Here is a 57,140-nt window from a genome sequence, read left to right as displayed (position 1 = left end):
AACTACTAAAACTAAGAAAATATAGAATTCGGAAACTATTAAAAATAAAAAATCGTCCTCTAGGTCATCCAATCTCTGACTTGTCACGACCTCACTTAGCATTAAATTCTAATGCTATTTCGTGAGCTGCATCAGAAAACTTTTAAGAACAAATTCAATTCACTTCTTATGGGTTTCAAGAAAAAAAATTATCAATTCTTATGGGAATACGAATGCGAGACCTTAACGATTTTAGAGTTAAAAGGTCAACACTATCAACCACTTAGACAACCAAGTCTTGAATGCTCTCCCCATATTATAAACTAAAGAGAATCAACCACTTACCAAGTTACCAAGTCTTGAATGCTCTCCCTATCTACTAAGTGGAGCAAATTCTTACTCATTTCTCTCTCTTTATCTACTGTTTCACCGATTTGGGGATTAGATTATTTTAGACAGGGATTTCAAAATTGCCTCTTCTGATGGATTGAATCAAGATTTTATGCATTTATTAGGGCTTTCTATGGTGCAAGTGTGAAACTTCTACGTTAATTCGAAAGGCTTATGATGGATCGAATCAAAATTTTGTGCATTTATTAGGGCTTTTTATGGTTGTGATTGTGGTGATGGTAGTGTGGTGATGGTAGTGTGGTGATGGTGGGCTCTGGGATTAACTGGTGGCGGTTTTCCGACGGCAGTTTTCTGGTGATGGCAGCGGTTTTCCGGTGACATCAGCAGTGGTTGATTTAGTTTTTTTTCTTGTTATTTTGTCGAACTTTAGGGTCTTTTCATTCGCGATCTTTAGGATCTTTTCATCTATCGACCTTTAGGGTCATTTTATCGAGTCGGTGTCTAGTCCAATTTCTTTCTCTTCATGAGGCACTTTGCATTTAAAGGTATGTAACTCTCATGAAGTTTTCAGATGAGAGAAATAATTATGATCATCCATGTAACATTGTGATTCAATCACTTATGAATGAAAATGTGTTTCACTTGGTTCAAACAAAAAGTCTTGAATGCTCTCCCGAGATTATAAACTAAAGGGAATCAACCACTTACCAAGTCTTGAATGCTCTCCCCATATTATAAACCAGAAGGAATCAGTTCGGTCTACTTCGGGACTTCATTAACAAAGTCGGACCAGTTTCCGGAGTTTTTGCGACAAATGTATAAGAGACCATATAATCTCGAAATCAATGTGTTTTTGCCGGGCTACAAATATACTTGCAGATGACCTCATCCCTAATATGACAGTTAGAAGCACCATCAACAGCATCCTAGAATCAAGTAGCAAGGGTAGTACGACAAATTCAGGAAGCTCTCTCAAAATTCAAGGTACTACGGAGTCTGCTCATAGTTCACTTCCTAAAGCACCATCACCTACTACTCTTTCTGCAACTTCTGAGACAGAGAAAGAGATAACGATAGTACCTATTAAAGGCCAGACTGCAATAACTGTTAATGGATTTGAGCCTAAACAAGAGGCGGCCGAACCAAACGAACAGAGTCGTGCCTCGCCAGTTGAAGAGAAAGTGCAACAGAAGCTACCTGCTAGTGAGCCAGGAATGAAAAGAAAACCTGACTTCTTGCCTGTAGACGACCTTATATGGGGGACATCTATGGCTGCCAATACTTATATGATGCCTTCTTCCTCTTCAGCATATCACCCATACTGGGGTGGCGCACAACTTGGGATGGATGGATATCTGTCTCATTTTAATGGTGGAACGCCTTACATGTAGGGGACGATATTTGGGAGAAAATATCTAGATATGCTTTATAATAAATTTAGACATATAATATTATATTTAACTATATTATAATTTGGAGATGTACGGGCTAGAAGCCCGTACAGAGCTCCTTCAAACTCTTACAACTTACTTTATAAGTTCTTTAATTCAATCTCTAATTTGCTTCTCTTGTGCTTCCTATGCTTCATATCCACATCTTACCTCTATTTATACTAAAGATAGAGCATACTAGTAAAGACTAGAGAATTCCACATTGGGACTTACAAAGAGTTAATATAATTTTTAGACTAATCTTTTAGTCAAACTTCTCTAGACTATTCTTCTCTAGATATTTCTACTATAGAAAAAACTCCATCTAAATAATTCTCCCAATACAAAGAGTTACATAGGAAATTACAAATTACTAATTTCCAACACCCCTTCTTAATTTGTAATTTTTATCGAGTCCTTGAATTGTTGAAAATTCTTGTAGCACCATTTCCTGCATTAATCTTCTTTGGATGATGGTTTTCTCCTTCTGATTTCAATTCAGACCAAAAATATTAACTCAATTTTGTTTGCATTTGCTCGCTATAGCTGGAAGCATATTTTTAAATGAGCAATGAGACTTTTGTAATATCTTACTTAGGACATCCTTGAAGGAAATAAGAATCACTATTTTTTCTCCATAATCTTCATAAAAAGAATAAATCTCCCACTTTTCGTTTCCCAACTAGTGTGCTCAAACGACAACTTTGGTCGCATTTTCATGCAGATGCTTTACTTTTTTTTTTGTTGATACGAGCTTGATCAATTTTAGATTCAGAGGCTCTTCACAACCTATTGAACTTGATCACTTGGATTCAGAGGTTCAGAATTTAATTGCTTTAACTCAACCCTGCTTTTTGGGTCTTCTTTTTGTTGATATTTTTTGCTAATTTTTCTGTCTCCCTTTCTTAAGAGATTCTCTCATTCACACCACCAGGTGGACAAACCCTTTCTTTGGGTAGTCACTTTTTTCCTTGCTCTCTCTTTGTTTCTTTTTTCTTCTTTGTGGGAATACTATACATTAAGTGTTTTTGTTTGCCAATAGTGAGGAATTCATCGCCTTTTTTCCGTTGCATTTTCCTCCTTCTTTCTTCCTTTCTAATATGGAGATACACCAACACCCATTTTTCAATTTCCAATTAACCTTGGATGAATATTTGTGTAGGACTCAACATTGAACCTTCGGCTCTGATACCACTTGTAGGGGAGGAAATTTGGGAGAAAATATCTAGATATGCTTTATAATAAATTTAGACATATAATATTATATTTAACTATATTATAATTTGGAGATGTACGGGCTAGAAGCCCGTACAGAGCTCCTTCAAACTCTTACAACTTACTTTATAAGTTCTTTAATTCAATCTCTAATTTGCTTCTCTTGTGCTTCCTGTGCTTCATATCCACATCTTACCTCTATTTATACTAAAGATAGAGCATACTAGTAAAGACTAGAGAATTCCACATTGGGACTTACAAAGAGTTAATATAATTTTTAGACTAATCTTTTAGTCAAACTTCTCTAGACTATTCTTCTCTAGATATTTCTACTATAGAAAAAACTCCATCTAAATAATTCTCCCAATACAAAGAGTTACATAGGAAATTACAAATTACTAATTTCCAACATTACATGGGTTATGTCCCTGGTCCGTATGATAATCATCTTGGTGGGTTTCTACCTCAAGCCCCCTTTGGATGTCAAGGATGTCCCTTGCCAGCTTTTCCACCTCTGAGTGCATCATCTGCGAGTGGTACGGGTCCGAGCCAAGTACTATCTCCTCTTATGAGTAACGAGGAGTCCGAGGAAAGAAAATCAGACCTTAAGAGGAAGCGTGAATCTGGAAGGCGTGACAAGAGCAAGGAATACTATGAAGATCACAAGTTTAGTAGGGGAGCAGAGAGCAGGAGTGAAGAAGTTTCTTACACGAATTCAAGACACATGGATAGACACATCAATTCTCAAGGATCTGACTCTTGTGCCATTGACGAACGTCGCCACCATCATCAAGCCAGGTCAGAGAGGTTCCCTTCTGGAGCACAGAGAAGAGCATATGACGAGGAACTGAGTGATTATGATGACAATGAGAAGAACTTCAAGAGAAAGCACTCTTCGTACGATAATTCTACACGAGTTGGTGTCTACGCCAATGAGAAGGGAAACCAGAGTGCCGCACGAGAGGATCGAAAGGATTTCTCCAGCAACAGAGGATACAAGCATGATTATGGAAGTTGTAAAACATGGGGAAGAGAACAACAAACTGTTTTAGTATAAGACTGAAGTTATGTTACTCAGATCGATTACTCACGATTTAATCTCTCTCTGTAATTTGTATTGAAAAGGCATTGCTGAATGAATTTATTTTTTTCCATACCTCTCTAAAAAAATCATTTCCTTATCAAGAACACAGATATCAAATCAAGTAAAGATGAATTCAATAAGCAAAAAACAAGACCAAAATTTCTAGTTTCAATTAATTATAATTACTTCAGTTTACATTCTTATTGTTTTTAAATTTTTGTAATCGTTTCTAGTTTCCATTAGTTGTTACTAAGGATATCAAATAATAGAATTCATTATTTTCTTTGTTCAATTATCTAGTTTAAACATTGAAGTTGAATCGGACAACAAAAAATTCACATGCAATACAAAAAAACATTCACAAACTTGTAGTCAAACGTAAAAGACAAACAAACATGTAATCAACCACTCTTAACACATTCAGTTCCAAAAGAAAATAGCACTTGATTCATAACACAAGTTAGTCAATGACTTGTGTTATACTGGGGTGGCGCACAACTTGGGATGGATGGATATATGTCTTAATAATGTTAGTCAGAACTATATTTCATTACACATGCAACAAGGATTTTTGTTCTTTTATACTATTGAATTACATTAGTAAATTGTGAAAAACCGCAAAACACAAGTTGCGGTTTCCAACTTCTTAGCCTCATCAAGGCCATTCTTTTTATCGTCAATGACTGGGTCATAAAATACCAACGGATCCAGGGAGACTGCATGCACACATGATAGTACAAATATCTTATTCCACTTTTGAAGGAATGGTCCTTGAGGCTCAAGAACTCTTCTCCCACATTTAGACTATGTCGTTGTCGATTCACTTTGTTGTCCGAAGCTCACTGATTTTCTTTTTTTCAGACAATGCTACTCAGACTCCCAAAGTACAGAAGAAGTCAAGAAAGTAGGCACTTTGAGAGTCTGGGTTTTATTCAACTTTACCAAAGTAAAAGGAGTTTACAATTTTTTTACTTTTAGTGCCTACTTTCTTGACTTCTTTTGTACTTTGACCTAGAACCTCTTGAATCGAGTTCATCACTTTTGACCTAGAATTAACTCTGAACTTCAATCCTGAAACCTGACCAAATTAAGAAATAACACATGAATAGCGTGACGGATAAAGCATTAAACTAATAGAGTTGAAAGAAATTCCAATCTCTAAACATGAAACAAAATGATTTTTGCCTACGGTAAACTGATTCAATTTGAATTTTTCTTTTGTTTGGTTCATTTAAAACTAACAATTTTAAGTAAATTTGTTTTAAACCAAAAGGTAAAAATCTGTTAAGTTTGAATACCAGTTATGGTTTTGGAGGCCATTTCATAATGTTATACTAATATGGTTGGCCAAACTTTTTGGTTGGTCATAAAATTGGGTTTAAATTCAAATTAATCCTTTCATATTAGGGCTTAACTAGATTAATTTTAGGGCTCTGTCTAGATTGTGTTTTCCCGCCAAAGAGAAGACCAATTTGTTTTCCACCATGGACCTTTTTGTAATCAAATTTGCTCTCCCCATGTCATAAAGTCATTTCCTCTTTTAACTTCTAATCCAAAATTTTAGAAACTCAAAAATCCACATAGAATAACAATTTCCTAAAACCCTTATTTGTACAATATTTAGTAACACCAAATCCTACACTAATAACAATTTCCCCTAGTCCTTGAACTTTCAATTCAAAATATTAGAAACTCAAATCCTATATTACAGTAAGAAAACTAATCACCAAACCCCTGTAAAAAGGAAATTTGTTGATCTCTTCAAGTACCAATATTTCAAAGCGTCAAGAACTCCAAAATTAATCAAACAAAGATGAATCCAATAAGCAAGAACGAGACCAAGATTTCTAGTAGCAGTAGTAATGAAGAGTCACAACTTTGCGTTAATGGATGTGGGTTTTATGGTTCTGAATCAACCATGAATTTCTGTTCCAAGTGCTATAAAGATCATTGTTCTTCACTAGAATTGCAATTGCTTAATTCTTTTGAAAAACTCAAAATCAAAATACCGCCACGTGTTAGTTATGATTTGGAACCATTAGAACGTAAAATTCAGAAGAACCGGTGTTGTAGTTGCAAAAGACGGGTCGGACTTTTGGGATTTACGTGTCGGTGCGGATACAATTTCTGTTCGGTGCACCGATACCCTGAGGAACATAGTTGTAGTTTTGATTTCAAAATAATAGGTCGCGAGGCCATTGCAAAGGCTAATCCAATGGTCAAAAGAGATAAACTTGAAAGAATTTAATTAGTTATGACTAGTTTAGTTTAATCTTACTATTTCCTTTAACTTTTTTTATTTTCTAAATTTTCTTTTTGTAAGTCTTTCTAGCTTCATTAGTTATATATACTTACATTATACACACAAAAAAAACGATATATGCAATTCAGTATTTCTTTTAAAGGAGAACGCACATCCACCACCCCCTTCTAGATTTCTCCTCTTTCTTTCTTTTTGTTTCTCTCTTCCCCTTCATCTTGTTTTTCAAACAATAAATAGATGGGTATTTCTAGCAGAGACTTGGTGTGTCTAGCCTCTCCATACAATTCTTTCATATTAGAGGCAGAGCTTTTCCTTTCGCACCTAATGTGGAAAAATCTCCCCCTTCCTCTTTGCAAATATAATTATGGGACCGGTATATGGGGTAAAAAGTTCAATGATGAGATACGAGATTCACTTAAGGTACTGCGTGATGGGGAATAACCTAGTGTATCTCATACACCTAATTGTCTATTAGTGTTGGTAGCGGAATCTCAAACATCATATGTTTAACACTAATCCAGGATCTATACATGAACATACCAATGAACTAGATTGGAAAGAAGATTACCTCTTAATCGCTTTCCCACGAACTAAATTCCGATCAGTATTCGGAAGATAAGAGCTCCAAGTGTAGCTCCTCTACTTGAGACACCGAATAATGACTTGAACTCCCTCCTTTCAGTCAGCTAGGACCTTCTTGAAGGTTGAGATGAAGAACTCCTTCTTCTTGACTAGATACTTGAGAAAACTCCTTTTCTCTCTCTCTCTCTGAGATGTATATTCTGAAACTCTTTCAGTTAACCCTCTCAGTTGTTGAGAATTCAATCTTTTTCTTTAGGTTGTATAATTAGGTATATATAGAATTCCCTAGAAGAGGTATTAGACTCAAACTAGAATTCCATAAACCTAATTAACAGGCAACACCCAAAATACCCTCCATTGGGTCACTTTAGTGTGGCCGGCCAACATAGCCCTTTATGGGCTTCCTTGGCCGGCCCACTTAGGGCCTAGCCGGCCATCACATGGCCGGCCCTATTGCCTTGGCCGGCCATCACATGGCCGGCTTCCCTAAAGCCACTCCGGGCCTCCCTTTTGGGCCCGGACATGTTTATCCCTTTCGGACTTCTCCGAATCTTTCTGGACTTACCAATAACGGATCCAATCCACTTATTTGCCATTATCCATCTAGTCAATTCTCTCCGTTCAAATCATTATTCTGTTGTGTAAACCTTGTAGGATCCGGTCTATGTTAGCCGCGAATCAACTCTTGATTCGACGATCGTAGTTGGCTTCTAGCTAAGCATTACGACCCCTAATTGGACCGGACTAATGATCTTCCGAATAAGGTCATTAAGATCCTAATAGCCAAATTGCACGCATTGCATCCTTGGTCGAAGGACACTCCTTCGGAAGGATACCATTCCTTCAGACTTCAGGCACCATATCCTTCAGTCTCCCACTTGTACTTAGAACAAGTGCAATGCTCGATTCCCATGTTTTTTCGTATCTCATCTGATATGTCATATTTATCAGACTCTCTTGATCCCGAGAACAACTTCCAATCCAAACGATTAACTCTTAATCCGTTTGAGCACGGCCATGCATTTTTCAGTTGTTTCTCATCAAGTGGCCCGGAGATACTTTATCCTGATTTTACTCAGGAAAACATAATCCATTCTTGTACTCCCACTCAATTTCATGTCTATCCTGTCTCCCCCAGTATGCCGCTTTTATAACCACTTTTTACGGATGGCGTTTGACGGTACCAAAGTTCGACATTCCTTCCATAAACTGAGTGAGTACTCATGTTTTGAGGAATCTCTCCAATTTGCTTGAATGAGAGTTATGACACCTTATAACTTCAACTCTTGAAGTACTCTCATTCGGCGGGTTTCCAGTGTATCATCAACTCTTGATATACACCCATGAAGTTGACCTTTGAATACTCCTATTCCCATAGCCCAAGAAACAGCGCTATCTTGTCAATCACTCATGCTAGTCTTCATAAGTCATTATTGTCCAACTAATGACCTGGACTAGGGATATTAGGATGATGTGCTTCCATGTTCACTTAGTAGGGTTTCTTTCATTAGATCACGTATCTAATAAACCTACCTGGAACACTCCATCCTTTTGGACTGTCGTCTAAATTCTAAACCACAATTTAGATGACGAAATAAACCCAGTTTATTTCGGATAACAAGAGTTTGTAAAATTTGAGCACCCGCGTGAACTCCTTCACGTTCTCAATTTTACAAGTCTTTTTAGGATTCTCTTCCTGGATCCTAATTCCTTAGACCCGAGCATCTCATGATCGTTCTAAGGTGACAGTTTAGTTTTCCTTTTTCACTTCGCTTTGTAATTATCTTGCTTTCGAACTCTTCGTAAGCTGTTACGATATTATCAGTTTTCTCCCACTGAAATTAGTACTTCCCAAGTTCTAATTTTACTTTCTTATCTAGTAGAGTTAAGCAACGACTCCCAGCATGGAAAACTCTTTCCCATCTGTTAGCCCTTCCTAAAAGATTCCTATCTTTATTTTCGGAAGATTACTTTTATGACCATCTTCAATCTTCTGACTTGGATGGGCGACGACATCTTCACGTACTCCAAGTACCTTCTTAGATGTACGGGTGAACAACAATCATCTCATGATCGTTCTTATGTTTTCCTAACATAAGTGTCTCTCCTGTGTATTCCACGGGAGTTGGGTAGAATTTCTCTCCCAGAGAACTTCTTATTCAGACCTCTCCAAAACTCCTTTTGAACGAGTCTTTATCATCTAGAGTCCATCTCCATAGACTTTTGATGCCCATGGTTAATTCACCCTCGTCTTCTTGTCCTTTCTCGCATGTCTCCCACATACAGGACCCCTGAAACAACTCTTGTTTCACTCCCACTTACCTTCTTGTCTCACAAGATTCAACCATTCTTACTCTTATCTCTTTGGATTTCCGATCCAATTTCAGAGTGGTTTCTGCTATAGTTCTTATGAATCTTCCCAAGACTCATTGGGGTTTTTGAGCAACCTTCTTAACTCCTTAAGAAGTTTCTAGGCGATCGTCCCTTGAACCATTCAAGTCGACATCCCTTGTTACGTAAGACGAGTAACTCTTACTCTCTTTCGTTTTAAGACGAGTAACTCTTTACTCTCTTTTGTTTTAAGGCAAGTAACTCCTTACTTCCTCTTGTTGCTCTTTATCGAATCCCATTCGATTTTTCCTCCCACTTGTCTTCTTTAGAAGGACCCTCCTTTTAATGAAGACACCATCGTGAGCAACAATCTCATTGTGTTCCGATGTTTGGCGGGAAAACCCCGTTCTTCTTCTCGAAGAACTCATGTCTAACACGCTTTAGACATTGGAATAATTGATAATTTTAGAACTCCTTCTAAAACGATATCCATATCCGAATGGACTCAATTATTCACTATAGCTTTTAGGTTTTTAGTGGTTTGGCAGATACGTATTAGACTTTGTGTTTTGGAAGACTGATGACTATCGAACTCATGATCTCATCATGTCCTTTTAGTCATCCCGATCCACTTCTTGATTTTGGATTTGTTTCTAAAACTCCTCCACAATCAAGTCTTATGTTCATTCTAATCACACTAATCGCAGACTTTCATGTCCAACATTGTTTTCTACGATTAACTGAACTCTTGTACTCTTACAAGATTTAGAATGACTAAGTTGGATCGTTCCTTAAAATTTACTTAAAAGTTAGATAGGCTCTTTTAAGAACATCATAAAATATCTCATATTTTATTCACTCCCATAATCTCATTACAGAGTCAATGTTCTAAAAAGAAAAAGAAATACTAAAACTGCTTTAAAGTATTGCCTATCGAGTCTATGATCCTTCTTAAGCTTTTCCAGCAACTCTTGCCTACTTCAGCTTTCGACAGGTTCATCTCCTCTTCAATAAATACTCAGCTCCCTCTCGCTCCTGTCATTCATAATGATAAGAGTCTTTTAGGTATCCCATACCTTGAGGAATGTGAATTCATTGAATAACTTTTAACAATTTTTACCTTGACCGGAACTCCCAGCTCCGTCGTTTTGTTCTTCCAAGAATCGCGGGCAATCTCTTAACCGAATATGAGATGTACTACCGCACACAAGACATCTCTTGTTAGGAAGGATGGTTCTGGGTCTTGGTGCTTTCTTGCCCATTCTTCTGCCAGACAGCTTCCTTCTCCTAACGTCTTCCGTTCCCGTATTTACTGTCTCCTGAATTCCTAGAATCTCTTCTAGAGTTTCAGGGGTGCTGAAACCACTTTCAGCAACTTCCAGAATCGCCAGTAGACTTTCGAAGGATACCCGTCCAAACTTATCTTCAAAGTTTGTTACTACATCCTTAAACCTTTCATCCAATGAATTCAGGATCATGTCAACCGCCAGTTCGACTGGCATGGGAGACCCCATCCATTCCATGTCTTTGAGGTGATCGATCATCTCCAAAACATGATAACGAACGGGTTTCCCTTTCTCCAGTCGCATCCCCAGTAACACCATTGTGATTCTAAATCTTTCTATTCGACATTGTGTTCTAAACACTTCTCTTAGCCGTCGAATAATGGTGTATGCCTCCATTTCAATGAACATATCTATATATTTTCTTTCCATGGCCATTAGCATTAAACCGGTTACTGGCGCTGACTTCCTTCGAATGTCGTCTACTTGCTTACGTTCTTCATCAGAAGAAGTTTCTGAAAGCACGGGGATCGGAATGTCTAATATTTCTGCGCTCTTTCCTAGAACCTTTCTTAGGTTCCTCTCCCATTGAACGAAGTTGGTGTCGTTCAATTTCTCAAGTATAGTGTAGAGGTTGAAGATGGTTGTTGTCATAATTAAACTACATGTAAGAAATGCGAAAGTGATTAAACTTGTTATCCTGGCAATTTTCCTAATTTGCCTATATTATTCTACTTTTGTTGTCCCCTTAGAATAATATAATTCCAAGATCCCATTCCTGTGAAGCTAAGCGTACTTTGGCACTGCCCTTAACTTCACCCTCCTGGGTGAGTAACTCCTTACTGATCATATCTCATATGACTCTTGGTTAACGATTAAATCGTCCTTTAGCCTCGAAATCCAAAACTCTTTTGCTGACTCGTTTGAGAATAACCATTTAGACATGTAGACCTCTTCATAGATCTACCCGTATTGTCCCGAGGTAAAAGATGGCACCCTGCTTTGGCATGACCCACCATCGATGAACAAGGGCTCAACAGGTGTCTTAATCTGGGTAGGCTTTACTCAAAATTCTTTTTGGGACTTATTACGTAATTTATCAAGTTGCGTTACTGTGAACTCTTGCATAACCATTCATGATTTATTACGTAAAAGTTTATGTGGGTTTGCGTAATGATTTGTTAAATCTTAGTATTACCCCTTAAAAGATCCCATCTTTTAAGTTTATTTCTTGTTCGCCTATGGTTCGATTGGATTCTTATCCAAGAACCTCTATTGACTACTCCCACTTGAACCATGATCTCATCATTCAGTTCGTCAATAGATTCTAAGACCCTATACTCTAAGTATTATTCGGGCACAACTCCTTGCGCTTAGAACAAGAAACGATAATCCTATCTAAAGGTATACTATTCTACGCAATCACATATATATCCATACATACAAAAATATGACAATCATAATAATTAAAGTATGTATCCTAGATTCGTTTCTAGGTTTTGCTATCACATAGCTATTCGTGGGAATTTGTGACATCTCTATGTCTAATGTTTCTAAAGTTTCGTATTCTCAATACTCAAACTAAAACATTACGTTTCTTCCTTAATTGTTTCCAAAATCAAAATAAGGAAAAACTCCGTTCGGGTACTCCTCTAACCCGGGTCTAAGTCGGAAAAAATAAATTATGCTCGGAACCGGGAGAAAAGTCTGAAAAACTCCCTTTCAGATCATGGCCAAAAGGGCCTTTGAGTCTCACTCAAAAGATCTGAGTCAACCCTGGTCAAAGCCCCTTGACTGGTTTCTGGTCAACTCTTGACTCAGCCCGGTCAAGGTCCGGTCCTAGAGACAGCACCTTCTTGCCGTGCTATGTCTCTCGGGCAGACGCGTCCTAGCCCAGCTAGACGCTTCTGTCCAAGGACAGACCATAGACATCTCGGATGAGATGTCTAGGATGCGTCCTGGTCGCGTCCCAGACGCGTCCAGGCCATCCGGTCGCTGCATATGCCTCTCGGATGCTTAATCCGAGAGCTGTTGGAACTCCCAGACGCGTCCCCGACGTGTCTGGTCTCGGGACAGCACTCGTGCCATCTCGGATTTTTTGGTCCGAGATGCACCCGTGCCCCACAGTCGCGTCCCAGACGCTTCTGTGCACAGACGGCTAGGCCATCCCATCTGGGATGCCTTCTGGACGCGTCCAGACGCGTCCTAGACGCTTCTGGATGCTCCGGTCGCATCCGAGTTGCGTCTGGAAGCTTCCAGTCGCATCCGAGATGCTTCTGGTTGCTCCAGACGCATCCTCGATGCATCCGGACGCCCGTCCAGTGTCTCGGTCCTAGACCGAGACTCTAAATAGGTTCCTCGAGCGCGTCCCAGACGCATCAAGGATCTCCGAGACGCTCCTGTCTCGGAATCCTATTCCGTCTAGGACTGGGATGTCCCATACGCGTCCCACGCGCAGGGACGTCCGAGACCCGAGAGTCTCGGACTCCTAGTCCGTGTTGGACTGGGATTCCCAGACGCGTCCTAGACGCTCTGGGATGTCCGAGACCCGAGAGTCTCGGACTCCTAGTCCAGCTCGGACTAGGATTCCCGGTCCTTCACGGACTGGGATTTCCAGTCCGTGTCCCTGTCTGTCTCGGACTGTCTGTCCGAGACGTGCTGGTCCGGCCCGGACGCGTCCTGGACGCGTCCTGGCCGGTCCGGCCAGTAGGGTTTCCATGTTTTTTGGAAAATCCTGCCGTTCCAACTTCTTTTTCTTTTCTTTCTTTCTGTTCCAGCTGCTGTTAGGTACTGTTTTTGATCAAATCATCAACCAATCTTCATGGTTTTGATGGTTTTTATCAAAATTCTAAAACCCTAACACTTGTTTATGAAAACTCTTTTCATAAAACCTTGTTTCTAGTGTTTCTAGGTCATGAATCTCATCCAAAACCCTAATTTGATCTCATCAAACTTATGTTTAAATCTCTATTCAAACATTAAAACACTAATATCTAGTTGTTCAAGTGTGAATCTAATTCATCTAGTCAAAGATAGTTCATGCAAACGGCTCGTGATGCCACTGATGGGGAATAACCTAGTGTATCTCATACACCTAATTGTCTATTAGTGTTGGTAGCGGAATCTCAAACATCATATGTTTAACACTAATCCAGGATCTATACATGAACATACCAATGAACTAGATTGGAAAGAAGATTACCTCTTAATCGCTTTCCCACGAACTAAATTCCGATCAGTATTCGGAAGATAAGAGCTCCAAGTGTAGCTCCTCTACTTGAGACACCGAATAATGACTTGAACTCCCTCCTTTCAGTCAGCTAGGACCTTCTTGAAGGTTGAGATGAAGAACTCCTTCTTCTTGACTAGATACTTGAGAAAACTCCTTTTCTCTCTCTCTCTCTGAGATGTATATTCTGAAACTCTTTCAGTTAACCCTCTCAGTTGTTGAGAATTCAATCTTTTTCTTTAGGTTGTATAATTAGGTATATATAGAATTCCCTAGAAGAGGTATTAGACTCAAACTAGAATTCCATAAACCTAATTAACAGGCAACACCCAAAATACCCTCCATTGGGTCACTTTAGTGTGGCCGGCCAACATAGCCCTTTATGGGCTTCCTTGGCCGGCCCACTTAGGGCCTAGCCGGCCATCACATGGCCGGCCCTATTGCCTTGGCCGGCCATCACATGGCCGGCTTCCCTAAAGCCACTCCGGGCCTCCCTTTTGGGCCCGGACATGTTTATCCCTTTCGGACTTCTCCGAATCTTTCTGGACTTACCAATAACGGATCCAATCCACTTATTTGCCATTATCCATCTAGTCAATTCTCTCCGTTCAAATCATTATTCTGTTGTGTAACCCTTGTAGGATCCGGTCTATGTTAGCCGCGAATCAACTCTTGATTCGACGATCGTAGTTGGCTTCTAGCTAAGCATTACGACCCCTAATTGGACCGGACTAATGATCTTCCGAATAAGGTCATTAAGATCCTAATAGCCAAATTGCACGCATTGCATCCTTGGTCGAAGGACACTCCTTCGGAAGGATACCATTCCTTCAGACTTCAGGCACCATATCCTTCACTGCGGTTTTAAACTTATTCCTCAGATTTAGTTACGAAAATGTTAAACCTGATTCTAGATATTTGGTTTAATTCTCTTGGGCTTCCCAACCTTTCAGTTAAGGTATCACGGCAAAATTTTGAATTGAGCTCCATCTAAGGGTCCTACTCGTCAACTTAGGTTTATACAATGTATGTGGGAATCAACCATCTGTCGATTTAAGAAATACCAAATAATAACAACGATGCACAACACCTTCTTTCATCCGTATTAGAGTTTTAGATAGTATACGTATTCTGTGTACTGTCTGAACCTGACTTGTCGTAGTGTATTTTGTCTAAGCTTGATTCACCCACATCCAACTCAACCTGATTTGACATTACGGAGAAAAAAATAGTAATCTCAAGTGAGTCGGTATATCCATAAATTCATACTTAAAATATGCCTGACTGAAATTGGTTTAAAAGCTTTGTGTAGATGTTCAACTTGTCGTATTTAATGAGCAATGCGTGAGAAGCCGAGAAGAAAAGTCAAAATCTAACACGGGCAGAGTATAAAAATCATTTCATATTTGAAATCTAGAAATGTCAAAATAATATTGAAAATGAGTAGAAAAACACAAAACATTTAAAAAATTATTATTCATGTCAAAAAGTGTGCAAATACTAAAATACCCCTTTTTGTCATTTTGTGTAACTAAATTCAATTATTTATTTTTTTAACTTTAAATTGATATAACTTTTGTTTGAGATGTCGGATTTCTATAAAAATTATATATTTAGAAATGATTTTTCATTAGCTTTCTAACAAGATCCATTTCAATACTTTCTTTCAAAAAAAAAAACCAGAAAAAAACGGCGTTTTTTTCTTTTACGTTTTTCTGCAAACGTGTTTGCAAAAATCTGTTACGCAAACGTGTTTGCAACAATCTGTTATGCAAACGTGTTTGCAACAATCTGTTCTGCAAACGTGTTTGCATCAATTTGTTTTGCAAACGTGTTTGCAACAATCTGATCTGCAAACGTGTGTTTGCATAATGTAAACTGCAAATATGTGTTTGCATAATGTAAACTGCAAACTGTATTTGCAAAATATAGATTGCAAAACATGATTTGCAAGCTTTACATAATATAATCTTGAGTTGGATATCTTGCAAATTCGTTTTGCAATCGAGAATATAAACTATTAGGATGTTCAAACCACTCGGTTCAGCTCAAATGATTGATGCATCAAATTATACAAAAAATTTAGTGCAAAAGAACAAGCTATCGAAGTTGTTTTGATGATTCGACAAAGTAACGAGAAATATGCTGATAAACTAAATTCTTATAGACAAAATTCTTCGAATCAGAACAACACAATAAAATCTAGATATACTTCTGCTAAATATTTTCGAAACCTTAAAAAGAAGTAATCGAGATAGGAAACAAATGAAAAATGCAGTCACTGAGATATTGAAGTTGCTCATTTGTGACCCTTTTTCTTCTACAAGTCGTCGAACATTCGAATTTCAAAACCTTACGGTTTTCCACTGTCAAATCCATCTTCAAAATCATTGTCGATTAATAGTGAATGGTGGAAACCAGAATATCCACCATCAAAGAGTTGTTCGTCCATTGACCCACAACTTGACGGTTTAAGCTTCCATAAAATGGTTTAAAGCACACACCTCACTGGGCTTACCCCGCAATCTACGAAGATAAAAGTCTGACTCTGCTTTAACAACACCAGGGGGTAGTCTTTCTGCGCCTCGAGGATTTGTTGGAACCCATATCTACAAGAAATTAAGGGGGATCAATTAAGCAGCAATATACAAACAATATTTTCAAAGAATTAACAGTCTAAAGCACGAATTTTGCAGGGTAATACTTTAAACCAGAATTAGATACTTATACTTTATCACCTAACTAGATGGATCTTACATGTGGCTAGTACATCAAAACAAGATTGAACTAGCAGACAATTATGAAGATGCTAACAAATAATGGAGGGAAGATTGAACGACAACAGCGACGTAGCATCTAGTACGACAATAGAGGAAGGATATAAGAGAGGTGAGTCAGACAATGAAAACACTAATGTTAATCTTACTATATATCCTATGGTAGCCAGTGGATTTTACCTTTGCTATATGGGGGTGAAATTGATGAACTCAACAAATCAACTTAAACTATTAGAAGGTTATATCTCGGTTAACCAAAACAGATCTATTATACAAATCTATTACAGATGAAGAATTACAAAGAACAAAAACAATTGGACAGAAGAAATATAAAGTTATTAGACAGATCAGAGAGAAGATTGGGTACCTAGAATGAGAAGAAATTAAAACTGAGAACTCATGAGATTTCTAAATACAAACCCTAACCTTTTGTTTGAGAAAATCACTTACCTATTGATCTTCTTCTCCATTCTCTTTATACAAACCCTAACCTTTTGTTTGAGAAAATCATTTACCTCTTAGTGGAGGAAGGTGAAGGTATTTGGAAATTGGGGAGCTTCCTGTTACGTTTTGAGATGAGAGAGAGAGAGTGGCACTGTTCATCGTTAAAGGGAAAAAAGAAAATGAATCGATCAGTGGAATCTGTTACGAGGGAGGGATAGTATTTCACTAACGTTGGATCTCAGGGAAGTTGGAAGATCCGAGGGCTAGATTTTTAGATTGTAAAATAGACATCTACGTGGACGTCCAGTCACCTTATTTTTGTCCTAGTCATATTTTATATAATTAATATGTCCTAGTCACAAGTATCTGTTTTGTATAATAGATTTTTATGTTGAGTTGAGCTACTTTTATTCTGACCCTTCACAGCAGACCAAGCATGGTGCAACAAGCTTGAATTACTATCTTCCATGTATTTAAGACCGAAGGAAGGGATAAGGCTAGACGGAAAGTTGAACTGTCCAAAATCAAATAAAAACCGGAAAACCATTTATCCAGTTAGTATTGACATTATTTTGATTCGAATACAGATTAGAATTGTTTTACGATGTTAGTTTACCTTAGTGAAACCGCGAATGACACTCCCATGAATTTGAAATAGGATAATGAGTTTGTAAGTGTTGCTTACATTATCAAGTACAACCCAACATAATAGAAGGGAAACTCAAAATCCCATGAATTTGAAATAGGCCAGACAATGTTTACTTTGGGGCTTAATTAACAAAGCCAGACCATGTTTCCTTTTTTAACTTATAATTCAAAATTTTAGAAACTACTCTCCCCATATCAGTTCGGTCTACTTTTAGAAACTCAAAATCCCACGTTAATATAAACTTTCCAAAAACCCTTACTTTCCAAAAACTAATCACCAAACTCTATAAAACAGAGAATTTCTTGATCTTTTCAAGTATCAAACTTTCAACTCTCATTTGTTCTTCGTTCAGTGCTGAGTTCTTCTCAAGATTTTGGTTTTGGTTAGTGATTCTTAAACATCCGTGTTCATCCCAGTTGCCCAATCTTTGTCAAATTTCTTTTACTTGTGTGGCTGAAGAAGAAGAAGAAGAAGATCAAGACAGGAAATTAGATACTTGTAATCATCATTGTGTTTGATTTCTTGTACTAATTTTGGTTAAGAATTAGGGTTTTGATTGTAAACTGATATATTCAATCAGCTTTTTAATTTTTCTGAAGCAATTCTTGTTCATACTTTGTTCAGAGAATCAGAAGAAAAATAAATAATGGCTGTGTATTACAAGTTTAAAAGTGCAAAAAATTATGATTCAATACCAATTGTTGGTTATTACATATCTGTTGCAAATTTGAAAGACCTAATTGTTGAATCCAAACATCTAGATAAGGGAAGAGATTATGACCTAATTATCACCCATGCCCAGACTAACCAAGAGTACACCAATGATGATAATATACCGAGAAATACCAGTGTTTTAGTTCGTCGGATTCCTGGCGTGCCTTGTAAGCCCATTGTCTGTGAACCAAAAGCGAAACCAAAAATCGAAGATGCTCAACCACAAGATAGCAATATCACTCCTGTTACGAAATATCCAGGAGAGGCGGAATGGGAAGAGTTTGTTAAGGAGTTTTTTGAAGATCAGCAAGTTCCGTCCACCCAATCTACTGTTCCGGGTCCTGATGATTCTCTTCTTAACAAAGATGATGAAGATAGCAAGATTAAAGCTTTGGTAGAAACTTCTGCCTTGAATTCGGGTGCTGCTGTTAGAAGTTTTGGAAAGTTTATGGGCGAAAAATTGATTGGTGGTCGAAGTTACGGATATGGTGGCCTTACTTGCAAGACACCTCCAGAAGGCTATGTCTGTCACAGATGCAAAACCCCTGGGCATTACATCCAACACTGCCCTACTAATGGTGATGCTAGTTACGATATAAAAAGAGTGAAGCCTCCGACTGGTATTCCAAAGTCGATGTTAATGGCGAACCCGGATGGCTCGTATTCATTACCAAGTGGTGAAGTTGCTGTTTTGAAACCAAATGAGGCTGCATTCAATAAGGAAATGGAAGGTTTAACTTGCTCTAGAATTACTGTCGATATTCCTTCAGAACTTTGCTGCCCATTATGCAGTGAAGTAATGAAAAATGCTGTTTTTACCAAAAAATGTTGTTTCCGGAGTTTTTGCGACAAATGTATAAGAGACCATATAATCTCGAAATCAATGTGTTTTTGCCGGGCTACAAATATACTTGCAGATGACCTCATCCCTAATATGACAGTTAGAAGCACCATCAACAGCATTCTAGAATCAAGTAGCAAGGGTAGTACGACAAATTCAGGAAGCTCTCTTAAAATTCAAGGTACTACGGAGTCTGCTCATAGTTCACTTCCTAAAGCACCATCGCCTACTACTCTTTCTGCCACTTCTGAGACAGAGAAAGAGAAAACGACAGTACCTATTGAAGTCCAGACTGCAATAACTGTTAACGGATTTGAGCCTAAACAAGAGGCGGCGGAACCAAACGAACGGAATCGTGCCTCGCCAGTTGAAGAGAAAGTGCAACAGAAGCTACCTGCTAGTGAGCCAGGAATAAAAAGAAAACCCGACTTCTTGCCCGTAGACGACCTTATATGGGGGACATCTATGGCTGCCAATACTTGATTACTTGTATGATGCCTTCTTCCTCTTCAGCATATCACCCATACTGGGGTGGCGCACAACTTGGGATGGATGGATATATGTCTCATTTTAATGGTGGAACGCCTTACATGGGTTATGTCCCTGGTCCGTATAATAATCATCTTGGTGGGTTTCTACCTCAAGCCCCCTTTGGATGTCAAGAATATGCCTTGGCAGCTTTTCCACCTCTGAGTGCATCATCTGCGAGTGGTATGGGTCCGAACCAAGTATTACCTCCTCTTATGAGTAACGAGGAGTCCGAGGAAAGAAAATCAGACCTTAAGAGGAAGCGTGAATCTGGAAGGCGTGACAAGAGCAAGGAATACTATGAAGATCACAAGTTTAGTAGGGGAGCAGAGAGCAGGAGTGAAGAGGTTTCTTACACGAATTCAAGACACATGGATAGACGCATCAATTCTCAAGGATCTGACTCTTGTGCCATTGACGAACGTCGCCACCATCATCAAGCCAGGTCAGAGAGGTTCGCTGGTGGAGCACAGAGAAGAGCTTATTACCACGAACTGAGTGATTATGATGACAGTGACAAGAACTTCAAGAGAAAGCACTCTTCGTACGATAATTCTACACGAGTTGGTGTCTACGTCAATGAGAAGGGAAACCAGAGTGCCTCACGAGAGGATCGAAAGGATTTCTCCAGCAGCAGAGGATACAAGCAGGATTATGGAAGTTGTAAAACATGGGGAAGAGAACAACAAACTGTTTTAGTATAAGACTGAAGTTATGTTACTCAGATCGATTACTCACGATTTAATCTCTCTCTGTAATTTGTATTGAAAAGGCATTGCTGAATGAATTTATTTTTTTCCATATCTCTCTAAAAAAATCATTTCCTTATCAAGAACACAGATATCAAATCAAGTAAAGATGAATTCAATAAGCAAAAAACAAGACCAAAATTTCTAGTTTCAATTAATTATAATTACTTCAGTTTGCAAACACTATTGAGTCGAGATGCCCTAACTAGGGCAGATACCATTGTATTTATAGAATATTCAATGTTGTGAAATTACAATAATGACCCTGTAACATAATTAAGTAAATTAACAAGATATTAGTGGTTGATTACATATTGCTTTACACCCCCCCTCAAGCCGAACGGCGGTGCACCAGTGAGAGCTTGAAACTCAACTCATTGAACCGAGAGCTGGAGAGACCTTTGGTAAATAAATCTGCAATCTGAGAGTCACCCGGCAAGTAGTGAACTCGAACGTTTCCAAATTTCACTTGTTCACGAACAAAATGAAAGTCGATAGATGCATGCCTTGTGCGAGAGTGTAAAACAGGATTGACAGCCAAATAGGTGGTGCTTATATTATCACAGTGAATGATAGGAGTGCTTGTAGAAGAAAAGCCCAACTCCTTTAATAAATTCTGTAACCAAATTATATCGGCACACGTATGGGCCACTGCCCTATATTCTGCTTCGGTGGAGGAACGGGCCACTGTGGGCTGATTTTTAGAGGTCCACATAATCGGGTTTGGACCTAGGAAAACACATGAGCCGGTGGTTGATCGACGATCGTCCGGCGAACCAGCCCAATCGGCGTCGGAGTAACCAAGTAATGGAAGGTCAGTGGCCGATCGTAGTCGAAGACCAACAGTAAGTGATCCCTTGAGGTATCGAAGAATTCTTTTGGCAGCTATCCAATGGAGTGTAGTTGGTTGATGCATGAATTTCGAGACTTGATTGACGGAATAAACAATATCCGGTCTGGTAAGGGTAAGATATTGGAGGGCTCCGACGAGGCTTCTAAATTCTTGAGGGTTGGAGAGAGGACTTCCATCAAGTTTAGATAACTTTTTACCAGTGAGAACCGGAGTATTTACAGACTTCGAATCAAGAAGACCAAATCTTTTAAGAAGATCCAATGTATATTTCCGTTGTGTTAGTGTGATTGAATTATCATCACGAAACACTTCCATGCCCAAAAAATAGGTTAGGTCTCCCAAATCAGACATTTCAAATGTAGATTTGAGAGACAAGATGAAACTCTGTAAATCAATTTTCGAGGAGCCAGTGACAATTATGTCGTCAACATAGAGTAATAAGATAGTAATACCTGTCGAAGCTTGTTTGTAGAACATTGAGGGATCCGAAATCGACTGAATGAAGCCTAATTGAAACAAAAAGTTACTGAATCGTTGATGCCAAGCTCTTGGAGCTTGCTTTAGCCCATAGATTGCCTTGTTTAGTTTACACACATGATTAGGAAAATTCTTGTCTTCAAATCCCTTCGGTTGAGTCATAAAAACTGTTTCATGAAGTTCGCCATTGAGGAAGGCACTTTTGACGTCCAATTGTCTTATCCCCCAATTTCCATTGATAGCAAGAGTTAGAATTGCCCTAATTGTTGCTGGTCGAACGACTGGGCTAAGCGTTTCTTCGTAATCAATTCCATGCTGTTGTGTATAACCTCTAGCGACCAATCGAGCCTTAAATCTTTCTATTGATCCGTCTGATCTTTGCTTGATTCGATAAATCCACTTGTTGTCAACAAGATTCATGGTGGGATCTGATGGAACCAGAGTCCAAGTATTGTTTTTATGAAGAGAAGTGATCTCTTCAGCCATTGCTTTTTGCCAATAATCATGCTTCGAAGCCTGAAGAAAAGTATGTGGTTCTTCAAGAATCGAATTGATGGCAGACTTATTTGAAGAGGTAGAAACAGTAGATTTAGAAAATAAAATTTTTGGTTTTCGGGTGCCATCCCTACTTCGAGTTATCATGGGGTGTTTAGAGGATGAAGGTAATGGAGGATGAGAAGGAGGGGGAACAAGATGATCAGTGGACTGAGGTAGTGCAGAAGTTGGTGGTAGAGGAGGAGAGACAGATGGAATCTCAGAAGGATGGAATGTTGGGGAGAGAGGACAGGAGGTTGGTTCGACGAAGGTGGTGGTGTTTGGTAGGTGTCGTACTGATGGTGAAAGAGGTGGGACCGAGGTAACAGCTGGAATTGTGGGTGGAGTTGATTGAGATGAGCGGTTGAGATTAGAAGGGTTATTAGGGTTGGAATTTAAAAAGGGTGAAGAAGAGGACAACCGAAGTGGTCCCTCAGAACTTAACGGTCGACTTGATTGTAATGGGACACGTGGAAGGGTATTGGGTAGTGGGTATGGATCGGGTTATGGATGGATTGAATGGATAGATTGATTTCGTGGGTCAGGAGACGAAGAGAGAGGGAGTGCTGGTTTTAAAAACCAAGTAAGACTTAAAGGAGGCAGAACAGAGGAAAAGGGAGAAGACGACCGTTTAGATTGAAGCGAAAAAGGGAAAATCAATTCATCAAATATAACATTTCTCGAAATGTATACACGCTGAGAGGCTTCATCAAGGCATCGATAGCCCTTATGGGCAGGGCTATAACCTAGAAAAATGCAGGATTTTGTTTTGTAATCAAGTTTTGATGATCTGTAGGGGGTAAGAAGGGGAAAACAGCGACACCCAAAGGTGCGAAGAAATGTGTAATCAGGTGGTTTCCCTGTTAATTTTTGAAAGGGGGAAATACCATCACGAATTTTAGTTGGTAGCCGATTTATTATATAGATTGAAGTTTGGAAAGCATCAGGCCAGAGGGAAGAAGGAGCAGAGGCCTGATGAAGAAGACATAGGGAGGTTTCGACTAGATGTTTGATTTTCCTCTCAGCCACCCCATTTTGTTGGGGTGTATGAGGGCAAGATTTTCGATGAATAATGCCCTGTTGCTGAAGGAAGGAAGCAAAGGAGTTGCTGATATATTCACCTCCACCATCAGTTTGTAGTATTTTGATTGGTTTTGAAAATTGATTTTCAACCATGGTCTTGAAATTTCGAAAATGTTGTTCAACCTCAGACTTATTTTTCATAAAATAGAGCCAAGTAAATCGTGTGAAATCATCAATTAACAAAAGCACAAAACGAAATCCAGAAGCAGAGGTAGAGGGAGAAGGACCCCACAGATCAGAGTGAATCAATTCATTTGGATTAGTAGTAGAGTGAATAACAGAGGTAAAAGGAAATTGATGGTGCTTTCCAGCAATACAGCTAATACACTTAGTGTTTGTCATTACAGACTTTGTTAAAGGTAAAGCATTAGAGCTAATTAGGTAATTTAAACTCTGCAAATTGAGATGACCGAGACGTGAGTGCCAAACATCTGATGAGGTGCGACTGCCATTGGAGAGGGACTGAGTAAAGAAGGATTGTGATGGTGAAGGAGCAGGAGTTAGACGAAACAGACCATCCTCAATCGTTCCGACGAGGAGTATCTTCCCTGTGGGAAGGTCCTGAATGAAGAATCCATTACGATGGAATAGAACAATACAGTTAAAATCACGAAGTAATTGAGAAATGGAGATTAAATTCTTTTTAAATGAAGGAACTATTAAGACATTTTTAAGTGTGAGATGAGGGTTTAGGGAAAAATTACCAACACCACTGACTGAGGCTGTATTTCCATTTCCCACCATTACTTGGTCTGGAGCAGGAACATCAGAACGAGAAAGAACCGAAACATTATCAGAGGCAATGTGGGAGGTGGCTCCTGAATCGACGTACCAATTGGGATCAGATGAGAGAGAGTCAAGACCTAGAGCAGCAAAGGACTGAGCAATGTCATGTGATCGAGTAAGGCTGTAGCATTGGCGTGCTGTGTGGCCATGTTTTCCACAATATTGACAAATGATAGCTGGACGACCTGGTGGAGGACCTAAAACAGAGTTAGTGAAGGGACGTTGATAACCTCCTCTGGTTGAATAGGATCCTCTGTGAGAACCTCGATAACCCCCTCTGTAAGAAGAACGACCTCGATATGCTCTGTTAGGTGAGAAGGAAGGTCGAGGAGATTGAGATTGTTGAGTAAGAAGAGCTGTTGGTTGAGAGGAAATGGGGTTAAGAAGTTGAAGACGAAACTCTTGAGTAAGAAGATGAGAGTGAAGTTCAGAGGAGGTTGGGGGTGAAATTCTAGTTGTCATTGAGGTGACAAAACTTTCATACTCAGGGCCTAGACCAGAAAGGATGATGAGGACCATCTCATCATCAGCCACTGGATGTCCAATGGCTGCAAGAGAGTCTGATAAGGTTTTCAGGCGAAGAAGATAGTCTGAAACAGAGAGGGATCCCTTTTTGGTAGTTTGAAGTTGCAATTTCAAATTCATAAGTCTAGCTGAGTTAATGGATGAGAATGTATTTTCAAGAGATTGCCAGACAGCTCTAGAAGAAGTAAGCCCCAAGACTTGAGTTAAAATGGGTTCAGTGAGTGTGGCATTCAGCCATGATAGGAGCATTTGATCGATTCGATACCAGTAAACAAAGTCTGGATTAGGAATTGTAGAAGAAGTACTTTCAGTTGGAGAGGTTAAAAACTCAGGTGGTGGAGGGTAATCACCATTGACAAACTTATATAGATCTTGAGAGTGAAGAACAGGGAGAAGCTGGCTTTTCCATAGAAGATAATTGGAGCTATCAAGACGAATGGAGATTAAGTTAGAAATGTTAGTGAGGGTGGGGAAGGTTGCAAAAACAGAGGAAGAGGTTGGATTTGAGGAATTGATAGTAGGAGATGATTGATTAGCCGCTGAGCTTGCCATTTGAAAAAAAAAAAAAAGAGAAGAAACAGAGAGTAGATGAAGAAATGAAGAAGAGGGATGGCGGCACTGAAAAGTAGGAGAGAGCTCTAATCCCTAAGCTCTGATACCATGCAAACACTATTGAGTCGAGATGCCCTAACTAGGGCAGATACCATTGTATTTATAGAATATTCAATGTTGTGAAATTACAATAATGACCCTGTAACATAATTAAGTAAATTAACAAGATATTAGTGGTTGATTACATATTGCTTTACACAGTTTACATTCTTATTGTTTTTAAATTTTTGTAATCGTTTCTAGTTTCATTAGTTGTTACTAAGGATATCAAATAATAGAAAATAAAATTCACATGCAATACAAAAAAACATTCACAAACTTGTAGTCAAACGTAAAAGACAAACAAACATGTAATCAACCACTCTTAACACATTCAGTTCCAAAAGAAAATAGCACTTGATTCATAACACAAGTTAGTCAATGACTTGTGTTATACTGGGGTGGCGCACAACTTGGGATGGATGGATATATGTCTTAATAATGTTAGTCAGAACTATATTTCATTACACATGCAACAAGGATTTTTGTTCTTTTATACTATTGAATTACATTAGTAAATTGTGAAAAACCGCAAAACACAAGTTGCGGTTTCCAACTTCTTAGCCTCATCAAGGCCATTCTTTTTATCGTCAATGACTGGGTCATAAAATACCAACGGATCCAGGGAGACTGCATGCACACATGATAGTACAAATATCTTATTCCACTTTTGAAGGAATGGTCCTTGAGGCTCAAGAACTCTTCTCCCACATTTAGACTATGTCGTTGTCGATTCACTTTGTTGTCCGAAGCTCACTGATTTTCTTTTTTCAGACAATGCTACTCAGACTCCCAAAGTACAGAAGAAGTCAAGAAAGTAGGCACTTTGAGAGTCTGGGTTTTATTCAACTTTACCAAAGTAAAAGGAGTTTACAATTTTTTTACTTCTAGTGCCTACTTTCTTGACTTCTTTTGTACTTTGCCCTAGAACCTCTTGAATCGAGTTCATCACTTTTGACCCAGAATTAGCTCTGAACTTCAATCCTGAAACCTGACCAAATTAAGAAATAACACATGAATAGCGTGACGGATAAAGCATTAAACTAATAGAGTTGAAAGAAATTCCAATCTCTAAACATGAAACAAAATGATTTTTGCGGTAAACTGATTCAATTTGAATTTTTCTTTTGTTTGGTTCATTTAAAACTAACAATTTTTAGTAAATTTGTTTTAAACCAAAAGGTAAAAATCTGTTAAGTTTGAAAACCACTTATGGTTTTGGAGGCCATTTCATAATGCTATACTAATATGGTTGGCCAAACTTTTTGGTTGGTCATAAAATTGGGTATAAATTCAAATTATTCCTTTCATATTAGGGCTTAACTAGATTAATTTTAGGGCTCTGTCTAGATTGTATTTTCCCGCCAAAGAGAAGACCAATTTGTTTTCCACCATGGATCTTTTTGTAATCAAATTTGCTCTCCCCATGTCATAAAGTCATTTCCTCTTTTAACTTCTAATCCAAAATTTTAGAAACTCAAAAATCCGAATAGAATAACAATTTCCTAAAACCCTTATTTGTACAATATTTAGTAACACCAAATCCTACTACAGTAAGGAAACTAATCACCAAACCCCTATAAAAAGAGAATAGGTTGGTCTTCCCAAGTATTAAACTTTGAAGTGTCAAGGACTCCAAAATCCTATCAAGGAAAGATGAATTCAATAAGCAAGAACCAGAGCAAGAATTCTTGTAGTAGTAATGAAGAGCCTCAACTTTGCGTTAATGGGTGTGGGTTTTATGGTTCTGAATCAACCATGAATTTCTGTTCTAAGTGCTATAAAGATCATTGTTCTTCACAAGAACCACAGTTACAGAATTCCTTTGAAAAACTCAAAATCAAAGAAGAACCCGTATGTGTTACTACTGATTTGGGATCATTAGATGGCAAAATTGATAAAAACAGGTGTGGTTGTTGTAGGAAAAAAGTCGGACTTTTGGGATTTACATGTCGATGCGGATACAATTTCTGTTTGGTGCACCGTTACCCGGAGAAACATAGTTGTAGTTTTGATTTTAAAAGAATGGGCCGCGAGGCAATTGCAGAGGCTAATCCCTTGATCAAAAGAGACAAAATTGAGAGAGTTTAATTAGATATGGTTAATTTAGTTTACAATCGTATAATTGTTTAAGTTTTTTTAAATTCTTTTTAGTTTTACAAGTTGTTATCGGAAAGATGGAGTAATAGAATTCATTATTTCTTTCGCTTTTATTTTACTTTTGAAAGATATAATGCACACTACACTCACTAAGTGTTAGTAAAATATAATAAACTCGTCAATTTTACTGTCAGTTGTAGTCTCTATTTTTCTCTTCCACTTCATCTTCCTCTTTTTCTTGCTATTCTTCTTTCCAAAAATCCCATTGGCTATTAGGTAGGTTTTATAAAGTCAAAACATTGATGTTGTTAGAACAAAAGATAATATCAACTAAAAAGTTTTACCATGGGCAAACAACTTATAAGTTTGAACATAAAAGCTCAAAAAGGAAGATGCCTACAAACTTTGAATCCTTGGTACTTTCCTAATGTTTCACCACTTTATAAAATTGTTCTTTCTTGTCAACACTTGGTAGCACAAGTGGTTCTAAGGTGTTGATATAAACTCCAGAAATCCCTGGAGGTCCCAGGTTCTCCACCCAAAGAGGGTGGAATCTTTGATTATTTGAATTGGGATTGTGTAGGTATTAATAAAGTTGTTGGGCTTCAGGTCATTGTCTTTGTTGAGCTATAAGCCCGGTGTCTTTAATGGTTAAGTGGGCAGTTGTCGAGCTTATCACATCTATGATGTATCAAATGCCAATTATCACGACGTACGTAGATCGTAGTCGTCTTCCAAAAGAAAAGAAAATTGTTCCTTTTTAAGTCAGGTATGAAGTCTGACTAATTTTTAGTCTACTTTAGTAAGATGATTCAAACAAATCTAATTCCTACCCTGTGCATTTAACTGAAATCATTCTACTTCAATAAAATTTAATTTAAATCTATTTTGGCCCTCAAAAAATGATCAACTCACCAAAACGACCTCTAAAAAAAGGGAACAACTTCTAAAATATACCTCTTCCGTAACTTTCTCTAGTCAACCATTGATAAGATTAATAATTGGTCGTTTACCCTTAATTTCAGAAGCATTCACCTCTCTACTTGTCACTCTTTTTCTTTGTCGAAGTACGGTTGCCAGTACTTAGCCGATCACCTGCTGACGACGACCCTTCAACAAAAAAAATATTTTTTTTTCTTCCTTGACCTCCTTCCATAACCAACACCACCGTCTCTCCACCACCACCTTCAAGTGTGCTAAGGTTTTTTTTTAAAGAAAGAGAGGAAAAGAGAATGGGAAGTTTTATAGGGGCCTCCGGTAAGTGTTGTAGGCGCCTCCTTCCTTCACAAACTCTCTCTCAAATTTGCCTTGAGGGAGGCCCTATAACACGTATAGGGGGCCTTTTAAAACTACCCAAAGAGAATGGTGGTGGTGGTCAGACAATGTTGGTAGTAATAGTGGAAAGAAAGGAGAGGAAGAGCAGACTGGTAAAGCGGTGTTGACCGACGACTATACTCCGCCGAAAAAAAGATAGATAAGAGAAATACTTGTGAAAATAAAGTCATAAAAGTGAAGTAAGAAAATCAACTATTAAAGTTAACTATTATATATTGATAGGAATTTATAAACGAAAGCCATTTTGGAAGTTGATCATCATTAGGGATCTGTTTTGGTGAGTTGGTCATCTTTATGGGTCATCTTTAGGGGTCAAAAACATTAACACATAATCTTAAGCTGGGGTAACAACCCAGCCGGTCAAGCCACAAAAGATTACAATTTTTAACAATTAATAATTTTTGACAATTACAGACCCAGACCTAGGGGTGGGAAAAAGATCCGGAAGACCGCTATCCGACCCGTTCAACCGAGATAAAAAGTGTCCATGGACACCCGATGGTCATAACGGTCAGTGTCCGACCGGCCCGAAAGAATTGGCGGACGGTCACGGTCAAAATTCTATGTCGAAGGACCGACCGCTGACCGACCGGTACGAGTGACCGAATAGGTTGACCGACTAAACTGTCCTCATTTTTAGAAGTTGACCGTTGAATTTTATAGACATATGAATATATGATGATCGTTGGCTATAGTCATATAGTCCTCTGGAAGACCAAACATTAGTGCATGGCTTAATTATATCTTGTCAAATGATGATCCACTGTGTTTTTTCTTTTTTTATATTTACTTTTGATTTCTTGGCTAAACATCTTCATTTGTAAGTAATTTTGTTTGTGGTAATAAAAATAAAGTTCTGAATTAAGTAAATTTATTGGAAAGTCCGGACCGAGACCGTCCGGTGTCCGACTGGACCGGTAAAATAAACGGTCTTGGACGGTCAATGGACAAAGAATTCTTGAGAGTGACCGTCCGAGTCCGCCCGAGTAAATAGGTGGTCACCAACAGTTTATGTCCGAGTCGACCGGTTCGATGAAGTTAGAGTCCGATACCGACCGGTCCGGACCGATTCCCACCCCTACCCAGACCTCTATGAGATTCGAAGGGCATGATAAATTCTTCCTCCACAGTTGGGTTTTTTTTCATACCCTGTTGTCGTAATCTTTCATATGCAATATAAATGGAAAGAAAATATGGAGCGTTAAGTTTGATTAAAGGAATTCTCATCACAAAAAAAAAAAATTGATTAAAGGAACAATAATTTTGAAGGCCAAATTGAAACAGAGCCAAATTTTTCAGTTGGTCACAAATAGGTTGTAGACAATATGATGTAGAAACGCAGCGGAATTAAAAGATATGAATAACTAAATAAGAACAATGAAAATAAAGATCAAATAACTCTAAATACTCAACTTTATTAAAACTTCAATGGGGTTTTTCTCTCAATCTGAGAATAATAGACAAACTAGATATCCTTTTATAGGATTCTGGACTTTCCTAGATAGACTTGAATTAGACTTCCTAAATAATTAAAATGCTGCAACTGCCTAAATAACTAGACTCAAATCAAGACCTTTCCAATTATTGGAAATATTAAAATAGCATAATTTCCTAAACCTAATTTATCTAATAATCATACTAAAATAAGGACTTCCTAAATCTACTCTCTCTGGCCGGTTGGTCCATGACCGGGTTCGGTCATGGAAATAGTCTCCACGCCGGGTGCCCCTGCATCAGCATCCCCTTCCCTCAAGAGGTTCGTCCCGAACCGTTTGTGAAGAGAATGTAGTTCCTCCGATCCATCTTCAATTGGCAATAATGTCACGATCTTCTTCTTCCATGGAAATTCATAAACATTCAAACGACCACGGTAAGTGGCATCAACATCAGATTGCCATGGTCGTCCTAATATGATGTGGCATAAATCCATATTGGTGACATCACAATTAACTGTAGACAAATAAGAAGAACCAATAGAAAGATTAATGGTACACATGTGATCAACCCGTGTAGTAGTACCCGACTGAATCCAAGCGGTTTTATACGGGTTTGATTTAATCATTGTAGGAATACCCAAGAAATTGACCAGCTTGGTAGAAATTAAATTCTCTACACAACCATTGTCAATCACAATAGTACACACTTTATTCAGTACTGTTCCCCGTGTAACGAACAAATTCTTTCGTTGAGATAAATTCCTCTTGACAGGTGTGAAAAGAACTCTTCGAGTGAGTAACATAACCCGATCACCGTTGTCTGGAATAGTGTTAATTCGTTCCAATTGATCTTCATCTGAATCTGAATCTGATTTCTTTTCTACAATATTTGCTTTACCGCGAGAGAGGCAAACATTAGAATAGTGGCCTGTTTCAAAACAACGATAACACTTAACTGGTGGAGGTTTTTATAAGGATTATCTGGTAGTGATTTAGTACCGTCCTCCGCCTGTTTGGATTGATCTAATTCATCCGGTACAGTTCGAACTGCTTGACTTCTCGTACTGTGTCCTCGGAAAATGGAACGTGAATCTGATTCAAAAGACCGAGCTACACTAATACATTCAGAAACCGAATTAAAAGCTCTTAAATTAACCAAATCTTTAATATCATTCCGAAGTCCGTCCTTGAATTTTTCTACTTTCATGGACTTTGAATCTGGGAGATTAAGTCTTGTAATTAGTCTTTGGAATTCCGAAGCATATTCCTCAACGGAACGTCTTCCTCGGCGGCAACGTAAATAATCAACACATAATTGGTTCTCATAATCCGGAGGGAGGAAATGGGAGAACATTAATGGTTTCAATTCTAACCAAGAAGAAATAGGAGGTAGGTGTAATAAACGACGATTTTCAGATTCCTGTTTCCACCAAGTAAGAGCAGTTTTAGATAAATAACCAGTTACACAACGTACCTGTTCAGGACCTTCAACTTGCATAACATCAAAAAAAATCTCGAGTCTAGAGACGTAATCCAAGAAATCTTCAATATTTATCGAACCATCATATGATGGTACTTCCATTCGAACACGGTACGATGAACTAGGGTTTGGACATTCGGTGTCGGTTGGTGGGGTGTGGTGTTCACGTTCGGTTTGAGTGGTTTGGACAACCAAGGGGGGTCGTTGTGGTAGGTTGATTGGACGGTTGATAGGCGTGGTAGGGTCTCGGGTTTGGGAATGGGTGAAGTTGTGTTCTCGATTTCGGTTTAATGGGTGGAGTTGGTCTCGGTGACGTGGGTGTGTGGTGTTCTCGGGTTGTAGAGGGAGGGTGATGGTCGTCTCGGTTTCATGTAGACGGCGGTGTTGTGGAGGTGGTGTAACTGGATTATGAACCGTGGGGGTGTATTGTGTTTCGGTTTGGAGGTTGTGGTGGGTGTGATGGTGTTGGTATGGTGAGTGGGTTTCGGTTTGGTTGATAGGGATTGAAGGATATCGGGTATACGGGTAAAGAAGACGGGGGTCTTGGTAGGTTGTAATGGTTCCTAAAGGGGCGATTGGTTGGGCTTGGTTGGTGATGTTTCGGTTGTTGGTTTGGTGGTTGGTGAGGAGGTGGTGGTCGGCCGAAAAGTGGCTTTCGTGTGGTGGTCGATGTGGTGTTGTAGTTGGCTCGGGGAAGGAGAACGATGGTGGTGTTGACGTGTGGGTATAGGAGGGGTACGTAGGTGTTTGAAAAGGTGTGTTTTGTGAATAGGAGGTGATGAAGGGTGGTGTGATAACCGGAGGGGGGTTGCTAATGGTGTGACCGAATAGTGGTGTCGTGGGCTCGGGAGGAAAACCGAGAGGTGGAAATCGGGTGGTGTTGGTGGTAGTCGGTAGTTGTGAGGTTTGTTGAGGTGTGATAGTGGTGGGAGGTGGAGTTTGGTTTTTACGCATACCTTCGAGTTGTTTGGAGATGATGTTGATGGAGTCGTTGAGTTGATCGAATCGTTGATCGATTTTATCGAATTTTGCTGTTGTTTCCTTCTTGTACTCATTGAAACCTTCTTCCAACTTTTTACCTGCAGATAGCCCTTCTTTAATGTTGTCCCATTCAGAGCAAAAGGTTGGTGTTTTCTCCTTAGTTGGTGTAGTAGAGATAGTAGTATTAACCATGATGATAAAGTGATGAAGAAAAAAAATTATGGCTCTAGATACCACTTAATGTAGAAACGCAGCGGAATTAAAAGATATGAATAACTAAATAAGAACACTGAAAATAAAGATCAAATAACTCTAAATACTCAACTTTATTAAAACTTCAATGGGGTTTTTCTCTCAATCTGAGAATAATAGACAAACTAGATATCCTTTTATAGGATTCTGGACTTTCCTAGATAGACTTGAATTAGACTTCCTAAATAATTAAAATACTGCAACTGCCTAAATAACTAGACTCAAATCAGGACCTTTCCAATTATTGGAAATATTAAAATAGCATAATTTCCTAAACCTAATTTATCTAATAATCATACTAAAATAAGGACTTCCTAAATCTACTCTCTCTGGCCGGTTGGTCCATGACCGGGTTCGGTCATGGAAATAGTCTCCACGCCGGGTGCCCCTGCATCAGCATCCCCTTCCCTCAAGAGGTTCGTCCCGAACCGTTTGTGAAGAGAATGTAGTTCCTCCGATCCATCTTCAATTGGCAATAATGTCACGATCTTCTTCTTCCATGGAAATTCATAAACATTCAAACGACCACGGTAAGTGGCATCAACATCAGATTGCCATGGTCGTCCTAATATGATGTGGCATAAATCCATATTGGTGACATCACAATTAACTGTAGACAAATAAGAAGAACCAATAGAAAGATTAATGGTACACATGTGATCAACCCGTGTAGTAGTACCCGACTGAATCCAAGCGGTTTTATACGGGTTTGATTTAATCATTGTAGGAATACCCAAGAAATTGACCAGCTTGGTAGAAATTAAATTCTCTACACAACCATTGTCAATCACAATAGTACACACTTTATTCAGTACTGTTCCCCGTGTAACGAACAAATTCTTTCGTTGAGATAAATTCCTCTTGACAGGTGTAAAAAGAACTCTTCGAGTGAGTAACATAACCCGATCACCGTTGTCTGGAATAGTGTTAATTCGTTCCAATTGATCTTCATCTGAATCTGAATCTGATTTCTTTTCTACAATATTTGCTTTACCGCGAGAGGGGCAAACATTAGAATAGTGGCCTGTTTCAAAACAACGATAACACTTAACTGGTGGAGGTTTTTATAAGGATTATCTGGTAGTGATTTAGTACCGTCCTCCGCCTGTTTGGATTGATCTAATTCATCCGGTACAGTTCGAACTGCTTGACTTCTCGTACTGTGTCCTCGGAAAATGGAACGTGAATCTGATTCAAAAGACCGAGCTACACTAATACATTCAGAAACCGAATTAAAAGCTCTTAAATTAACCAAATCTTTAATATCATTCCGAAGTCCGTCCTTGAATTTTTCTACTTTCATGGACTTTGAATCTGGGAGATTAAGTCTTGTAATTAGTCTTTGGAATTCCGAAGCATATTCCTCAACGGAACGTCTTCCTTGGCGGCAACGTAAATAATCAACACATAATTGGTTCTCATAATCCGGAGGGAGGAAATGGGAGAACATTAATGGTTTCAATTCTAACCAAGAAGAAATAGGAGGTAGGTGTAATAAACGACGATTTTCAGATTCCTGTTTCCACCAAGTAAGAGCAGTTTTAGATAAATAACCAGTTACACAACGTACCTGTTCAGGACCTTCAACTTGCATAACATCAAAAAAAATCTCGAGTCTAGAGACGTAATCCAAGAAATCTTCAATATTTATCGAACCATCATATGATGGTACTTCCATTCGAACACGGTACGATGAACTAGGGTTTGGACATTCGGTGTCGGTTGGTGGGGTGTGGTGTTCACGTTCGGTTTGAGTGGTTTGGACAACCAAGGGGGGTCGTTGTGGTAGGTTGATTGGACGGTTGATAGGCGTGGTAGGGTCTCGGGTTTGGGAATGGGTGAAGTTGTGTTTTCGATTTCGGTTTAATGGGTGGAGTTGGTCTCGGTGACGTGGGTGTGTGGTGTTCTCGGGTTGTAGAGGGAGGGTGATGGTCGTCTCGGTTTCATGTAGACGGCGGTGTTGTGGAGGTGGTGTAACTGGATTATGAACCGTGGGGGTGTATTGTGTTTCGGTTTGGAGGTTGTGGTGGGTGTGATGGTGTTGGTATGGTGAGTGGGTTTCGGTTTGGTTGATAGGGATTGAAGGATATCGGGTATACGGGTAAAGAAGACGGGGGTCTTGGTAGGTTGTAATGGTTCCTAAAGGGGCGATTGGTTGGGCTTGGTTGGTGATGTTTCGGTTGTTGGTTTGGTGGTTGGTGAGGAGGTGGTGGTCGGCCGAAAAGTGGCTTTCGTGTGGTGGTCGATGTGGTGTTGTAGTTGGCTCGGGGAAGGAGAACGATGGTGGTGTTGACGTGTGGGTATAGGAGGGGTACGTAGGTGTTTGAAAAGGTGTGTTTTGTGAATAGGAGGTGATGAAGGGTGGTGTGATAACCGGAGGGGGGTTGCTAATGGTGTGACCGAATAGTGGTGTCGTGGGCTCGGGAGGAAAACCGAGAGGTGGAAATCGGGTGGTGTTGGTGGTAGTCGGTAGTTGTGAGGTTTGTTGAGGTGTGATAGTGGTGGGAGGTGGAGTTTGGTTTTTACGCATACCTTCGAGTTGTTTGGAGATGATGTTGATGGAGTCGTTGAGTTGATCGAATCGTTGATCGATTTTATCGAATTTTGCTGTTGTTTCCTTCTTGTACTCATTGAAACCTTCTTCCAACTTTTTACCTGCAGATAGCCCTTTTTTAATGTTGTCCCATTCAGAGCAAAAGGTTGGTGTTTTCTCCTTAGTTGGTGTAGTAGAGATAGTAGTATTAACCATGATGATAAAGTGATGAAGAAAAAAAAAATTATGGCTCTAGATACCACTTGATGTAGAAACGCAGCGGAATTAAAAGATATGAATAACTAAATAAGAACAATGAAAATAAAGATCAAATAACTTTAACTACTCAACTTTATTAAAACTTCAATGGGGTTTTTCTCTCAATCTGAGAATAATAGACAAACTAGATATCCTTTTATAGGATTCTGGACTTTCCTAGATAGACTTGAATTAGACTTCCTAAATAATTAAAATACTGCAACTGCCTAAATAACTAGACTCAAATCAAGACCTTTCCAATTATTGGAAATATTAAAATAGCATAATTTCCTAAACCTAATTTATCTAATAATCATACTAAAATAAGGACTTCCTAAATCTACTCTCTCTGGCCGGTTGGTCCATGACCGGGTTCGGTCATGGAAATAGTCTCCACGCCGGGTGCCCCTGCATCACAATAGCTTATTGGATCAGATATATGATCACAAATAGGGTTGTAAACAGTAGTTTATTGGATCAGATATGCATATATCTATCCGATGTTCGATAATAATGCGACGGATATTATATTTATATCTGACTCTGATAGTATTAACGAATATCAAATATTATTATTAAGTTTTTAACTATTAAATCTAAATAATAAATTTCAATCACCCATTTTATATATTATTATTTATTAAAATTAAAAAATTTATATTTTACTTATCAGAGGATATCTACCGGATCGGATATTCGTAATCGAAACAAGAAATTTCAGATTTTTAAAGAAAAATATCGAATACAGATCGAATGTCGAATATTCACAATATTTAGATATCTATTGACAGACTTGACATAAATTGGAGGGCCAAATTTTACATAACACATTCATAAAAGATCTTAAGTGGGGGTTATTCGTTCAGAACTTTTATCAGATCTTCAAAGTTCTTAAGACCTTTGAACCATATCAATTTTAGACTCTCTAAAGACAGTGTTTTCCCGCCAAATGAATTTGTTCTCATGGTCCAAATTTCCACAACCGACAATTGCTCTCCCCATATTATAACTAGGAAAGAATCAGGCCGTTATACTTTCAAGAACGTGGACTTCATTAACAAAGTAGGACCAAGTTTCCTCTTCTAACTGTTAATTCAAAATTTTAGAAACTCAAAATCCCACACTAGTAACAATTTCCCTTAGTCCTTATCTGTTCAGTTTTGAACTTTCAATTCAAAATATTAGAAACTCAAATCCTATATTAATACAGTAAGAAAACTAATCACCAAACCCCTGTAAAAAGGAAATTTGTTGATCTCTTCAAGTACCAATATTTCAAAGCGTCAAGAACTCCCAACTTAATCAAACAAAGATGAATCCAACAAGCAAGAATGAGACCAAGATTTCTAGTAGTAGTAATGAAGAGTCACAACTTTGCGTCAACGGGTGTGGGTTTTATGGTTCTGAATCAACCATGAGATGGGCAGAGATCCCATTGTTGTTTCTTTCTCTAGAAGAGAGAAGAGTTTTCAGTGTATCTCTCTAGGGTTTTGTTTTGGAAAAAAAATTAATTGGGATTCTTATTGTTTTGGAAGAAGATGGAAGAAGCAAACGAAGGTGAACGTCACCCATATTAAAACCCTGGTCAGTGGCATTTAACCCGAGTCAATAAAATTTTGGATGCTAACAGCTTTTTGTCCCGGTGCCTTTAGAAGCACCTTACTTGCAATGGCCAATAGTGGACCCAAAAACAAGACAAAAACTCCAATATTTTAGGCTCTGCATAACCGTTTTATCCAAGAGAGAGATAGAGAGATCGTGTTCGTGTTTTCCGGCGAGGGGTCTCCCTTTGCCGGATCTTCCTCTTTTGCTTTCTTTTTTTCGTTTTTCTTTCTCTTTTTCTATCTTTTAGCGTTGATTGATCAGGCTATGATGGTGGTTTGAGAGGGGGCTTAGGCTTCAGATTTGGTGGTATTTAGAGGCACTGGTGATGGAGTTCGGATGATGGTTAGGGGCTGTTCCTGTTTGTAGGTGGAGGTGGTTGTGTGGAGAAGTGAAGAACATGGAAGTGTTGACGGAGTTGTATTTATGTGGTGGTGGTTGTAGTGTGGGGTATTGGAACAAAGAGGGTTTTAATGGTGGTGGTGGTGGTGGTGGGTTATGTGGTCTTTGTGTGGGTTATGATGGTGTGTTCTTTCTCTATTTGATTGTTGCTCATAACCTGTTCGACAAAATTACTGACTTGAGAGTGTTGCTAGTTTGCCTTACTCATTTGGGTCTTTTCTAATGGATGGATGGTGGTGTGGAAAGCCTCAAAGTTACATCTTCTAGTATCCCAACGTCACTTGATCCATGTTCACTTCAAATGCGACCGACATGTATCAGTTCTTGCATAAATTTCTGCATTTGAGTAGTACTTTCTCCCACTTTTTTGAAGCAATTAGCCTAGCATGCAGCAATATTATCCTTCAATATTGTCTACTCCTCAAAGTTAGACATCATAGAAGTCAAAAATCGATATAGTTAGTGATACGGCGCAAGGGAGAAGAAAGAGTTACTAGTTTTTTATTTTCTTAGTACAATAAAAGTTTGTTTCTTTGTTGGTCTTTAGGGCATGTTTTGTTGGTCTTTAGGACCTTTTGTTATTATAGTTTTTTATTCAGGATCGAGTGTTTTGATCATAGACCACTATTGGGAGTTTCTTCATCAACTTACAACTCTCTCTACCGACGTACCGGAATCAGAGGTGCTAATCGAAGATCTGCATGCCGATGGTTGACGACGAGAAGAGAAGAAAGTGAAAGAAGCATCGGTTATAAAACTACCCTTAGTTGGTTAGTGCCGGCTACACCAGAAGTAGCCCACCAGTTAGATCACGCAGCTCTAGAAGCACCCCCAAGTGGGCATAACTTGTCTTGTTTGTCCGATCTTAGTTGTGTCTTTGTTATTTTAAACTTCATGATGTAATTCTCATTAGCCTTTTTGGCCTTTCAATGAAGTTTGATTTCCAAAAAAAAAAAAATAGTGGACCCAATACAAATGGAAGGCAGTTTTTCATTACTTATGCAAAGCAACTTGTACACCATTTTTGGCAGAGTAATTCATGGGTTTGAACTTTGAAGTCATCGATATCATGGAGAAGGTATGGCATGAATCAATAAACATGTTCCCTTCTCCTCATTTTGTTCTTTGGTATAAACTTCATGTCAATTGCTATTTTAAAATGGTCAAACACTGTTTCTTACTACTTCATATGTTAATATTGTTACTCATGTTGATTGTTAACCTAATTTGATGAATGTGGGTTATCCAGACTCGGACAGGAGCAGGCGTCCGACCACTGGCAGAGATCCGGTTGAATCGTGTAACAATCCATGCAAACCCTCTTGCCGGCTAGTCTTATTTCTTGACTCCATTGAACAACTTTTAAGCTTCTCATATTTCAGACTTGTTATGATTCTAACTGTAGTATGAAAATCATGTAATCTCTGTAAAGCTAGATTACTCAATTTGGTACTTGAGAAGATTGGTCGGGAAAATTGATTAAAAAGGCGGTAAAATCGTTTTCTTATTCACTCTCTCTATCTTCGCTTTTCGCTCTCTCTATCTTCCTGCACAACGCCTTTTGGCTTAAACACATCTCTGTCTCCTCCCACAGACTCAATCTCCATATATTTCTCTCCATAAAATCGTAAGAAGACAGCCTTTCTTTCTCTCTCGGTCTTATGTAGTGCTATCATATTTGTTTTTGGGAATCTGATTGTATGATTTTTTTTTTTTGGTTTGTTTAGTAACACCTACGAATCTGATGTTTTATTATCAACTAATAATCTTATGTTTTATTATTATTTGAAAAAATTGCTTCGATTCTTGAAGAAACGATCTTATTTTAGAAACTATTTTTCCTCGAAACGTTTTTTCTCAAAAACCAAGAATCTGGTCTTCCTGGATGAAAACAGAGATACACTTTATAGTGTTTTTCTGAAATAAATTTAGAAATCACCTTATAGAATTTATTGTCTAAAGTTCTCATTGTTTCTAAAATCGATTAAAAGAAAGTACAACATAATTTAAAAAACGGGAAATGCTAAGTGTATAAAGAATCTTTGACAAGATTCTTGACACGATGAGTCACACGGGCAAAAGAACGACCCAGAGCAAAGTCAAACTTTGAAAAGCTTTTGTCTTTTGGTGAAAATGACTCATCATCTCAAGGATCTTGTCAATATTTTTGTCATTGTAGCACTCCCGGTTTAAAACAGAGATTAGAAAGTTAGAGAGAGAAAACTGAGTCGAGTTGTCTCTTTCCTTAAGACAATGAACACCCTGGTATTAGTATTAAAATCAATCAGCTGTTTGTCTCCCAGGATACAATTATTATACCTTTCAGTTTGACGACTAAGAATACTTCGAATTTTTGAACGCGTGTGAACATTGAACAAGCAATAACAACAACAAAGGAAATTAACTTCATAGAAACTCTAAATGCTCATGTACTTTGAATGCTAAAAATTTCCGTGTGTTTTTTTTAAATCGACTATGACCTACGTTAGTCCTTACAAGGCATTAATGCATCATGTAAATGTGATAAGCACGATAACTACCTAACCGAATCAATATTGGCAAGTTAGAAGTTTGAGTAACGTGAATCGTTTTGTAATCGAAATTTGTTCTCCTTGTATATTTTTTTTTAGAAAATGATGCAGCGCGCAGTAGACGAGATTAAAAGTATTAACCAAAACTGAGAAACTGTTAAAAACTAAGAAAATAATCGAAACTGGGAAACTGCTAAAAACTAAGAATTCTTCTCTAAAGCAACTAATATTCTGAAACTACTAAAACTAAGAAAATATAGAATTCGGAAACTATTAAAAATAAAAAATCGTCCTCTAGGTTATCCAATCTCTGACTTGTCACGACCTCACTTAGCATTAAATTCTAATGCTATTTCGTGAGCTGCATCAGAAAACTTTTAAGAACAAATTCAATTCACTTCTTATGGGTTTCAAGAAAAAAAATTATCAATTCTTATGGGAATACGAATGCGAGACCTTAACGATTTTAGAGTTAAAAGGTCAACACTATCAACCACTTAGACAACCAAGTCTTGAATGCTCTCCCCATATTATAAACTAAAGAGAATCAACCACTTACCAAGTTACCAAGTCTTGAATGCTCTCCCTATCTACTAAGTTGAGCAAATTCTTACTCATTTCTCTCTCTTTATCTACTGTTTCACCGATTTGGGGATTAGATTATTTTAGACAGGGATTTCAAAATTGCCTCTTCTGATGGATTGAATCAAGATTTTATGCATTTATTAGGGCTTTCTATGGTGCAAGTGTGAAACTTCTACGTTAATTCGAAAGGCTTATGATGGATCGAATCAAAATTTTGTGCATTTATTAGGGCTTTTTATGGTTGTGATTGTGGTGATGGTAGTGTGGTGATGGTGGGCTCTGGGATTAACTGGTGGCGGTTTTCCGACGGCAGTTTTCTGGTGATGGCAGCGGTTTTCCGGTGACATCAGCAGTGGTTGATTTAGTTTTTTTTCTTGTTATTTTGTCGAACTTTAGGGTCTTTTCATTCACGATCTTTAGGATCTTTTCATCTATCGACCTTTAGGGTCATTTTATCGAGTCGGTGTCTAGTCCAATTTCTTTCTCTTCATGAGGCACTTTGCATTTAAAGGTATGTAACTCTCATGAAGTTTTCAGATGAGAGAAATAATTATGATCATCCATGTAACATTGTGATTCAATCACTTATGAATGAAAATGTGTTTCACTTGGTTCAAACAAAAAGTCTTGAATGCTCTCCCGAGATTATAAACTAAAGGGAATCAACCACTTACCAAGTCTTGAATGCTCTCCCCATATTATAAACCAGAAGGAATCAGTTCGGTCTACTTCGGGACTTCATTAACAAAGTCGGACCAGTTTCCTTTTCTAACTGTTAATTCAAAATTTTAGAAACTCAAAATCCCACATACATTATAGCAATTTCCTAAAACCCTTATTTGTCCAATTTTTTAGAAACAAAAGTTCCTAATACAGTAAGGAAGTTTATCACCAAACAACCCCTATAAAAAGAAGAAATGGCTCATCTTCCGAAACTGAAAGCGTCAAGAACTCCAAAATAAAGTGATTTCTTCTCAAGCTTTTGGTTAGTGATTCTTAAACATCTGTGTTCATCCCAGTTCCCCAATCTTTGTCAAATTTCTTCTACTTGTGTGGCTGAAGAAGAAGAAGAAGAAGATCAAGACAGGAAATTAGATACTTGTAATCATCATTGTGTTTGATTTCTTATACTAATTTTGATTAAGAATTAGAGTTTTCGAGCTATCCAGGAGAGGCAGAGTGGGATGAGTTTGTTAAGGAGTTTTTTGAAGATCAGAAAGTTTCATCTACCCAATCTGCTTCCGGGTCCCGATGATTCTCTTCTCGACAAAGATGATGAAGATAGCAAGATTAAAGCTTTGGTAGAAACTTCTGCCTTGAATTCGGGTGCTGCTGTTAGAAGTTTTGGAAAGTTTATGGGCGAAAAATTGATTGGTGGTCGAAGTTACGGATATGGTGGCCTTACTTGCAAGACACCTCCAGAAGGCTATGTCTGTCACAGATGCAAAACCCCTGGGCATTACATCCAACACTGCCCTACTAATGGTGATGCTAGTTACGATATAAAAAGAGTGAAGCCTCCGACTGGTATTCCAAAGTCGATGTTAATGGCGAACCCGGATGGCTCGTATTCATTACCAAGTGGTGAAGTTGCTGTTTTGAAACCAAATGAGGCTGCATTCGATAAGGAAATGGAAGGTTTAACTTGCACTAGAATTACTGTCGATATTCCTTCAGAACTTTGCTGCCCATTATGCAGTGAAGTAATGAAAGATGCTGTTTTTACCAAAAAATGTTGTTTCCGGAGTTTTTGCGACAAATGTATAAGAGACCATATAATCTCGAAATCAATGTGTTTTTGCCGGGCTACAAATATACTTGCAGATGACCTCATCCCTAATATGACAGTTAGAAGCACCATCAACAGCATCCTAGAATCAAGTAGCAAGGGTAGTACGACAAATTCAGGAAGCTCTCTCAAAATTCAAGGTACTACGGAGTCTGCTCATAGTTCACTTCCTAAAGCACCATCACCTACTACTCTTTCTGCAACTTCTGAGACAGAGAAAGAGATAACGATAGTACCTATTAAAGGCCAGACTGCAATAACTGTTAATGGATTTGAGCCTAAACAAGAGGCGGCGGAACCAAACGAACAGTGTCGTGCCTCGCCAGTTGAAGAGAAAGTGCAACAGAAGCTACCTGCTAGTGAGCCAGGAATAAAAAGAAAACCTGACTTCTTGCCCGTAGACGACCTATATGATGCCTTCTTCCTCTTCAGCATATCACCCATACTGGGGTGGCGCACAACTTGGGATGGATGGATATATGTCTCATTTTAATGGTGGAACGCCTTACATGGGTTATGTCCCTGGTCCGTATGATAATCATCTTGGTGGGTTTCTACCTCAAGCCCCCTTTGGATGTCCCTTGCCAGCTTTTCCACCTCTGAGTGCATCATCTGCGAGTGGTACGGGTCCGAGCCAAGTATTACCTCCTCTTATGAGTAACGAGGAGTCCGAGGAAAGAAAATCAGACCTTAAGAGGAAGCGTGAATCTGGAAGGCGTGACAAGAGCAAGGAATACTATGAAGATCACAAGTTTAGTAGGGGAGCAGAGAGCAGGATTGAAGAAGTTTCTTACACGAATTCAAGACACATGGATAGACACATCAATTCTCAAGGATCTGACTCTTGTGCCATTGACGAACGTCGCCACCATCATCAAGCCAGGTCAGAGAGGTTCCCTGCTGGAGCACAGAGAAGAGCATATGACGACGAACTGAGTGATTATGATGACAATGAGAAGAACTTCAAGAGAAAGCACTCTTCGTACGATAATTCTACACGAGTTGGTGTCTACGCCAATGAGAAGGGAAACCAGAGTGCCGCACGAGAGGATCGAAAGGATTTCTCCAGCAGCAGAGGATACAAGCAGGATTATGGAAGTTGTAAAACATGGGGAAGAGAACAACAAACTGTTTTAGTATAAGATAGAAATTATGATACTCAGATCGATTACTCACGATTTGATCTCTCTGTAATTTGTATTGAATAGGCATTGCTGAATGAATTTATTTTTTTCCATATCTCTCTAAAAAAATCATTTCCTTATCAAGAACACAGATATCAAATCAAGTAAAGATGAATTCAATAAGCAAAAACAAGACCAAAATTTCTAGTTTACATTCTTATTGTTTTTAAATTTTTGTAATCGTTTCTAGTTTCATTAGTTGTTACTAAGGATATCAAATAATAGAATTCATTATTTTCTTTGTTCAATTATCTAATTTAAACATTGAAGTTGAATCGGACAACAAAATATTCACATGCAATACAAAAAAACATTCACAAACTTGTAGTCAAACGTAAAAGACAAACAAACATGTAATCAACCACTCTAACACATTCAGTTCCAAAAGAAAATAGCACTTGATTCATAATAATGTTAGTCAGAACCATATTTCATTACACAACAAGGATTTTTGTTCTTTTATACTATTGAATTACATTACTAAATTGTGAAAAACCACAAAACACAAGTTGTGGTTTCCAACTTCTTAGCCTCATCAAGGCCATTCTTTTTATCGTCAATGACTGGGTCATAAAATACCAACGGATCCAGGGAGACTGCATGCACACATGATAGTACAAATATCTTATTCCACTTTTGAAGGAATGGTCCTTGAGGCTCAAGAACTCTTCTCCCACATTTAGACTATGTCGTTGTCGATTCACTTTGTTGTCCGAAGCTCACTGATTTTCTTTTTTTCAGACAATGCTACTCAGACTCCCAAAGTACAGAAGAAGTCAAGAAAGTAGGCACTTTGAGAGTCTGGGTTTTATTCAACTTTACCAAAGTAAAAGGAGTTTACAATTTTTTTACTTCTAGTGCCTACTTTCTTGACTTCTTTTGTACTTTGACCTAGAACCTCTTGAATCGAGTTCATCACTTTTGACCCAGAATTAACTCTGAACTTCAATCCTGAAACCTGACCAAATTAAGAAATAACACATGAATAGCGTGACGGATAAAGCATTAAACTAATAGAGTTGAAAGAAATTCCAATCTGTAAACATGAAACAAAATGATTTTTGCCTACGGTAAACTGATTCAATTTGAATTTTTCTTTTGTTTGGTTCATTTAAAACTAACAATTTTAAGTAAATTTGTTTTAAACCAAAAGGTAAAAATCTGTTAAGTTTGAATACCAGTTATGGTTTTGGAGGCCATTTCATAATGTTATACTAATATGGTTGGCCAAACTTTTTGGTTGGTCATAAAATTGGGTATAAATTCAAATTAATCCTTTCATATTAGGGCTTAACTAGATTAATTTTAGGGCTCTGTCTAGATTGTGTTTTCCCGCCAAAGAGAAGACCAATTTGTTTTCCACCATGGACCTTTTTGTAATCAAATTTGCTCTCCCCATGTCATAAAGTCATTTCCTCTTTTAACTTCTAATCCAAAATTTTAGAAACTCAAAAATCCACATAGAATAACAATTTCCTAAAACCCTTATTTGTACAATATTTAGTAACACCAAATCCTACACTAATAACAATTTCCCCTAGTCCTTGAACTTTCAATTCAAAATATTAGAAACTCAAATCCTATATTAATACAGTAAGAAAACTAATCACCAAACCCCTGTAAAAAGGAAATTTGTTGATCTCTTCAAGTACCAATATTTCAAAGCGTCAAGAACTCCAAAATTAATCAAACAAAGATGAATCCAATAAGCAAGAACGAGACCAAGATTTCTAGTAGCAGTAGTAATGAAGAGTCACAACTTTGCGTCAATGGATGTGGGTTTTATGGTTCTGAATCAACCATGAATTTCTGTTCCAAGTGCTATAAAGATCATTGTTCTTCACTAGAATTGCAATTGCTTAATTCTTTTGAAAAACTCAAAATCAAAATACCGCCACGTGTTAGTTATGATTTGGAACCATTAGAACGTAAAATTCAGAAGAACCGGTGTTGTAGTTGCAAAAGACGGGTCGGACTTTTGGGATTTACGTGTCGGTGCGGATACAATTTCTGTTCGGTGCACCGATACCCTGAGGAACATAGTTGTAGTTTTGATTTCAAAATAATAGGTCGCGAGGCCATTGCAAAGGCTAATCCAATGGTCAAAAGAGATAAACTTGAAAGAATTTAATTAGTTATGACTAGTTTAGTTTAATCTTACTATTTCCTTTAACTTTTTTTATTTTCTAAATTTTCTTTTTGTAAGTCTTTCTAGCTTCATTAGTTATATATACTTACATTATACACACAAAAAAAACGATATATGCAATTCAGTATTTCTTTTAAAGGAGAACGCACATCCACCACCCCCTTCTAGATTTCTCCTCTTTCTTTCTTTCTTTTCGTTTCTCTCTTCCCCTTCGTCTTGTTTTTCAAACAATAAATAGATGGGTATTTCTAGCAGAGATTTGGTGTGTCTAGCCTCTACATACAATTCTTTCATATTAGAGGCAGGGCTTTTCCTTTCACACCTAATGTGGAAAAATCTCCCCCTTCCTCTTTGCAAATATAATTATGGGACCAGTATACGGGGTAAAAAGTTCAATGATGAGATACGAGATTCACTTAAGGTACTGCGGTTTTAAACTTATTCCTCAGATTTAGTTTCGAGAATGTTAAACCTGATTCTAGATATTTGGTTTAATTCTCTTGGACTTCCCAACCTTTCAGTTAAGGTATTACCGCAGAATTTTGAATTGAGCTCCATCTAAGGGTCCTACTCGTCAACTTAGGTTTATACAATGTATGTAGGAATCAACCATCTGTCGATTTAAGAAATACCAAATAATAACAACGATGCACAACACCTTCTTTCATCCGTATTAGAGTTTTAGATAGTATACGTATTTTGTGTACTGTCTGAACCTGACTTGTCGTAGTGTATTTTGTCTAAGCTTGATTCACCCACATCCAACTCAACCTGATTTGACATTAGGGAGAAAAAAATAGTAATCTCAAGTGAGTCCGGTATATCCATAAATTCATACTTAAAATATGCCTGACTGAAAATAGTAAACACATTGATTCCTTCAGTACTTTACTGCCCATTATGCGGAGAAGTAATGTAAGATGCTGTTTTTATCAAAACTTGTTGTTTCCAGAGTTTTTGCCACAAATGTATAAGAGACCATATAATCTCGAAATCAATGTGTTTTTGTCGGGCTATGAATATACTTGCAGATGACCTCATCCCTAATATGACAGTTAGGAGCACCATCAATAGCATTCTAGAATCAAGTAGCAAGGGTAGTACGACAAATTCAGGAAGCTCTCTTAAAATTCAAGGTACTACAGAGTCTTCTCATAGTTCACTTCCTAAAGCACCATTACCTACTACTCTTTCTTCCACTTCTGAGAGAGAAAACTGTTGAAAGTATCACCATCAAACTCTCCTTCATCTTCTAGAAGGTTCTTTCTAGAGAATTCTTTCTCTAGAATTATCCTTAACTATAAAAATATCTAGTATCTAGATTATTATTTTATTATTGTATTCTAGAAAATTACTTCTAGAATAATGGTTCTACAACTTTCTAGAGAAGCTTCTAGAAAGTATCTTACATACTCTAGAAATATCCTAGGACTAGTATAAATACCTATGTAACCCTTCTCATTTGATTATCACAAGATCAAGCAACTTGAGAGGTTGTGTATAAGTGAGAGTATATAAAGAGTGAGTGTGGGTGTAGTTAAAAAGAGTGTTTGAGTTGTGAGTCATAAGTATATAAAGCAAAGTGTTTGTAATTATCTTTGAGAAATAAAAGTATACATTTCAAAGATAAAGTTCTCATCCCAAAGACATTATTTTTCAACAATCTGGTATCAGAGCTAGACGATCAAGGATCGTTCTTTATCCGTTAAGGCTCGCTAAGTGTTATTCAACATTTGGAGAACAGTCTGGAACTGTGAAGAAAATTGGTCTGGGACCAAGTTTGGTAACTTTGCATCATCAAAGCAATGGCGGATCTTGCTAGCTCAACTGGTGGACTCCCTAAACTCAACAACAGTAACTACAGATATTGGCAGACACGTATCAAGTCTTACTTGGAAGGACAAGACTTGTGGGAGGTGGTTGGTGGTATCGAAACTACTCCACCAAAAGATAATGTTAATGAACTTAGAAAATGGCGAATCAAAGCTGGAAAAGCATTATATGTGCTGAAGACTACAATCGAGGATGAACTACTTGAGCATATTGAAGACGCGGATACACTAAAGGCAGCATGGGACAGGTTTGCATCCCTTTTCTCTAAAACTAAATTAGCTCGTCTCCAACTCTTAGAAAATGAGTTGATGAGTACGACGCAAGGCAAAATGTCGATCAATCAATATTTTCTTAAAATAAAAAATATTTGTCGAGAGATTAATGAGTTAGATCCAAAGGCAAAAATCGACGAAGATCGGATGAAAAGATTGATTGTTCGGGGTTTGAAACCTGAATACAAGCAAACAATCACAGCAGTTCGTGGCTGGGCCACTCAACCATCTCTACTAGAGTTAGAGAACCTATTAGCTGAAGAGGAGACATTGTCCAAACAAGAATTTGGAGTCTCATCAAGGAATGAAGAGGAGGCACTCTTCAACAACAAGAGTAAAGGAAAATATGGAAGGAAAAACTTTACAAAATATGAAAGAAAGACAGAGAAGTCACATGATACGAGTTTAAGATCAAAGGGAACTCAAATTCCCAAGGAAAAATATCAGTCTACTAAGGGAGATCAAAGACGCAACAATGAATGTTTTAATTGCGGAAAAAAGAGTCATTTTGCTAGAGACTGTTGGTACAAAAAGAAACCATTCGAAGGCAATGTAGTAACTTCGAGTGGTCAAAAAGATAGTAGTGAAGATGAATGGGACTTCCATGCTACTGTGGCAGTAACTGGGTCCACCCAAGAATCGAGTGTTGGAGAGAAGATAAATCCAAGTAAATGAAGAAGAACTAGCAGTAGTTGCAGCATCTGACCCTAAAAGAGTAAATTATGATGAAGATTGGATCGTTGATTCTGGGTGCTCCAATCATATGACCGGTGACAAGAAGAAGCTGTCAAATATGTGTGAGTACACAGGAGGTAGAGTTGTACTTACAGCCAGTAACTCAAGATTGCTAATTGCACATGTAGGAAAGTCAATAGTAAGTTCTCGTCTCAGTCCTCAACAAGTGCAGTTACAAAACGTCTTCCATGTTCCAGGAATGAAGAAGAACTTAGTATCAGTGTCACAAATGACATCATCAGGTAACTATGTACTGTTTGGTCCTGAAGATGTAAAGGTATATCACGACCTTAAAATTTCAGGGACACCAATAATGAAGGGGCAACGACTAGAATCTATTTACGTATTCTCAGCAGAATCAGCATACGTAGATAAGACACGAAAGAATGAGACTGCAGACTTATGGCATGCACGATTAGGACATGTGAGCTATCAAAAGCTGAAGATAATGATGGAAAAATCAATGTTGAAAGGTCTCCCACAATTAGATATTCGAGGAGATACCATCTGTGCGGGGTGCCAATATGGTAAAGCACATCAACTACCATACAAAGAATCAAAGTTCAGGGCTAAGGAGCCTCTGGAGCTAGTTCATTCAGATGTGTTTGGAAAAGTGAAGCAAGCATCCATCAGTGGGAAACAATACATGGTGACCTTCATCGACGATTACTCAAGGTATGTATGGGTATATTTCTTAAAAAATAAGCCTGATGTCTTCGGCATATTTAAGGAGTTTCGAGAAAAGATTGAAAACGTAGTAGGAAAGAAAATCAAGTGCTTACGCACAGATAATGGGGGAGAGTATACCTCCGAAGAGTTCTCAAACTACCTTAAAGAATGCCACATTCGAAGACAACTGACTTGCTCAAATACCCCACAACAAAATGGTGTGGCTGAGAGAAAAAATAGGCACCTTGCAGAAATATGTCGAAGCATGTTACATGCCAAAAATGTTCCTAGTCGTTTTTGGGCAGAGTGCATGAAAACAACTACAGATATAATAAATAGACTTCCACAAGCAAAGTTAGGGTTTGTATCACCTTATCAGAAGTTGTGGAAAACTAAGCCTGCAGTAAGTCACTTTAGAGTTTTCGGATGTGTGTGCTACGTGTTTGTACCTGACCATCTACGTAGCAAGTTCGATAAGAAAGCAATACGATGCATCTTCGTAGGATATGATAATGAAAGAAAAGGATGGAAATGTTGCGATCCTACGACCGGTCGTTGTCATACATCAAGAAATGTAGTATTTGATGAAGCTGCAAGTTGGTGGACGACACAACAGGTGGTGCTTCCAGACTCCGAGAGCTTAGAAGAAAAGCTCCAAGAAAAATTAGGAGAAGATAAACAAAAAGAAGTACAACTTGAGGAAGAGGAGGAACTAAGTCCTCTAGAAGGAATCAGAGACGCTGACTTAGTCCAGAAAGATTACATAGTCCACGGAAAACTGGGGTACACTTAGAGACTTCAGAAGAAAGACAAACAAATCAACAAAATAAAGAAGCAGAGACAACACTTAGAAGGTCAACCAGGCAAAGAAAACCTAACCCTAAGTATCATAATGCAAATTTAGCCGAGGACATAGAACCGACGTGTTATGAAGAAGCTTCACAAAGGGTCGAGTGGCAGAAAGCAATGGAAGAAGAAATTTATGCACTGAAGCAAAATCAAACCTGAGAGCTAGTTCCTAAGCCAAAGGATGTGAACCCAATATCTTGCAAATGGGTTTATAAGGTAAAAACTCGTCCTGATGGATCTATTGATAGATATAAGGCTAGACTGGTAGCTCGGGGATTCTCACAACAATACGGACTAGACTATGATGAGACATTTAGTCCAGTGTCTAAGATGACAACCATAAGAGTCCTAATAGCACTAGCAGCAAGTAAGTCCTGGAAGATGTGGCAGATGGACGTCAAAAATGCGTTCCTTCACGGAGAATTAGACAAAGAGATATACATAGAGCAACCAAGGGGATTTGAGAGCAAAGCCCAACCAGCCTATGTTTGTAAACTGAAGAAGGCATTACATGGATTGAAACAAGCCCCGAGAGCTTGGTATGGCAAAATAGCAGAGTTCTTAGTTCAAAGTGGATATTCGGTTACACATTCTGATTCAAGCTTGTTCATAAAAGTACGAGAAGGAAGACTAACAATTATACTAGTCTATGTAGATGATTTAATCATCACAGGAGACGACAAAGAAGAAATCCATCAAACAAGAGAAAACTTATCAGTAAGATTTCAGATGAAGGAGCTTGGAGAATTGAAACACTTTCTTGGGCTTGAGGTAGATCGAACTAACCATGGCATATTTGTCTGTCAACACAAGTACGCCAAGAATTTACTACAAAAGTATGGAATGCAAGATTGCAAGCCTATCTCAACACCGTTGGAGTCTAATACTAAGTTGTGTGCAAAAGAAGGCAAGGACCTCAATGACACAACAATGTACCAACAATTGGTAGGAAGTTTAATATACCTGACACTGACACGACCTGATATAGCATTTTCTGTCGGAGTCGCAAGTCGGTTTATGCAGGACCCAAAGAAGCCTCACTTGGAAGCAGTGAAAAGAATTTTGAGATACGTGAAGGGTACTATTGACTACGGTATTTTATACAAGAAAGGTGAAGCTTGTAAAGTAGTTGGCTATTGCGATGCAGATTATGCAGGAGATCATGACACACGAAGGTCAACTACATGATATACATTTAGCCTTGGTTCAGGAGCCATATCTTGGTGCAGCAAAAGGCAACCAACTGTATCTCTGTCAACCACAGAGGCAGAATATAGAGCAGCAACTATGGCAGCTCAAGAAAGCACATGGCTGATGCAGCTAATGAGAGATTTACATCAGATTGCAGATTCTGCAGTGACATTATACTGTGATAATCAGTCAGCGGTACGCCTAGCTGAAAATCCAGTATTCCATGCAAGAACTAAACATGTGGAGGTACACTATCACTTTATTAGAGAGAAGGTACTTCAAGGTGAGATAGAGATGAGAGCAATCAATACAGAGAACCAGGTAGCAGATATATTCACGAAAGGACTAGGCGTTGCAAAGCTTGGCGATTTTCGAAAGAAGCTTGGTATGACTTCAAGAGCTGAGCAAAGCCAGGAGAGTTGATGTTGAGGGGGGGTGTTGAAAGTATCACCATCAAACTCTCCTTCATCTTCTAGAAGGTTCTTTCTAGAGAATTCTTTCTCTAGAATTATCCTTAACTATAAAAATATCTAGTATCTAGATTATTATTTTATTATTGTATTCTAGAAAATTACTTCTAGAATAATGGTTCTACAACTTTCTAGAGAAGCTTCTAGAAAGTATCTTACATACTCTAGAAATATCCTAGGACTAGTATAAATACCTATGTAACCCTTCTCATTTGATTATCACAAGATCAAGCAACTTGAGAGGTTGTGTATAAGTGAGAGTATATAAAGAGTGAGTGTGGGTGTAGTTAAAAAGAGTGTTTGAGTTGTGAGTCATAAGTATATAAAGCAAAGTGTTTGTAATTATCTTTGAGAAATAAAAGTATACATTTCAAAGATAAAGTTCTCATCCCAAAGACATTATTTTTCAACAAAAACGACAGTACCACTTAAGTGCCAGACTACAATAACTATTAATAGATCTGAGCCTAAACAAGAGGCGGCGGAACCAAACGAACAGAGTCGTGCCTCGCCATTTGAAGAGAAAGTGCAACAGTAGCTACCTGCTAGTGAGCCAGGAATAAAAAGAAAACCTGACTTCTTGCCCGTAGACGACTTTATATGGGGGACATCTATGGGACGACCTTATATGGGGGACATCTATGGGACGACCTTATATGGGGGACATCTATGGCTGCCAATACTTATATGATGCCTTCTTCCTCTTCAGCATATCACCCATACTTGGGTGGCGCACAACTTGGGATGGATGGATATATGTCTCATTTTAATGGTGGAACGCCTTACATGGGTTATGTCCCTGGTCCGTATGATAATCATCTTGGTGGGTTTCTACCTCAACCCCCCTTTGGATGTCAAGGATGTCCCTTGCCAGCTTTTCCACCTCTGAGTGCATCATCTGCGAGTGGTACGGGTCCGAGCCAAGTATTACCTCCTCTTATGAGTAACGAGGAGTCCGAGGAAAGAAAATCAGACCTTAAGAGGAAGCGTGAATCTGGAAGGCGTGACAAGAGCAAGGAATACTATGAAGATCACAAGTTTAGTAGGGGAGCAGAGAGCAGGAGTGAAGAAGTTTCTTACACGAATTCAAGACACATGGATAGACGCATCAATTCTCAAGGATCTGACTATTGTGCCATTGACGAACGTCGCCACCATCATCAAGCCAGGTCAGAGAGGTTCCCTGCTGGAGCACAGAGAAGAGCATATGACGACAAACTGAGTGATAATGGTGACGATGACAGTGAGAAGAATTTCAAGAGAAAGCGCTCTTGGTACGATAATTCTTCACGAGTTGGTGTCTACGCCAAGGAGAAGGGAAACCAGAGTGCCTCACGAGAGGATCGAAGGGATTTCTCCAGCAGCAGAGAATACAAGCAGGATTATGGACGTTGTAAGACATGGGGAAGAGAACAACAAACTGTTTTAGTATAAGATAGAAGTTATGATACTCAAATCTGTTTGTAATCGTTTTCAGTTTCATTAGTTATTTACTAATAATATCAAATGATAGAATTCATTATTTTCTTTGTTCATTATTTGTTTAAACATAGAAGGTGAAAAAGGAATATGGATACAACATGAATCCAGGGTATTTTTGGAAGAGTGTTGATTCAATTATCTAGTTTATCATCATAACCATCAGAATTCCCCAACCCACCACTAGAAATCCCTGCATTAAGTCTTTTTTCAAGTTGATTGAAGAACAAAATAGCACGCATCTATTATTCCAAGTTGTTTTAGGAATCACATTGATGGACGGTAATGGCTGGTATCAATTCAGAGAGCATTGCACAAATACAACCAAATCATAAACCCTTGATATGTGGGCGGCTTCCAGATGATATTGCTCTTTTCTGCTTGACTCGGGTTTCCCGTAAGTACCATTCAATACTTAATTAGATGTGTCTCAAAGGGATGGAGAGACCTAGTTTCTAGCGCGCGGAATGGCTCTCTTATAATCAAAGAAACAATTTGTCCGAGTCTTGGGTCTATGTGATGTGTAGAGATAAGACTGACCGACTTGGGCGAGTCTTGGGTTTATGCGATGGACCCCATTTTTGTCGAAACGAAGTTGGAAGCTGTTGGAAGACTTGGCTCGTTACTGAATAAGTCACCTTGTCGACTTGCCGGAGTTGGGAAGAGCATTGTTGTTATAGGGAAAGGACTAAGTACGGTGGTGTTTGATGTGGGCAGGAGAGGAGGAAATAAGGGAGGATTGATGGTGAGCTCTTCCATACCCAGATTGGGTAATGTTGATATTATAAGTTGTAAAGTTTTGTCAATTTAGATTTACTCCCACGTGTTAAACATGACTTTCGTAGTTTCGAAAATAATAAATCCAAAGATGTACCAATGAGTGTAGAGAAGTAAGATCCAAACCCTCTCAAATTCTCAGACTTGAGTTTATTATAAACAGAATTTTTAATCTTTTAACATCAAATCAGATGGTTTTTGCGTACGGTAAATTGATTCGATTTGAATTTGTCTTTTATTTTGATTCATTAAAAATTAACCATTCTAATAGGTTTCTTTTAAACCAAAAGGTATAAATTCAAATTAATCCTTCCTTATTAGGCCTTAACCAGATTAATTTTAGGGCCTCTCTCTAGATTGTGTTTTCCCGCCAAAGAGAAGATGAATTTGTTTTCCACCATCAAATCTTTTTGTAATCAAAGTTTGCTCTCCCCATATTATAAACCAAAAGGATCAGCCCGGCCTACTTTCCGATTTCATTAACAAAGTCAGATCCGGTTTCCTCTTTTAACTTCAATCCAAAATTTTAGAAACTCAAATCCCACATGAATAACAACTTCCTAAAACCCTTATTTGTCCAATATTTAGTAACAAATTCTAATACAACAAGAAAACTAATCACTAAACCCCTATAAAAAGAATTGGTTGATCTTCCCAAATCCCAAGTATCAAAAAATCAAAGAGTGGAGAACTTCAAAATCTGATCAAAGAAAAGATGAATCCAATAAGCAAGAATTCTAGTAGTAGTAGTGAAGAGCCTCAACTTTGCGTTAATGGGTGTGGGTTTTATGGTTCTCAATCAACCATGAATTTCTGTTCTAAGTGCTATAAACATCATTGTTCTTCACAAGAATCACAATTGCAGAATTCCTTTGAAAAACTCAAAATTAAAGAAGAACCGGTATGTGTTAGTTCTGATTTGGAACCATTAGATTGCAAAATTGAGAAAAACAGGTGTGGTAGTTGTAGAAAAAAGGTCGGACTTTTGGGATTTACATGTCGGTGTGGAAACAATTTTTGTTCGGTGCACCGTTACCCGGAAAAACATACTTGTAGTTTTGATTTCAAAAAAATGGGTCGTAAGGCAATTGCAGAGGCTAATCCGTTGATCAAAAGAGACAAAATTGAGAGAGTTTGATTAGATATGGTTAATTTAGTTTTTTTTTTTTTTGTTGAAATAGGTTAATTTAGTTTATACTCGTAAAGTTGTTTTAAGTTTTTTTGTAATTCTTTTAAGTTTTACAAGTTGTACTCGAAAGACGGAATAATAGAATTTATTATTTCTTTCACTTTATTTTACTTTTGGAAAGGAGAATGCACACTGACTGAGTGTTAGTTAAATAAAATAAAGGGAGATGCTAGAGAGCCCAAATTTTTTGGGCATTTTAGTGCCCAGCTGATGTGGAATCACTAAAAGACAAGGTTTTTTCAAAGTTTGACTACGGTGGGGACCGCTTTTATTTCTAAATGAGGAAATATGTCACCCTCTAAGTACCAATTTCTAAGTCACTCTATCATTTCCCTAAAATAAACTCGTCATTTTAATATAGTTGTAGTCTCGATTTCTCTCTTCCACTTCATCTTCTTCCTGTTCTTCTTGCTATTCTTCTTTTGAAAAATCTCACTGCCTATTAGGTAAGTTTTATATGGTTAAAACATTAGTGTTGTTAGAAAAAAGATAATATCAACTAAAAATTTTTAGCATGTGCAAACAACTTATAAGTTTAAACATAAAAGCTGAAATAGAAAAATGCCTACAAACTTGAGTCCATGATATTTTCCTAATATTTCACCAGTCTTTAGAAATGTTTCTTTTTTCTAAGTCGGGTTTGAAGTCTGACTAAATTTTAGTCTACTTCAGTAAGATGATTCAAACAATTTTGGTTCTTACCGTGTGCATTTAACTGAAATCTTTCCACTTCCATCAAATTAAGTTTAATTTTGTTTGACCCGTTTACAGATGATCAATTCACCAAAATGACATCTCAAAGGTGATCAACTACTAAAATAGATTTCTTTTACAAGTTTTCGTTAGTCAGCATTTAGTAACACTAAAAATTGGCCTTTTATCCTTAATTTTAGAAGCATTCCCCCTTATATTCGTCACTCTTTTTCTTCGTCGAAGTACTGTCGCCAATAGTTAGTCGGTCACCTGTCAACAACTTAGCCAAAAGAAATATTTATTTCTTCTTTGACATCCTCGCTCTCCTCCTTCCATAACCAACACCAAGGCCACTGTACCACCACCACCACCGTCGAGTGTGTTAGGTATTTTTTTAAGAAGTAAAGAGGAAAAGAGGATGGTGGTGGTGGCGGTGGTTAGACAATGTTGGTAGTGGTGGTGGAAAGAAAGGAGGTGAAGAGGAGTAGGAAGAAGAAGAAAAATTGATAAAGCAGCGCTGACCGACGACTATACTCCGACGAAGAAAATTATAGAGAAGATAAATACTTTTGAAAGTAACGGTATAAAAGTGAAGTAAAAAAATCAACTCTTAAAGTTAACTATTGTTGATTGATAGAAAGGTATATATGAAAGTCATTTTAGAAGTTAATCATCATTAGAGATCTATTATGATGAGTTGGTCATCTTTAGAGCCAAATAAAATTAACACATGATCTTAAGTAGGGGTAACAGCTCAAGCGGCCAAGCCACGAGAGATATTACAATCTTTGGCGATTACTGAGAGAGATCTCAACGAGATCCGAAGGACATGATAAATTCCTCATCCAACTTTTGAATTTTGCACCTTCTTACCCTACTATCATAATCTTTCGTACAGGATATAAATGGAAAAAATATTGATTTCTTTTTTGAAATTTTTTTATTTCTGGAAGTTTGATTAACGGAACCACAATTTTAAAGTCTAACAGATAGATTTGGGGGGCAAAT

At 38.2% G+C, this 57,140-nt stretch overlaps 3 protein-coding genes and 2 pseudogenes across 3 annotated transcripts; all 5 read left to right on the top strand.

Moving 5' to 3' along the window:
• Positions 1 to 1,175: 1,175 nt before the first annotated feature.
• LOC147552578 (E3 ubiquitin ligase PARAQUAT TOLERANCE 3-like) lies at positions 1,176 to 1,721 on the top strand. Its single transcript, XM_086668643.1, has one exon. The coding sequence runs from the start codon at positions 1,176 to 1,178 to the stop codon at positions 1,719 to 1,721; it is 546 nt and encodes a 181-aa protein (XP_086524769.1).
• Positions 1,722 to 18,263: 16,542 nt separating this feature from the next.
• LOC147552577 (E3 ubiquitin ligase PQT3-like) lies at positions 18,264 to 19,655 on the top strand. Its single transcript, XM_086668642.1, has one exon. It carries the CDS (start codon positions 18,264 to 18,266, stop codon positions 19,653 to 19,655), a length of 1,392 nt encoding a protein of 463 aa, XP_086524768.1.
• A 7,337-nt stretch (positions 19,656 to 26,992) lies between these two features.
• LOC147552576 (zinc finger A20 and AN1 domain-containing stress-associated protein 7 pseudogene) lies at positions 26,993 to 27,449 on the top strand (annotated as a pseudogene).
• Positions 27,450 to 42,037: 14,588 nt separating this feature from the next.
• Positions 42,038 to 43,135, top strand: LOC147552575 (E3 ubiquitin ligase PQT3-like pseudogene; annotated as a pseudogene).
• Positions 43,136 to 54,965: 11,830 nt separating this feature from the next.
• Positions 54,966 to 55,388, top strand: LOC147552574 (zinc finger A20 and AN1 domain-containing stress-associated protein 7-like). The gene has a single exon (XM_086668641.1). The coding sequence runs from the start codon at positions 54,966 to 54,968 to the stop codon at positions 55,386 to 55,388; it is 423 nt and encodes a 140-aa protein (XP_086524767.1).
• The last annotated feature ends 1,752 nt before the right edge of the window (positions 55,389 to 57,140 follow it).

Source organism: Eschscholzia californica, unplaced genomic scaffold (genome assembly GCF_041429995.1).
Source record: "Eschscholzia californica isolate CP2 unplaced genomic scaffold, dmEscCali1.0.p SCAF_3, whole genome shotgun sequence".
Lineage (NCBI taxonomy): Eukaryota > Viridiplantae > Streptophyta > Magnoliopsida > Ranunculales > Papaveraceae > Eschscholzia > Eschscholzia californica.
This window is presented reverse-complemented; position numbering and strand designations above follow the sequence as displayed.

What these genes read in the sequence shown, in the direction of transcription:
- LOC147552577 (XM_086668642.1), top strand. Translation starts at nt 18,264, where the DNA reads ATGGCTGTGTATTACAAGTTTAAAAGTGCAAAAAATTATGATTCAATA.
- LOC147552574 (XM_086668641.1), top strand. Translation starts at nt 54,966, where the DNA reads ATGAATCCAATAAGCAAGAATTCTAGTAGTAGTAGTGAAGAGCCTCAA.
- LOC147552578 (XM_086668643.1), top strand. Translation starts at nt 1,176, where the DNA reads ATGTGTTTTTGCCGGGCTACAAATATACTTGCAGATGACCTCATCCCT.